This window comes from Helianthus annuus, chromosome 5, assembly GCF_002127325.2.
Source record: "Helianthus annuus cultivar XRQ/B chromosome 5, HanXRQr2.0-SUNRISE, whole genome shotgun sequence".
NCBI classification, from domain to species: Eukaryota; Viridiplantae; Streptophyta; class Magnoliopsida; order Asterales; family Asteraceae; genus Helianthus; species Helianthus annuus.
Genome location: NC_035437.2, coordinates 134,910,133 through 134,982,221, shown reverse-complemented (window position 1 = coordinate 134,982,221; position 72,089 = coordinate 134,910,133). Strand labels below are relative to the sequence as shown.

Below are 72,089 nucleotides of genomic sequence, written 5' to 3'. Positions count from 1 at the left end.
TTAAGGGTTTAAAGCCCACATGATTACCAACATATAACTACCTTTGATTCGACAAATCACTGGACCATTTGTGATTTATCGTAAAGTCAATCGTTAATTACGACGGATTGACTTTTGGGCTAAAACTAAGCAAAACTTAACCAAGAAAGGGTGGAGCATACTTACAAGAGTCCTATGCACGACCATGGATGAGCAAGGAAGGTACTTGAGCTCCAGAAATGATTAGAAGAGTTGATTGAGGGTGTGAAGAACTTGTGGTCACAAGGTGGCCTTTTATAGTGAAATTTGGAGCTTAGGATCATTACAACTAAGGCTACAAGGGTTCCTTGATCATCAACATGTGTCCTTGGGTGCTAGGGGTCGTTTAGGGGGCACCCATGCTGCCATAATTGCATTCCAAGTCGGTTAAAACAGCAAACAGTGAACCTGTCCACGTTTTCTGCAACTGGGGCCTTGACGCTGCCCGCGTAAGAGGTCAGGTAACCTTTACGCGGGTCGCCTGAATCTCAAAGTCAGAGCCCGGATCTATACAAGGCTCGCGGCCCGCGTAAGATCCATCAATACTCTAACGCGGCCCGCCTGAAAGCTAATTTTCAAGATTTTCAAATCTTTTGTAATTATTGCCCTGGCCTTTCGGTTTCGAAGGGGTAACTTTGCGCTTTGGGCCTCGTTTATTTACGAATAAGGGCCTCGGAACTTTTACCCAACTTATTAACCCTTGGTTAATTTATTATTACCCGAAAAGTCTTAACTTTCAAGGTTTGACGCCTTTAACCCTTTTTAACGAATTCGAATTCTCATTTTGAATCGGAACTTCGCGAAATTTATATCGCGCATTCTAGTGAGTATAATTTACAACTACAAAGCCTCGGGTATGCCAAAAGGTCACTCAGAGGTATAACTTAAACATGTTGACACATTTGGCCCCTGCAGTTTGTAATTCCTCACTTTCTTCCATAATTCGTCCCGTACGATCCGTGATTTATTCGTTTGAAGGTACGAGCATCATTTAGGGTTACTGTACAATATATTTATCCCCTGTTGGCATTTTTAACCCTCGAATTTGCACACTTTCAATGTTTATCAACTTTGTTCCTTTATTTAGTATTTAATGCCACGTGTAAACTTATGACACGTGTCAGTACATCATTGGACGCAAAAATTTCGAGGTGTTACATTTTATCATGAAAACAAGTGGGTATTCAGTTTTTTTGAACAAGAACGCCTGAAAAACACTTGAAAATCACCCAAATCTCACAATAAAGTTTGATTTTCAACAAGGAATCGAGCCAAAGCTCTGATACCACTTGTAGGTCCCTAGAGAAGGATCTAGAAAACCTTATCCTTGTTTTTTAACACAACAACCAAGTGCAGAATCCTCGAGTATGTGCAAATCAAGCCCAAGAACAAACAAACACAAGAAATATTTCACCGTTTAAAGCTCAATCTCTATTCCAGTAGAGTAACAGTACAAAATACAACAAGAATTCTCTCAATACTCTCTGGGTGTGCTCTCTCGTTCAAACAGGGGAGAATTCACTGGTATTTATAGGACACCAGTGAGTTTACAACGAAACATGGAATTTACACCGACACATAACGAAATAGGACTTCTCACATCAAAACACATTAAAGGAACAACGAAATACAATAAAGAATAGAAGCATTATCGAAACAGGGAGATACTAGACTCTACATATAGAAATAAAGATATAAAGGTCATAATATCCCTCATCGAAGCAGATATGAAGACACACTTAATCTCCTTGTCATCGAAACAAACTTGCTCCCTTTGTTTTGGATCACATCGAAACAGAATTGAACAACTTGATATCCTTGTCATCGAAACAAACTTGCTCCCTTTATTCTGGATAGTGAAACTTTATGTTTCGATATTCGCTTTTCAAACACAACTTTCTGAGTTTCGATTCCATTTGCTTTCTTTCTATTTCGATGGCCACAATCTGATATATTATACTATCATGTTTCGATGCATATTATCCAAATAAATCCTTCGTCATTAGATTCCTTTCCAAGATATACCAACTGATGTATTAAGTGTGACAAGAGGATGTCACTTTGGTTTATATGTTCGACGAATCGAACCGAGCCACATCCACACGAAAGTGCATCAACAAAAGGTTTACTGTAGTTTGTGAGGTTATTTAGTATATATATATTAATAGAGCAAATTACAGTTTTTTGTCCCATGATTTGGAGCAAATTACGGATTTTAGGCCATCACATAAACTTTCAGTTACTTGGATTTTGATAACCCGATTATAAAACCCTAGGGTAATATTCAACAGACGGCAACGCAGGCATCAAACAACCTAGATGGCCACTGCTTTATCGTCTAAGTTTAATGAAATCAGCCCTCCTGATATCACAATTGACAACGCAGGCATCAAAAAACCTAGATGGCCACTGCCTGAAAAAGGTGACTATTTACCTTCTTAGTTAAAGTGTAAAACTTAGCGCCCACAATTGACAATCCACATCGATCAAACTTATTCTTCGCTCAAAGATAGAAAATAATTGGGTTTTTTCAAATTAAGTTCTTCAACCGGTCATCCAGGTTTATCTTCTTTTGAATTTTGTTCATTCTTTCATGTTGTTAGTTGTTATAGTGTTTACTAATTGCTATGTAATGGGTATTTAATCATGAACTTTTAGATAATTTTTTAATTATGGATTAACTTTTGGATTTTTTTTTCTTATGGAATGATGTAGTTTGGATTATTTTTTGAGTTGAAATTATATTTTATGGATTTACAGAGTTAATTAGTCAACACGGTTGAACCGCCCGGTACAACCCGGTTAAACCATTTCTGAGGTTTAACCCGGTACTATTAAAATACTAGTTTTAAAACAATGATTTTATATATATTTATGACAGATTTCTCTAAATCTTTGTAGTATAATGTGGAAATCGTATTTATCTAATACTTTTAGGTTTTTTATGATAAAAATTTTTAATCCTCATATTAATAAGGAAAACTGGTAATTTTCTATTCTCTTTAATGATAAATTTTACCTTTTAGTTTATTTTTGTAAAGGCATTTCCAATTTTTGTTCATATTAAGAAGCAAAAAATTACTTTGAAAGCCTAGAATTACTTAGGAGGATGCACGTTGGATCGCATGTCGCAGTCGACTGGGATGCACTGGAGGCTATTGGTGAGATGCCTAGACTCCGTTATTTCATTCCTGCGGATTCGCTGTGGCATCGTCTTTTTGAGTTAGCGCACACGCCGAGCTATAGGGAGCTGCTGGTTGAGTTTTTTTATCGACATTCACATTTCATCCTCCTCGGGCCGACCAGCCGCCTGCACAGCCACATGCTCCTCCCCATCCGCCTAATAGAGATGAGCAAATGGTACCCCGTACCGGTACCGAATTTACCGAAACGGGTACACTTTCGGTACCGAATTCGAAGATTTTCGGTACCGACTTCTGAGATTTTCAATACCGGTTTTTACCCTCAAATACCGGTACCGTACCGGTACCGAACCGTACCATACCGGGTATATTTGGTACCGGTATCGGTACCCATTTTTGGGGATAGTACCGGTACCGGTCGGTACCAAGCTCATCCCTACCACCCAAGGTTTCTTTCAGGCTTGCTGGTGTTTGGCGTTCGATGACTCTAGCAGAGTTTGCGGTTCATAGCAATTTATACTTGCAGGAGGAGATCGCTATGGACGTTTATACGTAAGGGCTAGTAGTTGTTGATAGACCCACTCTTTTAGGTTTTGGCAGGTGGTTGCGGGGGTAGATACTTAGGAGCACAACAAGGCTAAGGGGAGGATTTCACATGTTGATGACCCATTGTACAGGTACGTATGTTTATTATAGTAATTATTGTGATTATTATTATTATTATTTATTAATTTCCGTATTTCGCTAAGACTATCTGCAGGTATCTACAAATGATGCTTTCTACTTCTATTACAACTTGCGGCCATAGCCTTGAGTGGTGTACGAGCACCGACGTCTTTTTCTTTTATTGTTTGTTGTACAGGAGGTCGTGCACACTTGCACACGGTCTAGCCCAGTACTTCGCCTCCTCCCATCACCGACGGGAACGCATATTTTTGTATGTCGGCGCATACGTGACCGTCATTGCCCATTCATTGGGCCATTTACCGGAGGCGGACCGATAGTTACTGCTGCCCATAGCGCCGACGCGAATGGGTTTTCAGACGTTGTGGAGGATGAAGCTGATTAAGAGGTTCGACTTCATCGGTGAGCGGTTTAAAACCCACGGAGGTCTCATATGGGTTACGCGGGACCTACCGGAGCAGTTCGATCTAGTCTGTCCTCCGCCAGATGCTGCAGCGGTCGTGCAGGTCCCTCCGGTGAATTTAGATGGACCGGCGATGCCACAGCCACCACCACCTCCCGTGGCATCCAAATTCCAGGGCACGTTATTCCAGGTCATGCCCCAGGAGCTGCAGCAGATCCACGTTTACGAGCCGACGTTGACAGGCTTATGGATTTAGTGGGTTGGTTTATTCCGATGGTATTATGCACTATCTCGATCGCGTTTGGGTTCCTAATCATGATGTTCTTCGTGAACTCTTGATGAAGGAGGCACACAAGTCTCGATATTCCATTCATCATGGCGCTGATAAGATGTACCACGGTATGCGTACGTCCTATTGGTGGCCTGGCATGAAGAAAGATATCGCCACCTTCGTTTCCAAGTGTCTGATGCGCGTGTGGTGTTACATGTTTTTATATATATTTTTAGCCCTTTTTACATATTAGTCAAGTTTTAAACTTATAAAACACGATATTTTACTAACACCAAACACACATATGGGCAAGTGCACCTATTGTGAGCGTAGTATAGTGTTGGTAAGATACCGAGGTCGTCCAAGGACACAAGAGCTTTTAATACCGGTTTATACTCAACGTCTAATCAAATCAAAAGTTAGAAAAAGGTTTTAAAACTATAAAATGAAAACTAAAAATGCTGAAGATAGACAAGATGAATCACTTGGATCCGACTCGTGTTTAGTGTAACCTTTGATTATTTCCGCCCTTTTGCACTTTTTAAGAGATTATCTTAGTTATTGTAGTAGGCCCCTCTTTTGAAGGTGATGTTACCCTCAACCCAGTAGTTTGAGTCAGCAAGGATACAATCCTAAAGGGTTGGATTATTGAAAGATAATTAATTAAGTTATTAATGCGTAATGTGGTAGGCCCCTCTTTTGAAGGTGACGTTACCCTCGGCTAAGTAGTCCGAGTCAGCAGGGATACAGTCCTAAGTAGTCGGGTTAAAGTTTTAATAGTAGCTTACATATGAGGGGATCAAAGAGTTTGGACCCCCGCCATCCAATACCAGTGGGTATTGAAGGAGGTCATACTAAATTTGACCCGGGTCCTTGCAGGATCTATACACTGAACAAGGCAAGACTCTTACCAAACCATTCCCTTAACCCCCGACCAGGTAGCCAACATATCTCCATATAGACCGTGGAGCTATGAATGGTGAAAATCTTTTATTTTATATAGACAGTAAAATAACGCCAAGACACCAAGGACAAATGATATGGAAGATTCACCTTCAACATAAGAAACTAGTTATTAAAGTCATTAATACATAACCAAATAAAAAGTGCTAAAAGATTAAAAATAAAAAGTATTACACTGGACACTTGTCTTCACCAAGTGATGTAAGAGACTTAGGCAAACATGGCCTTTGATTGTCAAGAACTCTTACGATCAATCTTGGATCCCCGAGACTACTCACACACTCTATGATGGATGATGGATGATGGTGGTGGATGTGGGTTGTGATGGTGGTGGTGGGTGGGTGAAGTGTGAGAGAGGTGGTTTGCCAAGGGATGGTTTGCAAATGAGCCAAGCACCCCTATTTATAACCTGCACAGAAGCCCGAACACGGCCACGTGTCCATTGGGCACGGCCCCGTGTCCACTCGTCTTCTCTTTCTTCATTAATTGCAGTTTGTCAGCACCGTGTCCGCTGGGCACGACCCCGTGTGCAGAAGCGTATCTGTACTATCAAGATTTCCCTAGATTCTGCGAATCTTAGAGTTGACCACGGCCCCGTGTCCGCTGGGCACGCCCCCGTGGTGGGTGATAGAAGCTTCTACAACTTTGTCTTTTCTGCAGACACTTGGGCACGCCCCCGTGCTCATTGAGCACGGGGCATGTTCAGCCTTCTGTTCTCTTGTTTTTCCTTGGGAAGATGCTGTCGGGGGATCGGGAATGCCACGTTTGTTCCTTTTCTTGTATTTATGTTAGATTTAGCTGCCTTTTTGCTTCTTTTGTTCATTTGAGCTCATTTAATCCTGAAAATACAAAAGGAAGACAAAAAACACACTTTTTCCAACATTAGTACTAAAAAAGGGTTAGTTTTATGCCACATTTGATGTAATTTATATGTTGCATTTTGCTCACATCAGTGTCTCACTTGTTCCAAGGTTAAAGCTGAACATCAACGTCCCTCTGGCTTACTCGAACAACCAGAAATTCCTGTCTGGAAATGGGAGAGTATTGCAATGGACTTCATTAATAAGCTTCCTCGTACTTCGTCTGGTCACGACAGTATTTGGGTGATCATTGATCTGACCAAATCTGCTCATTTTCTCCCCATTCGTGAAAGTCGAGAAATTGGCTCGTATCTACACGGATGAAGTCATTTGTCGTCATAGTATCCCCATTGACATCATTTCGGACCGTGATGGTCATTTCACCTCTCGTCTTTGGCAAACATTTCAATCCACTCTTGGTACTCATCTCAACCTTAGTACCGCTTTCCATCCTCAATCCGACGGTCAAACCGAGTGTACTATCTAAACTCTAGAAGATATGTTTCGTTCTTGCCTAATCGATTTTGGTGGCAACTGGGATATGCATTTGTCGTTGATCGAATTCTTGTACAATAACAGTTACCATGCGAGTATTCAAATGGCACCTTTCGAGGCATTGTATGGTCGTAAGTGTCGTTCGCCTATTTGTTGGCACGAGATCGGAGAAGCTCAAATCACCGGTCCCGAGCTTATACAAGAGACAACGGACAAGATTTTACAGATTCGAGACAACTTGCTTAAAGCCAGGAGCTGATAAAAGAGTTACGCTAACAAGCATTGCAAGCCTTTGGAATTCAATGTTGGTGACTTTATACTTCTTAAGGTATCCCCTTGGAAGGGTGTAGTTCGATTTGGTAAGAAAGGGAAACTCGCTCCTTGCTACGTAGGTCCTTTCAAGATTCTCGAAAGGATTGGCAAGGTAGTGTATCGACTGGATCTACCTCAAGAGCTCAACAATGTTCATCCTACGTTCCACGTCTCAAACTTGAAGAAATGCCTAACAGAAGAAGGACTTCAAGTCCCACTCAAAGATCTTCAAATCAACGAGACTTTGCACTTCGTGGAGAAACCCGTCCAAATCATGGATCGAGGAGTCAAGCAATTGAGGCCCAGTCGAATTCCCATAGTTAAGGTATGATGGGAAGGAAGCGTGATGCTGAGTTTACTTGGGAACTCAAAAATGAGATGAAGACTAGGTATCTGCATTTTTTTCATTGCATCTTCCTCTTGAATAAATTTTGGGCCGAAATTTTCTAAAGGAGGGGAGACTGTAACGCCTCGCTTTTTGTAGCTTTACTTATCTAGAAAGTTTGTCTTGTATTCTACTTTTGGAAACTTGTATTCTCTTGTAATCTCATTTCCTATAATTGTAATCCGAGACTTTGATTGTAATAAACTTTGATCATTTTTTATGAATTATACTTTGATTATACGTACATGTTTTACATTCAATTTATATACATACTTGATACATGTTCAATCCTTCATGCCAATTTCGTACTTGTTTTACAAGCAAACTGTCACACCCCAACCGATGGCGGAATCATCGGGGCGCGGCACTGAGCGAAACAGATTGTTCAGAAGTTTCCACAACAACTATCATACAATTCAGTTATATAACACGTCCCATACCGTGTCCCAAATAATAACAAGTTATCATAGAAATCAACTAAACAATATGGGAACTGTTCCGACAACTCAAGTTCTTAATTATTACAGACCGAATTTAAATATTGTTTTAAGACTTCTAGACGGCTAACTGTAGATCTTACTGACTACAGGTGCCAGTACAAGATCTACAGATAATTATGGCCCTGGAGCAGGTATGTGGACACTGTCCTAAGGTCACAGGCTCCTAGAAGCTTATTATTGCCTCGCTTCCCTAGCACGCTAGTAGCTTAAACACCTGTCACATAAGTTAAAATAAAAGTCAATACATATAATGTAAAGGTGAGTACACAAGTTTGATATAGCATATAAAGTTCGAAAGGTTTACGCATAACCAAGCACGTACACAAGGGCAAACGATGCATGTAAATTATCAACATGGGACCATCGATACCAATGACTTCGAGTTGACTGTCCGAGACAGTTCGCAATACATGATTACCACCGTAATCCATGCAAGTAATTGTCCTTAGCAACCCCCGTGTGAACGGGTGCTGAGTCCAAACTATAGTACTACGTTGCTAAAGCAGGTAGATAGCACTCCACGTGTAAACATAATAAACAGCAATCATTTAGTCAAGTAATACATGCAAGTAGGTTAGCGTTCAAATAGTTGTGTCGTTTGTGAATTTGATAGATTACGTATGTAACACCCAAAAGTGCTGAAAGCAAAAAGGGATCGAGTATACTCACAGTGGTTGATCGTGGATTGGAAGGAGCACTGAGAATAGGTTAGCCTGAATAGTTCGATAACAATACAATGAGTAATGCGGAAAAAGTGAACAGTGGAAACTGGATCGGATAGACCATTCGATCGGACGGCTGTTCGATCGAGTGGGCTGTTCGATTGGGTTAAAGTCCGTTCGAACGTCCCGTTCGATCGGCCGGCTGGCTCGATCGGCTGGTTCTTTCAAGTGGATTGTTTCTTCCTTTGATGTGAAGGATGTGTTTGTGTATGATGGTTTGTATTACCTTTCAAGTTGGCCGATCGAACAGTCCGTTCGATCGGTTGGTCCAACCGATCGGTTAGCATTGCACACTTGGCAAATTGTCACTCGATCGGGTAGCATGCTCGATCGGGTGACATCCAAATGTTTCGAAAAGGTTTAGCGTTGAAGTGTAGTATCTCATGATTCGATGAGTAATGTTTACAATCGAGTGGCTCGATCGATCGAACAGAACCCTGTCAATATTACACCTCAGGAGTTTGTGGCCGGATGCTAGTCGATCGATTAGCCTAGTCGATCGGCTGGCGTAGTCGTTCGGTTGGGCTGTTCGTTCGAATAGCCTAACCGTTCGGCCAGCCCCTGACCTGGTTAGTCCATCACCTAGCACTTGGTTATTTCCCGTTATTTTATCGATGTTTTAAAGATAGTTTGACCACAAGTTGAACCACCAAAAACCTCAGCCTTTACTTTACTCACTGACTCGGCTGGAATCACCCAAGCTCGGTCAGGGAGCGTTCAAGGACCTAAGTTTAACGTTTAACTCGTGATCGGTAATCTCATGGTGAAGTCCGAATCTTGAACCATGTGTTTGTTTAGAATGATTTATAGGTCGGTTCAAGCTTCGTTTTCGCCGGTTTGAGTGTAAAAGAGTTGAAAGATAGATGGAAACCCGTCTTTCAATCCTTTTCCACCGTGAAATGTTAAGATCTTTGGTAGATTTTAGGTTGTTCATGTGGAAATCGGTTAGATCTAAGTTATTCATGGTGGAATGATGCCAAACTTAGTGTTCTTGAAGAACACCATGATGACATCACCCAAGAACACCTAGATCTTGGTGATTTCACGGTTGGAATTCAGATTTTGAAAGATAGAAAGATGGAGAATCGATTAAGGATCAAAAACGTACAAAGATTGGAGTGAAATACTTACAGGTTTGAGAGAAATCTGAGAAATGGCGAGAATAGAAGGCTGGTCGGTCAGAGCTTTTCCAAAAGTGGAAAGCTTGACAAGGACAGCCCTATTTATAGGCTTCCAAAAGTGGAAAGGATTGGCTGATCGAACAGCATCCCTGATCGAGCGGCTGCCCGATCGAACAGCCTGTTCGATCGGCTAGCCTGTTCGATCAGGTTGCCCTGTTCGATCGGCTTGCCTGGTTTTGAGTGTTTCGCGATGATTTTTTGATATTTCGAGTTCGATAGTTGAGGAGTAGAGTAGGATAGAGTTTCTATTCAAATTACTTTCAGTCCCAACTACTATATCTAACATACTAGCATCCTTACAACCTATTTTCAAAGTCGGTTTCGATTGAGTTTGATTATCCTTCGATTCTTGATTGATTTTGATTGATTCACCACACACTTTAACATAAAGTAAGCATGCACAAGTAACACGTAAGGCACACACACACGTATAAAAGCATTAAAATTATCCACACTTGAGTTCGATGATTGATTTGATTAGCTTGATTATTGATTGACTAGCTTTATTGCATTGTTACTTCCTATCATTCACAGTCGGTCGTTGATTCACAGTTCGATTATCGGCCGATTAGTTTGATTATACAACACTTACTCCAAATAATATGAAAATCAAAATGAAACTAAAATGAAATTAATCTTTATTGATCTTTAATTCCAATAACAGTCAACTCTTGACTTTGACTTTGACTTTTGGGAGAACACGGGGTGTTACAGTCTCCCCTCCTTTAGGGAATTTCGTCCCGAAATTAGGCCGAGAACCGTACATCGCCGTGTGATTTTACCAATTTGACGCTTCAGATCTATCTGAACAACTGCGGGTACTTGGCCTTCATGTCACTTTCGAGTTCCCAAGTGAACTCCGCGCCTCGTTTGCCTTCCCATCGTACTTTTACAATAGGAATGCGAGAGCGTCTGAGTTGCTTGGTCTGTCGGTCCATGATTTCGACAGGCTTTTCCACGAAGTGTAGCGTCTCATTGACCTGAAGATCGTCGAGTGGTATTATTGCGTCATGGTCGGCTACGCATTTTCGAAGGTTTGAAATATGGAAAGTCGGGTGGACATTGCTGAGTTCCTCCGGTAATTCGAGTTTGTAGGCAACTTTACCGATCCTTTCCAGAATCTTAAAAGGTCCAACAAATCGAGGCGCAAGTTTCCCTCTTTTGCCGAATCGGACTACTCCCTTCCAAGGTGATACCTTTAGGAGTACGTAGTCGCCAACTGCAAATTCGCGGGGCTTGCGTCGTTTATCGGCGTACATCTTTTGTCTGTCCCGGGCCTTCACCAAATTTTCCCTTATCTGGTGGATCTTGTCAGTCGTTTCTTGCAGAATCTCGGGCCCAGTCAATTGTGAATGACCGACCTCGTGCCATACAATAGGCGAGCGACATCTCCTACCATACAAGGCTTCGAAAGGTGCCATTTCGATGCTGGAGTGATAGCTATTATTGTACGAAAATTCGACCAACGGTAGGTGTTTGCTCCAACTACCACCAAAATCGATAACACACGCACGGAGCATGTCTTCAATAGTACGAATCGTTCTTTCAGTCTGCCCGTCGGTTTGCGGGTGGAATGCGGTACTCAAATTTAGCGTCGTACCAAGAGCTGCTTGAAAAGTTTCCCACAATCTCGATGTAAACCGAGCATCGCGATCAGAAATGATGTCTCGAGGCGTACCATGATTCTTAATGATCTCGTCGGTGTAGATTTGGGCTAACTTGGCCACCTTATAGTCTTCTCGTATTGGCAGAAAGTGGGCTGATTTGGTTAGACGGTCGACTATAACCCAAATACTGTCGTAACCTGATGGCGTGGTCGGAAGCTTAGTTATGAAATCCATAGCTATGCTTTCCCACTTCCATACGGGTATCGGCGGTTGTTCGAGTAAGCCTGAAGGTCTTTGGTGTTCAGCCTTGACTCTTGCACAAGTTAAACAGCTACCAACATATAGAGCAATATCCCTTTTCATCCCAGGCCACCAGTACTTGTAGCGAAGGTCCTGGTACATTTTGTCCGCACCGGGATGAACGGAATATCGGGATTTGTGGGCTTCGTTCATGATGATCTTTCGCAAATCTGTCCTCCTCGGAACCCAGATTCGGTCCAGATAATAGAATATCCCGTTGGCTTTGCTCACGAGCTGAGTTCCATCGTGATAGATTCGTTCTTTCTTCAACGTACGCTCGTTAAAGCAAGCGTGTTGTGCTTCGCGGATGAGAGCTTCGAGGTTATACTGAGCCTGGATGTTTCGAACACCTATCACGTAATTCTTTCTGCTGAGGGCGTCTGCAACTACATTCGCCTTGCCTGGGTGATAACGGATCTCACAGTCATAATCGTTGAGAAGTTCTACCCATCGGCGTTGACGCATATTGAGTTCTCTCTGGTTAAAGATATGTTGTAGGCTCTTGTGATCGGTGAAGATCGTACACCTTGTACCATACAGGTAGTGTCGCCAAATCTTTAAGGCAAAGACAACTGCGCCTAGCTCAAGGTCATGGGTTGTATAGTTCTTCTCGTGGATTTTGAGCTGTCGAGATGCGTAAGCTATAACCTTGTCTCGTTGCATGAGAACACAGCCAAGTCCAAGGTTTGAAGCATCACAATAGACAACGAAGTCATCGCTTCCGTCCGGCAGTGTAAGAACTGGTGCATGGCACAGCATGTGTTTGAGGGTTTGGAAAGCAGTCTCCTGCGCGGTTCCCCACACAAAAGGCTTGTCTTTATGAGTAAGGGAGGTAAGCGGTACAGCAATCTTTGAGAACCCTTCGATGAATCGCCGGTAGTAACCGGCTAATCCGAGAAAAGAGCGAACTTCTGACGGATTCTTTGGCGTAACCCATCCCTTGACTGCCTCAATCTTTGCAGGATCAACGTGTATACCCCGACTATTCACAATGTGACCCAGAAATTGAACTTCCTCCAACCAGAACTCACACTTGGAGAACTTGGCGTAGAGTTGGTTTCCCTGAAGCAACTCGAGAACCAATCGCAAATGCTGCGCATGTTCGGCCCTCGATTTGGAATAGATCAGGACATCGTCGATAAATACAATGACGAAACGGTCTAAGAACGGTTTACACACGCGATTCATCAGATCCATAAAGACCGCGGGTGCGTTGGTCAAACCAAAAGGCATGACAACAAATTCGTAGTGGCCGTATCGGGTTCGAAAAGCAGTTTTGGGTATGTCTTCCTCTTGAATCCGCAACTGATGGTAGCCTGAACGTAGATCAATCTTGGAGAAACACTGAGCACCTTGTAATTGGTCAAACAGATCATCGATTCTTGGTAAGGGGTATCGGTTCTTGATGGTCAGCTTGTTCAATTCCCGGTAATCGATGCACATTCGGAACGACCCGTCCTTCTTTTTGACGAAAAGGACTGGTGCGCCCCATGGAGAAGTGCTCGGGCGAATGAAGCCTTTTCAAGTAACTCTTGGAGTTGGTTTGAGAGTTCTCGCATCTCAGATGGAGCGAGTCGATACGGAGCTTTGGCCACTGGGTTGGCTCCTGGAATAAGGTCGATTCGAAAGTCGATATCACGACTTGGAGGTAATCCAGGAAGATCATCAGGGAACACCTGAGGAAATTCTCGGACAACGGGAACATCCTTGACTTCAACTTTCCTTTTCTTGTCCGTCTCTGCTACAACAATGTTGGCCAAGAAGGCTCGATATTCCTTGCGGAGATATTTGCGAGCTTGAAGACATGACATGAGCTTGAGGTCCTTTGTAGTAGTTTCACCATAAACACATAGAATATCACCACTAGCTAGCACAAAACGAATCATCTTATCGGAACACACAACTTCAGCATGGTTTTCACGAAGAAAGTCCATGCCTACTATGACATCGAAACTTCCGAGCTGCATTGGAATGAGATTAATCGGGAATATATGATTGTTGAGCTCGAGAGTACAATCACGGAGCACAGAATTGACAGCAATGGTTCTTCCGGTAGCGACTTCTACTTCGAAGGGTGACGAAAGATAAGAGCGCTTACGTCTAAGAAGCTTCTCAAATTCAATTGACACAAAGCAGTTATCGGCTCCAGTATCAAACAAACATGATGCATATATACCATTCACAAGGAACGTACCATTGACCACGTTGTTATCAGCTTGAGCCTGGCGTGCGTTGATGTTGAAAGTTCTGGCGTGAGCGGCTTGTTGTTGAGGCTGTTGTTGTTGTTGCTGGGGTTGTTGGGCTTCTTGTTTCACCACTCTGTTTGGGCACCGGTTTGCGAAGTGGTTAGGGTCACCACATACAAAGCAGGTCCGAACATTGTTTGCCGGGGCCTGTGCAGCTTGAGGAGTTTGAGGAGCTTGAGGAGCAGGTAGCAGGGCTTGGTTAACAGCGGCTTGAGCTTGCGCTTGACGAGGACCATAGCGGCAATTCGCAGTGAAATGCCCGTAAACGTTGCAGTGGGCACAGTAACGGCAGGCCACACCCACCGGGTGATGATAAGAACATGTAGCACAGAGTGGGTGGGGGCCGGTGTACGCACGCTTAGCCGGCGGCGCATTGATCACTGGCGCAGTGCGCTGTGGTTGTTGCTGTTGTGGCGGTACTGACTGAAGAGGAGCAGCATTGGTTGCGGCGGCGCAACTCTTGTTCTTCTTTCTTCTTCTCGAGGACTTGGAGGCTTGAGTAGCAGGGTTGTCGGTTGATGCGGCAGTAACTTGATGCAACGACTTGGATGGCTTATCCCAGACACCAGCCTTAACTCGCTTGTCGTTAATCTCGGCAGCGAGTAGGTAGGTTTCCTCGATTGATGCGGGTTTGGCGGCGAACACAAAATCTGCAACACAATCCGGAAGAGCATGGATGTATTTCTTGATGGTCATCTCGGGAGTCTTGACCTGATCTGGACAGATAATGCTCAGTTGTTTGAAACGGGCGGTGAGACCAGCGTTGTCGCCCTCCTTCTGCTTGATGGTCCAGAACTCATCCTCCAACTTTTGGCGTTCGTGGGGAGGACAGAACTCGTCCAGCATGATAGCCTTCAGTTCCTCCCACGTCAGCTCGTAGGCAGCGTCGTTCCCGCGCTTATTCCTTTCGGCTGTCCACCAGTCCAATGCCCGCGACTGGAAGACACCGGTAGCATTGAGAGTTCGAAGATGATCCGGGCATCCGCTTTGACGAAGGGTAACTTCCACAGAGTCAAACCAGTGAAATAAGCCTGTAGGGCCCTCTTCACCGGTGAACTCCTTCGGTCCACACGCCTTAAATTGCTTGAAACTGAACGGAGCTTTGCTGGATTCAGTGAGGGTTCGGGATTCTTCCGACGACTTGCTGGTGTTTTCGTACACCTCACTGACAGCTTTCGCTACAGACCTTGAGATGAGCTTGGCGAGACGTCGGTCTCTCTTTTCCTGACGGGAAAGGTTTTGGCGAGTTCTTGATGATGACGACATGGTCTGCAATAGACATCGCCATAGGGCTCAACACAACGAATTCGAATCTCGCACGTCTTAGTTTACTAAAGCTTAGAATCACGTCGCATCTCACGTCACGTAACACACATAAGCACATAATCATAGAGGCACATAAGCACAGAAGCAATTAGAGCACATAAGCAATTAAGCAAATAGAGCACTTAATTTCCTAAACACGTACGCAATTTTATCACAGAGGCTGTCAGAAAACAGAAACCTATAACCACAAGTCGAGTGTCGTTCGTTTTGCATATCGGATAGCATCACATGGTATCGTCTAACTTAGTCGTATAGCGTAGCATAGCACACTGGTTTCGTTTAGATCACATCAACAGGGGTTTGAATCGAGATAGGATAGCAACAAAAGTCACGCAGATTGATAACAAATGGAGCAATCAACGAATCTTAAAACACGTAAACAGGTAAATCATATAAAATCAACAAAGCAACACTCAAAATCGGAAAATGGATTGTCTGCGGCTACTAGACTTTGACTAACCATGGCAACTTAACTATTCACAGTTGACTTGTCGTCACTTTCGACTCTAGGGGACATGTTTCTGCCTCGATTCTTGGGCATTATGCACGCGCATTCTAGGCCATACTCGTGAGTTCAGGTCGTTGGAGTCCGTCAATTGCCTTGGCGAGATAAAATAAAGTTGGAATAACTGCCAAGGTTAGGGTTTCACCCCTAGCTCAGCAATTTCTTCCTTGTTTTAAGAAAATTTAGAGGAAAGTTTTCATCAAATTACGGGTTTCAGCCCTAATTTGGTATAATTCTCCCCCGTTTGTTGATAGAAATTTGCACAAAGTAATTGGCAAAAATTTGTAATTTAGGCAGGAATTCGCGGGTTTCACTCCTAATCCCGTCCAAACTACAAAATTTGGCTCGGAGTTCGGATGTAATGATAGAATAGAAGGAAACAACATAAAATAAGCACATAAACTTGGTCTCTTGGTTCCTAACTATAGTCTAGGTCTCTAAGACAGCGATCCGGACTAGATCGTGTCTAACCTAATTCCCTATAGTTATGGCTCTGATACCAATCTGTCACACCCCAACCGATGGCGGAATCATCGGGGCGCGGCACTGAGCGAAACAGATTGTTCAGAAGTTTCCACAACAACTATCATACAATTCAGTTATATAACACGTCCCATACCGTGTCCCAAATAATAACAAGTTATCATAGAAATCAACTAAACAATATGGGAACTGTTCCGACAACTCAAGTTCTTAATTATTACAGACCGAATTTAAATATTGTTTTAAGACTTCTAGACGGCTAACTGTAGATCTTACTGACTACAGGTGCCAGTACAAGATCTACAGATAATTATGGCCCTGGAGCAGGTATGTGGACACTGTCCTAAGGTCACAGGCTCCTAGAAGCTTATTATTGCCTCGCTTCCCTAGCACGCTAGTAGCTTAAACACCTGTCACATACGTTAAAATAAAAGTCAATACATATAATGTAAAGGTGAGTACACAAGTTTGATATAGCATATAAAGTTCGAAAGGTTTACGCATAACCAAGCACGTACACAAGGGCAAACGATGCATGTAAATTATCAACATGGGACCATCGATACCAATGACTTCGAGTTGACTGTCCGAGACAGTTCGCAATACATGATTACCACCGTAATCCATGCAAGTAATTGTCCTTAGCAACCCCCGTGTGAACGGGTGCTGAGTCCAAACTATAGTACTACGTTGCTAAAGCAGGTAGATAGCACTCCACGTGTAAACATAATAAACAGCAATCATTTAGTCAAGTAATACATGCAAGTAGGTTAGCGTTCAAATAGTTGTGTCGTTTGTGAATTTGATAGATTACGTATGTAACACCCAAAAGTGCTGAAAGCAAAAAGGGATCGAGTATACTCACAGTGGTTGATCGTGGATTGGAAGGAGCACTGAGAATAGGTTAGCCTGAATAGTTCGATAACAATACAATGAGTAATGCGGAAAAAGTGAACAGTGGAAACTGGATCGGATAGACCATTCGATCGGACGGCTGTTCGATCGAGTGGGCTGTTCGATTGGGTTAAAGTCCGTTCGAACGTCCCGTTCGATCGGCCGGCTGGCTCGATCGGCTGGTTCTTTCAAGTGGATTGTTTCTTCCTTTGATGTGAAGGATGTGTTTGTGTATGATGGTTTGTATTACCTTTCAAGTTGGCCGATCGAACAGTCCGTTCGATCGGTTGGTCCAACCGATCGGTTAGCATTGCACACTTGGCAAATTGTCACTCGATCGGGTAGCATGCTCGATCGGGTGACATCCAAATGTTTCGAAAAGGTTTAGCGTTGAAGTGTAGTATCTCATGATTCGATGAGTAATGTTTACAATCGAGTGGCTCGATCGATCGAACAGAACCCTGTCAATATTACACCTCAGGAGTTTGTGGCCGGATGCTAGTCGATCGATTAGCCTAGTCGATCGGCTGGCGTAGTCGTTCGGTTGGGCTGTTCGTTCGAATAGCCTAACCGTTCGGCCAGCCCCTGACCTGGTTAGTCCATCACCTAGCACTTGGTTATTTCCCGTTATTTTATCGATGTTTTAAAGATAGTTTGACCACAAGTTGAACCACCAAAAACCTCAGCCTTTACTTTACTCACTGACTCGGCTGGAATCACCCAAGCTCGGTCAGGGAGCGTTCAAGGACCTAAGTTTAACGTTTAACTCGTGATCGGTAATCTCATGGTGAAGTCCGAATCTTGAACCATGTGTTTGTTTAGAATGATTTATAGGTCGGTTCAAGCTTCGTTTTCGCCGGTTTGAGTGTAAAAGAGTTGAAAGATAGATGGAAACCCGTCTTTCAATCCTTTTCCACCGTGAAATGTTAAGATCTTTGGTAGATTTTAGGTTGTTCATGTGGAAATCGGTTAGATCTAAGTTATTCATGGTGGAATGATGCCAAACTTAGTGTTCTTGAAGAACACCATGATGACATCACCCAAGAACACCTAGATCTTGGTGATTTCACGGTTGGAATTCAGATTTTGAAAGATAGAAAGATGGAGAATCGATTAAGGATCAAAAACGTACAAAGATTGGAGTGAAATACTTACAGGTTTGAGAGAAATCTGAGAAATGGCGAGAATAGAAGGCTGGTCGGTCAGAGCTTTTCCAAAAGTGGAAAGCTTGACAAGGACAGCCCTATTTATAGGCTTCCAAAAGTGGAAAGGATTGGCTGATCGAACAGCATCCCTGATCGAGCGGCTGCCCGATCGAACAGCCTGTTCGATCGGCTAGCCTGTTCGATCAGGTTGCCCTGTTCGATCGGCTTGCCTGGTTTTGAGTGTTTCGCGACGATTTTTTGATATTTCGAGTTCGATAGTTGAGGAGTAGAGTAGGATAGAGTTTCTATTCAAATTACTTTCAGTCCCAACTACTATATCTAACATACTAGCATCCTTACAACCTATTTTCAAAGTCGGTTTCGATTGAGTTTGATTATCCTTCGATTCTTGATTGATTTTGATTGATTCACCACACACTTTAACATAAAGTAAGCATGCACAAGTAACACGTAAGGCACACACACACGTATAAAAGCATTAAAATTATCCACACTTGAGTTCGATGATTGATTTGATTAGCTTGATTATTGATTGACTAGCTTTATTGCATTGTTACTTCCTATCATTCACAGTCGGTCGTTGATTCACAGTTCGATTATCGGCCGATTAGTTTGATTATACAACACTTACTCCAAATAATATGAAAATCAAAATGAAACTAAAATGAAATTAATCTTTATTGATCTTTAATTCCAATAACAGTCAACTCTTGACTTTGACTTTGACTTTTGGGAGAACACGGGGTGTTACACAAACTGTCGTAAATACGTGTTTTTAATACCCTTTATACATACATTATAGTCACTCATGCATTAACAATACTCAAATTATGCTTCCCACGTGTTTTATATTTAATAACATGCCAATATACTCAAGTTATACCTTAAAACACATTAAAACCAAGGTCTAGGGGCTGTTTTGGCAAAATTTAAAAGATGTGTTTGGCTGTCATGCGCCGTGACACGCGGCAAAGAACTCCTCGGCCTCCTCGCCCCGCGGATGGGCTCGATCCACAGCCAAATGTGATTCATGCGCAGATTGGTCCATTTCTTCTCAACTAACTCCCACCTAATTGTTTTTAAAACACAATTAACACCAAACCTAACCCTCCCACTATAAATACAAGCTCCCTAACCCTCATTTGCACTTTCCAAACACATCTAAATCATCTAAACACTTTCAAAATCCCTGGAAATTCAAGTTCAAGGCAGAAAACCTTCAAGTGCAAAAGTGAGTTCAAACTCACTTTTCTTCTAACTTTTCTGTTGGCCCATGTAATCCTTCCTTGAAGAACAGATGATACAAAAACCAAAATTGGTTCTCAACAGTTGATCCACAATAAGCAATGTTTGAACTTAATTCCTTCCAATGGCAGTGGCTTCTAACAACTGATGATCCTAAAGACTGTTATGCACAAAAGACTGTTATACCGAAGTCCTGATGATTGAAAAGACTGATGAAGACCTATCAACTGCTGGTGTCAAAGTACTGCTGGTTGTCAAAGAACTGTTGAATCAAAGGCCTGATCATCCTTAGAGGAAAACACTACGCAACATCATTATATTTAAGCATCAACAGCAGATAGAAGCATCAGTGTTTGTTTATCAGTATTTCAATGTAACGGTGTTTGTATTGCATCAATGTTTAGAGTTTGTTATGATAATTAGATGTCACTATCTAGGTGACGTCAGCAAAGATGCTCAGTGGTTAGGATTTGTACTATAAATAGACAGTGTTTGTACTGTTCTATTTAGCTCTTTTGCACACACACTCATCTTGTACGAATAACCATTGTGAGCTCAGGCTGAGGGGGAGTTAGTGTTCATGCATACATAAGTTGAATTATTCTAATCTTTCAATCTTTTGACTATGAAAGCATTGTATGATCAAAGCTAATCTTTCCTTGATTGTGTTACAAAGTTTTACATTCATTTCCGTTGCAATTATTCTTTGTTTTATGTTCTTCCATTATTCATCTTAATTAAAACTACACAATCAAGTCAAACTCAGATCCTAACATTTTCTTCACCATTTCTTCTTCTACAAAGCTTGGAACACATCTAGGAATGTTTCCACAGGTTTACCATGGTAAACCAAGGTGGAACAACACCATTTTGAGGTCCAAACTTTCTATTTTGAAAGAATCTTTGGTTAACTTTCTATAAACTCAACTTTTCTACTTGAATCTCATGCCTAGCAACTTCCTAAACCAATCTATGGATATGGTACTTGTTAGAGTTTGATTCCTACAAGTTTAGAGGTGCAAACACCCTCTAAACTTTATGTTTTAGTAGGGTTTAAGACAACCCACAAGTGTTGAAGTCACATAAGTCTATGGCAAGACTTGTGTTGATGCAAGTGTGAACTTTGGATGCTTTGGCTATCCTAACTTGTTCCACACCTCACTTGATGTTTTTATTTGTTAATCCAAGTAGCTTGCTAGTCTTAAAGTAATATAACCCCGTCTAGCCTCCAACACTTTGTTAACTCTTTCCATGTTGGGACGGTTCACCCGGGTTAGATCTTACTTGGCTACTTGAAGTTATATTAGTTAGTTATTTCCTTTCATTCATGACCATTCGAATCATCCTTATGATGATTTGTGTATTGGTGAATCATACAATGAGGTTAATCATCCATGCTTGACTTACATGACAATCTATGATACTCTTGATGGACTTAGCTTAGGATTATTATAACTATACAAAAATATATATACAAACATGTCTGAACTCTTGATGAAAATCGGTTTATGATTATTTGTCATGAACTTAGGCTACTTTATCTATGATTCTAAGTCTCTCGTTGTTGATTCTAATGGGCAAACTAGGACCCATGAAATCACAAACAACTTAGTGTCAAAATGAGTACTTAGACTAGATATACTTTTGTACTTACATACTTTTTGTACTTTAAATTCCAATCGGAATTCTCTGTTAACATTTCGAATACTCACACACCTTCGTTTACCCCATGTAGGGTGACCTCGGAATTCCATCCTCCAACTCTCCAACTCTTCACGGGATTCCAAAAGAAAGCTTTGCAAAACCGGGAGTACACTCGAACGCCCTTTTTACGCTTTACACTTTTTGGGTGCAATAGGTTTAACCTATTAAATTACACAAACACACTTATACTTTATGCAAACACAAACAATCCATCATACATGCTTAAATACGTGATACTTGATTTGTATTCTTGGGTTATTCTTATTTGATTCGCTTGTCATTAACTTCGTACGAGCCTCCCCTTAACATGTATAGTGTTATAGGTGTAACACACCGCCTGTAGTCTTCTGGTCATGTTAAGTATTTTATTCATGCGGTAATCAGAGGATTGACTTGTTAACTTGCATGCCATGATACTCTGATCTAGTTAACTATTTTTGCCATATGGATTTGTTTAAACCGCTTGTACATACTTATGTTATATTAAACTTGTGTACTCGCCAATACCTTGGTGTTGAACTATAATTTTAAACATATTGCAGGTTGATGACGTTGACATTGATGAAATCTAGTAGGGAAGACTTAGAAACGCACCTAAAAAATACAAGATTTTGTTGTTGTATTGTTGTTGTACTTTTGTCGTATTATTTCAAACTTATTGTACTTTGTTTCCTTATGTTCTATATGACAATCTTTGTTGGAAATGAAATCAACTTTGAATTAAATATTGTCACAATAGCGTTATGAAGTCTCAAGCAATCTCGTTCGTCTCACTCCGATGTTTTCGCCATCGGTTGGGTGTGACATATTTGACCCGACTCATTACCCAAAAAAATGCAACGAAATATAACCCAACTTGAATTTGTATCGATACATGAAAAAAACAGGCACGTAAGAAAATAGTTTTCTTAAGAATCAACTGGAAACGTATATAAAAATAAGCGTGAAAATGTATTATATTTGACAGGACTCGTTTTGGGAAAAAATACGTTGAAACTTAAACCGACTTTAATTTATAACGACACGTACTTAAAAATAAGTACGTAAGAAAATAGTGTATATTTGTAAGTTAGAGAATGAAGGTACAGTGGGTAAAGTTGATACTTTAGAACTCAAGAAGATCAAAATGATATTTTACAAAGTTTTTGAAACTTAAGGGGGTGTATGTTTCATTATTGAAAGTTTTTAGAAACTTGGGGCCAAAGTCGATGGGAGAATTCTCATTCGACTTTGGTTTTTAGTATTAATTTAGGTAGGGGTGTGAATTTTTGACACGATACGAACCTAACACGAAATTTGCGGGTTTGAGTTTAGTCTAAAAGGGTTTGGGTCAGTTTCAGGTTAACCTGGTCGGGTTAGCGAGTTGACCTATTTAGCCTATTAATAACATATTATATTTTTTTGCAATATGTTTTATATCATAAATTAAATTAGGTGTGTCTTTTATGCCATAATTATAACATAAAAGGAGAAATTGACATAAGATTTTATAATTTAAATTTAATTGTATTATATGCAATTGTGTTCTTTTGTGTTAATTTGATTTTAATATATTAACTTGCAAAAAATAATAAAAAAAAAATTAAAAATTTTGGGTTGAACGGGTAATGTTCGGGTCGACCTGCAAATATTCAGGTGGTGTTTGGGTTCTTCTAAAATTTTCGGGTTCGGGTCGGGTTGAACCCGTCAACCTCCGAACCCGACCCGTTTAGCACCCTTAATTTTAGTACACGTGCATTGTAGGGGACTGTCAAACCGAACAAAAAATAGATGTAAAACGTTGAACGATAAACACATGTTGTAGGGTGTTAACTCGTCAATTTTAGACCGCAACGTAAAACATTATCGTACAAGATATTAACTAAGTTGAGACGATAACGAAACCCATGTATAATAATTGATGTGAAAATGACAATAAGAAGAAGCAAATGTTAACACACAAATTTTAACACGCCCTATTAAGCAAATTGTACGGTTAAGTAAAGAAGGTTTAATATCCATTTGGGAATAGCCGCCCAGTGGTGTTGGTAAGTTTAAATAGAGCTTAGGATAGGAGAAGTCAGGAGTTCAATCCCTATGATGTGTTAAAGAAGGTTTAATGTCAAATAATGTTTAATTAATGTTTAGGATTTATATAATATTTATTAAAGTCAATAGGTATAACACGTAAATTGATTAAAAGAAGAAATAGAAAATAATAATTAACCTTAAAGGGCGTAAGTATTAAATTCACATTAAAAATTGAAAAAGAAGAACACCCAGACTGGAAGTTATGGTGATGGAGGATGGGCCGCCACGTCACCCGCTACGTCACCGGAAGTAAGGATGGATTTAAAGGGGATGGACTAAGGGGGTGGGGGATGAGCCCCTTTATGTATATATATGTATGCATGTATGTATGTATGTATGTATGTATGTATGTATGTATGTATGTATGTATAGGTATATGTGAGAGAAGGAGGCACGGCGAGATCGTCGTGTGGGAGACCGGCGCCGGACCAGGCCGGGCCTAAACCGAGCCCCCATACCCTTTAGTCTAATGGTTATATAATATAAGATAATGACAAAACCGTAAAACTCTAACAAATAATTAAATAGAATTTATTATCATTAATAATTCATCAAACAAAACACATGCTCTACCAACGACAACAACATGTACCATCTTTACAAAAGGGTTCAGCCGTTGGAGCACAATATGGTGCACAATCATCTTTAGCGTTACACGATGGAGGAGGACATATGTTCGTCCCAGGTTTATTACCATCACAAGAATTCCAAACGCAAATTTTCACATCTGTATCCGAAACAGCGCTAACTCCAACCACTAACAATAAAATGCATTTCGTTAATTAAACCAAGTAATTCTAAACAATAACTATAATAACATATACTACATATGTAAAAAACTTGATTTTTATATTGGGTTTTCACGCATTTATATATTAAACTCAACAGGATCTTCTGATATACATATATTATACACATATGTATGTAGGGGAAGAATAAAATGAAAACATACTTGAGTTGAAAAAGCTCAAAAACTTTTGTAAAAACCCTATATAATATTTTTATTTTTTTTCTAAAAAATAGGGAATGTAACATACATAATTTGAACATTTTTGTAAAAAAAAAAAAAAAACAAAAACAAAAAAACGACGAGTAGTTTTTTTTAAAACAATATTAAAAATTTCATGTTACATAATGTATATGTCCAATTATTACAAATTTAATAAATTTAATGGGTTTTCTTTCTAATGTATATGTATAGTTATTGTTTATCATACTTATTACAAATTTAATAAACTTAATGGAAGTAGTTAGAAAAGTAATGCAAGCTATTAGAATAAATTAAATTTTAAGTCAAGACTAATAGTTGTTAAACTATAGTTACTTTGATAAAAGTTTATATATACAAACTTTTCAAATATTAATAAAACTATACGTTAAAGAAAATCTAATTATATAAAAACTCATGCTCAACTGCTCAAGTCACCACCTCTCGATCATTCATGTGTGAAAGCGACGGTGGCAACATGAGGATTAATCCCGACTCCCCTCCGATAAACCTTTATACTATCAAATATATAATCCCTATTCTTAGAAATACTTTTATTTTTGACTCATGAAATAGATATTACATACCTATGGTGATTAACAATGTGGTAATGATAACAAACTTGAATGCAATGGCTTTCTCCATGTGTGAGGATCCTTCAAAGTTCACACTTGTGGGTGTATGAAAATCGTTGGTTTGTTGTGATATATTATCGATTACTCCTTCTTTAAAAGTTCACAAATAATAAATTATAAATATAAAGTATTCTCAAAATTTAAATGTCTAAACCGTTAAATTGAATATATATAGCACTCAATTTAATGCAATGGATATTAATTTTAATTACTAATTAGTTAATATATTCAATTTATAGCATTCAATTTAATACCTTTATCAAATTTACTTTATAATTTGTTTTCAATAGTTATTACTTATTGTGCAGTATTTTAAAATTTGATAAACTTAATTAATTAGGTAGAACACTCGCGATGAACATCACACAAACAAGCTCATCACACGTGATACACCCCTTTGCGGCAGTGTATCACGGTATCATGGCTGTGATAAGGGTGTATCATGCCTCCACCCTTATGCATTGTGTAATTTTGGTTGAGTTTGTTCACTCACAACAAAATCTTGTCATTCATCTAACCAAATGGTTAACAAGGGACCTAGTACACAAGTCTGTTGTGACTATGGTTAACAAAATCTAGTCATAAATAAGATACCCATTTATCTTCTAAGGCATTTGAGTATACTTTAACATAACTTAACTCCACCTAAGTGACACATCAACTTTTTTTTCCTTATTTCACTTTGTCTCACTCTAAGGAAATGGTTTAACATGTTAACACATAACTCATTTAATGCACTAGTGGGTAGGAACTGGGAAGGAAATGGTTCCAGAAAGGAGAAGGATCAAAGGCTGGTGCAGGTCTGGTGCAATGTTCTCAAGAAAAGGTAGTAGAAGTCCCGGACGATACGTCGGCGTTTAAAGAATTAAGCGGGAGAGCTCTGGTGGGTAGGTGTTTGGACCTAAACATGCTCAATAATCTGAAGTCGGTGCTTGCTAAGGCAGGAACTATTGAGGTCAGTCTTAGTTACTTGGGGGGGCTTGTCGGTGTTGGTCAAGTTCTCCAGCGAGGAGGAGTATAAAAGAATGGTAGGGGAATATGATCGTTGGAGACTCTGGTTTTCTTCCTTGGATTATTGGATGGGCCAATCATTGCCCTTTGAGAGGATTGCATGGCTTAAACTTATTGGTGTTCCGATTCACTTGGCTACCGACGAGGTTTACGACGCTATCGCTGGACGTTTCGGAAAGGTGATCCATGCGTCTCAACGGTTCGCGGACGACGGCGACCTATCAGTTAATTGTGTTGGGGTTTTGGTGGGTGACGGAACGAGAATCGCTGAGTCTTCAACCCTCAAATGGAAGGACAAAGTGTTTAAAGTTTGGGTGGAGGAGGAGCTGGCAGAATGGATACCAGAATGTATTGAATCGGAGGAGTCGATGTCGGCGGCAGATAATATGTCTTCCCAGTTCCGGCTAGATGATCGGGATGGTATTCCGTCGGTCCTTGGGAAGGAAACAGAGGATGGAGGTAATGTCGGTTGGAATTTCGAGGTGCATGCCTCTCCCTCTGGGAATGAAACGTCGGTGGAGAGAGAAAAATCAGGAGTTCGGGAAGACGGCGCAGATCAAGTCGTTGGGGAAAGGGGTAATCATGATGTTCCTTTTTTGTCTCCAAATTCCCAGGAGGTTCATAAGTTGGATGGAATAGAGGTTGGGCCCCACCCGGTAATTGGGCCAACTCCAAAACAATTGGACTCTACTTTTTATTTCAGATCGGCACATAAAGATAGGCCCAACAAACAGAAGGTTAGATTGAGGCCCGGGAATGCGATACCCAGCAAAAAAGGGAATCATAGCACTTGCTCAAGGGAGAGACCTCGTAAGAGATCTAGGGACACGGGTGAGTTTCTTTTCGACCTTAATCGACAGGTGGAAGACAATGCTCCTGAGTTTTCTCATCTAGATCACAATCTTTTCACTGGGGATAGCAACGAGGAGGAGAATTATGCTGAGGGTCTTGCAAATCGTCTGGTCCATTCTGTTGGAGTCGGCGACAATGAGGTTGTGGTTACCGACTGCTCTGAGAAGGTGGGTAATAAGATGAATGATTGTTTGGCTAAAGAAGTAGAGGCCACGATCGAAGTAGGGAAAGTGGTTGGAGTTGAACTGAGCAACCACGACTCGATCATCAGAAATGTTGTTAGTGGAGAAGGGATTAATGCGGTTCTCCAATGAATATCTTGTCGTTTAACATCAGGGGTATTAAGGGATGAGGTAAGGCTTCTTGGGTGAAAGATTTATGGAAAAAACACAACATTGGTATCATCGCCTTGCAGGAGACGTTGTCGGAGTCTATGACTTCAGGAGTTTTAGCTAATTTTTGGGGGAACAAAAATTTTGAGTTTGCTTGTGTGGAGTCGTCTGGGCATTCAGGGGGCATGGTTTGGATGTGGGATCCAAAAGTCTTGAAGATTGAGGTTGTTCTCAAGAACAGGCATTTTTTGCTCATTAGAGGTTCGACTGTCGGCAGTGGGGATCCCATTAATCTTCTTAATGTTTATGCTCCCCAGAACACGGTTGCGAAGAGGAACTTGTGGGATGAGATCTCTAGTGTCATTGACTCGTCTGTCGGCGCGTGGGTTCTGGCAGGGGATTTCAACTCGGTTAGCTCCGCGGAAGAAAGAAGACATTCTAAATTTAAACCGGTATGTGCTAATCAATTTAATGAGTTTATTTTCAACAACGGGTTGTTGGAATACCCTATGCAGGGTAGGAGATTTACTTGTGTTCGTGATAACGGAAAAAAACTCAGCAAATTGGACCGTTTTCTGGTATGCTCGGAATTTTTCAACAAGTGGCCTAATGCTTGTGTGAGAGTCATTCAGTGTTATAAATCAGACCATAGCCCCATCCTTTTAGAGCTTGTGGATTTGAACTTCGGGCCTCGCCCGTTTCGGATTTTCAATTCATGGATTGAAAAGGCAGGTTTCGAGTGTGACAACCGGTAATTAACGCCTCTTAATTTCGCGATTAACAAACGTTTAAGGCGATAATAAATGGTGCTTAAGGCACGAATTAACTTAATTAGGCTTTTGGAATGCTTAGGAACGCCTACCTAATTTTACGGTACGCGAATGATAACCTGCGGAGAAACTACGTGACGATAAACGATAACGAAACGATGCCGTACAAAATACTGACCATGCCAACAAATACGAATTTTATACGTATAATTTAAACCTATGGATTTCGTTTAGTGAAATTTTCATGCTTTCGAATGTCACAACACGCAAACGTGAATGAAAAACGCGACTGCAGTAACGCGCCGACAATCAACAACGAAACGGAAGTACCGGACTCGAGTTATGTATCGATATTAATATAATACGATATATTTAGTTCCGTTTTCAAATTTTAATATTCGCAGTCAAACCGGATCGAAAAACGGACCAGAAACAGTAAACGAGGCATTTACGCGATGTTAGCGTAAAAGACGAGCATACGCGCCTATTAACGACTTACGGCAAAACTTTAAGTGTGTTCGACCCTAAAATTTTATTTTTCGACCTTATATGATGTTCGGGGTGCAGAAACGGGCTTCGGAGATGTGATCGGGTCTCTCATGTACCACTAAAGTTGGTGTGAAAGGCCAACCAGTTGGTCTACTAGCCATTCATAATCAAAAAAAATTAATACTTATGTATTAAATATTTAAATATTATAAAATATATAAAATTTTGTCACCATTTACTAGACATCACATGACGTAATGTAGTCTAAAAAAAAAAACAATTCTTTTTGAACAGGAAGATTTTATGACATCTAGAATGCTAATGCCTCTAATTACTATATTTGCTCAAATTATCAAAATATCTAAAAAGTTATATTTTTGCCACATCTATTTAGACAAACAAATCAAAACAACCCAAACCACCCACCATTCCCATAACCTACGGCAAATAGGGGGACCTCACCCCTCTCCATGCTTTCTTTAGAGTGTAATTGATTGAATAGGTATGGGTGGTAAGACTTTGGGAGCATGGTGTGTGAGTTAGAAAATTATGAGAACACCTGCACCCCCTGAACTCTTTCACATTCAAAAGAAGAAGAAAAGAAAATATGTATACATACACAATAATAATAACCCCATGTCCCCATTTCTTTTCACCATACACCACACACACTTGTGTGTGCTTGTCTGAGCAATCGAGAGGTGCAAGAGGGACTAGATAAAGAAGTGGGTGACCGGCCACCTGGTCACGGCGGAGCCGGCGAGATACATGGCGGCCGGTGACGGCAAGCGGCGGCGCAAAAGGTTTTCTGGCGACCCCTTTTCCGACGAAATACCTCTACCCCACTAAAAAAAAAGAGCCTCCTAAACTCGAATCCGACCTCTAATTTCCGATTTAAACAACTGTGGTGGCAGATTCATGTCCGGCGGCCGGGTTTCACGAGTTCGACGCGAGTAAGTTCAACACCTTCATTTTCTAAACTCCGATCTGTTTGAATCTCCTTCATTTAAAGTTTCTCCTACTTTTTTTATATACAAATTTTTAACTCGGGTTCGTTGGGTTTTTTTTTTTTTTTTGTTCGGATGATGTTGATGATGAATCTGCTGATGCCGATGATGGTGATGTCGGTGGTGGCCGACGGCAGTCGGAGCCACGCCATCGGAGAAGGGCAGCGGCTGTGGTGGTGGTTATACAGTTCAGGTCAGGTTGTTCGACACCGGGTCTTATTCGAGTTAGCTTTGGTTCGGGGCCGGGTAAAAAGAAAAAAATGTTACTGATTCTTTTTTTGAGCTCAGGTGTCGATTCGGGTCAGACTTGGTCGAACAGGTTCGGTCAACATTCAGTCAACAGCAGTCAACGAAGTCAACTGGTCAAACCCCAGTCAACGGCAGTCAACTGTCGGGTCAACAGATGGTCAACAACAATCAACAAAAGACCCGGTAAAGTTGTTAGCGTAGCGAAGTGGTTTACGTTAGACTTTTAGTTAGTTTACGCGACCGAGCTCGACCCGATTCGACTAAATATTAGTTTAGTTTTGATACTTTGACGACGAAAACTATATATGGTGATTACATTGCGTTGAATGTTGTTGAATTTTGAAAAATATATCGACACGTTAGTTGTCGGGTTATCCTAAAAAAAACAGAGGGAACTCTGTCCGATTTTCATAAAAAAAAAAAACCGAAACACGACACGTATTTATAGTTTCAAAAACGACACTTAATGGAATTCAAGTTTATTTTTTTTAAATAAATATAATATATATTATTTGACGACGATCTACGATTTACCAAAACGAGGTATAAGTTAACGAAACCCGACGCTTGTTTAACATAAACATAAGGTTTAAAATTATTTCAAACATCGATATTCCGCGCCCTCTTGTACGATAAATATAACGCGTATACCTATTTTAAACATCGTGGATTCGAATATTATTTCACACATCGACTTCGTACATTTTTTTTTATGAAATAAATATAACGGTTTATACTTATTTCAAACGTCGACCTTAAACTCTCTTATGCACTAAATGTAGTTTGCACATATATTTCAAACACTTAGTATTCGGAAACCATATAATATAAATAAAATTAATTATATTTCCTTCAATCGTCTAGAATCCAAATTCTTCTAAAATAATGTATTTGTTATATACGTTTCAACGTCAAGTTTTCGAATGTATAAATGGGGTAAGGATAGTGTAAAAAGGGCCTAAAGTGTGAGAAGTGTGAGAAGTGTATTATAACACTATATATAATACTATATAACACCATATAAACACCGTATAACAATATGTAACACCATATAATACCATATAACACTATGTAACACTATATAACATTATATAACAAACATAACACTATACATCTATCATAGACATGCTATCAGACAAACTATAGTGTTATATTTGTTATATAATGATATATAGTGTTACATAGTGTTATATGGTATTATATGGTGTTACATATTGTTATACGGTGTTTATATGGTGTTATATAGTATTATATATAGTGTTATAATACACTTCTCACACTTCTCACACTTTGAGCACTTTTTACAGGATCCTCTACCTATATATATAATTATTTATTTATTCCCATCCTACGAAAACTACAACGGTACGTTACCGTATCATATACGACATTTCGAATACGTACCATTATTCATCTACGTAATTTTATTCGCGACAACTAACACGACGTCCTAGGTATATTTATATTTAAATATAAATATATTTATATTTTAAACCATTCGAAAACTAAGTCGTTTTTAAGAATTAGATCTATCCCGATTATAAACGGGATCAAATAACCATGGTATGGTTATTCTAAGTCATGATAACACTATACTAGAATCGTTTAGTTAACGATTCGGTAGAGCTCGGACACGTAGTTTAACTACGTCTTTAAACTAGAAACTTATAAGTATTTTCCTTGTTAGGAATGCTTTAGTTGCACGCTAACGAGTTCACATTTTTGGAATAATACCACAGAATCACGTTAAGCTAGCTTTGCACAGGAATGTCAAGGTGAGTTCATAACCCCCACTTTTTACTGTTTTACATTTTTTTTATAAATGTTTTCGGGGGTGGAAAGACATGCAAGTTTTTGCAAAAGAAAACACTATTTTGATGAACGAAAACACATATTTATAAACCATGTCGCAAATGATCTTCAACGAACTTGAATGGTTTACGAACGATTTATACTAAACATACCGGTTTTACAAAACATGCATGATTTTCATGACTAGTGACGAGAATGTCCTAGTTACAACAACGGGACTGGGTTGGCCTGCGTACGAAAAACGAGACAACTCAGTGAGACCATGTCCCCCTTTTCTTTCAACGTTTCGGTTTACAACTTTCGGGGGGAAATACATGTCAAACTTAGGTATGATTAAGTTATGGAATGAACTCTTAGATCATGTGAGCATAGGCTGTAACTGAGGTGCCATTAATCCTTTTGAGGACCAAGGAACAAAGGTTAGATCTAATGGGTACGGGCGAGCCCCACTCACGGTCCATGGGTGACCACTTAGAGTGCTGTTGTGTCCCAGTCGAGGTGATTCGACACTAAAAAAATTGCCTACGCGGGTTGAGTACCTCCTATGTCGTCGCATATATTAATGTCCTCGCGAAACATTAATGATCAACATGTTCATAGACGCTTTACATACCAACTTACAACACTATAACTTTCAAATGTTTTTTTATATTCATTTGATGCAAACTCATACTACATGTATTTACAAATTTTGATAATGTTTTCAACTTATGTACTAAGTAAGAGGACGTGTTGGTCCTGCTTACAAAAACTCTAGTGGGCTAGACTCACAGTTTTCATACAACATGTCGAGAAAACGATTTTACTAATTTTCTCCACAACTTTTAAACCGGTAAACAAAAAGATTTGTTTAAAATCTTTTTAAAACAAACTATGAACTCGCTCAACTTTATGTTGACTTTTTCGCATGTTCTTTCTCAGGTTACATTTTCAAAGCTATGGAACGGTTGGAATAGGAGAACCCATGGGAATTCGAGTAATTAGCGGGCGTTAAATTTCTAGAAGTCTTAGCTTATTTGCTTCCGCTGTGCAATGAAGATACTAGTCCAGTCACGCCAGCTCTGATATTTCGGGGTGTGACATCGAGGAGGCGGTTCGGGCACCTCTGGAAGGATTTGTGCCTTTCGATCCTCCTGACTCTTGTTTATCTTACAAATTTGCCATTATCAGGTCTGCAGTCAAAGTGTGGAGAGACGAATTTCTAGCTAAGGAACGAGAAAGAGAAAACATGGCGTTAGCTGAATTGGAAAGTTTGGAAGTGGAGTTAGAAAACAGGGACCCGTCTGAGGATGAGGAATGGATTCTGGCTGAGAATAAGAGGATTTTAAAGGAAGTGGAGAACAGGAGAAATTCGGACCTCTGTCAAAGATCGTGTTTAAAGTGGGCGGTGGAGGGTGACGAGAATTCTAAGTTTTTTTCACGCTCTCGTTAATAATAGGAAGGCGATGAACTCTATCCACGGCTTAAACGTTAATGGAGATTGGTGCTCTAAATCGTCAATTATTAAAAAGGAGATTTTCTCTTTTTTTCGGGATCGGTTCAAGGACAGGCTCCCAAACAGGCCTGAATTGCTCGACATTGACTTTAATAAAGTTTCGGAGTCGGAAAGTAGTATGTTGGTTGATGCTTTTTCCGCCACGGAAATAAAAGAGGCGATTGCTCAATGCGGGGATGATCGGGCTCTGCGTCCGGATGGCATGAACTTCAGGTTCATTAAACATTTCTGGGATTTGTTTGAAGACGATTTCGCAAGGATTTTCGCTGGGTTTCATGATAGTGGTGAAATTAGCAACGGGAGTGGATCGTCTTTTATCGCTCTCATCCCTAAGGTTAAAGACCTGGTTTCTCTTGGAAATTTTAGGCCCATTAATCTGGTTGGAGTTATTAGCAAGGTTATATCGAAAGTCGTTGCAAATCGTATGAGAAAAGTTTTGGATGGTGTGATTTCCGATTCTCAATCGGCTTTCTTGTCAGGTAGATACATTCTCGATGGCCCGCTTATAATTAACGAGCTGATTTCATGGATAAAAAAAAGGAAAAAGAAAGCTTTTTTTCCCAAAATTGATTCGAAAAGGCTTACGATAATGTAAGTTGGTCATTCATGGTTAATATTCTCCATCATATGGGTTTTCCGAATTTGTAGTGCAAATGGATTATGGGCATCCTTAAATCGGCTAGATCCTCAGTCTTAGTGAACGGGGCTCCGACGTTCCAGTTTCAATGCGAGAAAGGTATGAGACAAGGAGATCCGCTCTCTCCGTTATTGTTTCTTGTTGTGATGGAAGCGCTCTCTCGTATGTTTACTCGGGCGAGGGAGGCGGGGGTCATAAAGGGCATTCTCACTCCGAATAATGGTCCGATCATGTCACATCTTCTTTATGCGGACGACACCATCGTGCTGGGGGATTGGTCCAAAGAAGAAATGAGTAATGTCATGAGAATCCTTCGATGTTTTTTTCTTTGTTCGGGTCTTAAAATTAATGTGTACAAGTCCAACCTTTACGGTATCGGTGTTAGTATGGAGGATACTGGGAGTATGGCCAACGATTTTGGGAGTAAACCGGATTCTCTTCCCTTTAAGTATCTTGGCTTCACTGTTGGAGCCAACATGAACCGGATAAATAATTGGCAACCGCTGTATGAGACGTTCCGGAATCGCCTCGCCAAATGGAAGTCGCACCTTTTGTCCATTGGGGGAAGAGTGGTCTTAATCAAGTCGGTTTTGGAAAGCCTTCCAACATACTTCTTCTCGCTTTACAAAGCCCCTAAAAAGGTGCTTTCGGACCTAGAATCCATGATCAAAAGTTTCTTATGGGGTGGTTCTGTTGAAGAAAGAAAAATGCATTGGGTTTGTTGGGATCGGGTGGCCCGTCACAAAAAAAAAGGAGGCTTGGGGCTTTGTAAGTTAAAAGAGGTTAATATCGCCCTTTTAACTAAATGAATGGGGTTGGCGGTACAAGACGGAAAAAAATAACCTTTGGAAGAAAGTTATCGATTCCCTTCACTCGAGTAGGGTGGGGTGGGAATGTATCAATTTTAAGAAAACTTTAAATGGTACTTGGAGCAATATAGCTAAGGTGTTCATTAACTCTAAGGCGGGTGGGTTACCTTTACGTAATTATCTCAAAGGAATGGTCGGGAACGGTGAAGACATCTCTTTTTGGTTAGATCCTTGGATCATTAACGAGCCCTTAAAGATTAAATTCCCTGAGCTTTTCTCGTTGGAGGCTGCCAAGAAGTGGAAGGTTGCGGATAGGGTTTCGAGTCATGGCACGGACATCGTTTTTAATTGGGAATGGAGGTCGACAGTGCTCTCTTCTGTGCAAATAGACAGTCTGTAGCTCCTGTGCTCTCTTCTCAGCGATGTTCGGTTATCAGCGGGGCTCGATAAATGGGCCTGACAGTCCGATTCGTCTGCTGTTTTCTCTGTTAGATCTGCCAAGCGGCTTTTGTACAGCGATAATTCAGTCAGTTCTGGTTTCATCTTGGATTGGTGCCGGTGGATTCCTAGCAAGTGTAACATTCACGCGTGGCGGATGGAGCTGAACAAGATCCCCACTGGAGTAGCTCTGAGGAATAGAAACATTGCCATCAAAGACATTACTTGTCCTTTATGCAATTCGGAAGAGGAGACGACGGACCATGTTTTTATTCAATGTGGAGTGGCTGCGACTGTATGTAATGGTGTAAGTTCGTGGTGTAAGATTCCCAATATTTACGCTTTCTCGATCAAGGACCTCCTGTGTATCTATGCTAATTTAAAGGTCTCGGAAAGGAAGAAGGTGGCAGTGCAAGGTATTATTATGTTAGTGTGCTGGAGTCTGTGGCGGGCTAGGAACAATTAGAAATTTTCTAATACTCCTGTAAAGATAGATAGTATTTTGAGCGAAGTTAAGGCGTTGGGTTTTCTTTGGTTCTCTAGTAGATCGAGATTCAAAGAGGTAGAATGGGGGGGACTGGGTTTCTTTTGTGAATATGTAGTTTCTTTTTGTCTGTTGTTTGGTCGGCCCGGTTTGGATCGGCTGTTTTGTTAATGAAGTATACGTTTTAAAAAAAAAAATGTTAACACATAACTCATTTAATGCACTTTAACACAAGCAGGGAGTGGTTTGCAATGTTAGTTAACATGCCATGTCATTGTTAACATTCTAGATGTTAGAGTACACTCCATGGCCTAATACAATGTTAGATATTGAATTCAATGTGAAAAGCTTAATTACATATGGAGATTGGAACACATGTGATATATCTTAATGTATGTGTTCGGACCCGCATAATGGTGAGGCTAAAGTTCAACTTGTTAATAGTTCTTTTGAAAAACTACATATGTGAATATATTTTTTTTTAAACTGCATATGTGCAAAACTAAAAAAAATGTGTGAGTATAAGGTTTGGCTGCTTTAAGAAGCTTGGATTTGGCTTCTATACTCATTAAAGGATAGATAGAGAGTCAAGGCTTGTATATAATAGTATCAAGTAATAATATGAATACATTATCTTCATACATTTAAATGAATAGAAATGATTCAATGGGACACCCTAATATTCGAATATTCACTAATTAGAAAATTCAACTTCGAAGACATTCTCATTTATGTGTGAGTTTGTATTTTTGTTGTGACTAGTTTAAGTGAATCACTGATAACACTATAATAAGGGGTGTATTGTTTGTGATTTTAGTGTAACCAGTGGCATTTATAGTTCAGTTAAATTTGCTTAAGATAAAAAAAAAATTGAGAATGAACATTATTACAAGTTAATTCAGAGGTATGAAGCTCACACCTTAAAAGCCATTGTAATTTATGGCACCTTGGAACCTAGTGATACAAGGGGGCGAAACTCCTTGAGCAACTAATCACATAAGAGTTAGGACTTAGTTTAAATTTTAATTTGGAACATGTGTCTTGTTTGAATTGTTTGTTTTTTTGGGATTGTTATTTGAATTTGGTTTTTAACAAAAATATTCAAACTTCAGTTGATCATGAGCTTATGAACAATTTCGTTTCGCCCCGATGTTTCCGTCATGGTCGGGGTATTACATCGGTGCCCGTACCAGTGTTCATTTTTATCATTTTCGATCGATGTAAAACGCATGTTAATTTCTATATCGAGTGCATGTATCGTATTGGTACTATAACGAAACAGACCGATACCCATTGCGTTGAATCTTCGCGGTAACGTACCACTGCAAATGACGAACAAATACGCTAGTTAACTTTATAAATCATAATAACTTTGCCATATTTATTCCGCCTTTAATTTCTTATTTTATTTCCTAATTGTGCACGACTAAAAAAATGTAAAAAGTTATAATTCACTTATTGTTACATTAGCTAAAGATTAGAAACTCATGCATTACACAGTGTTGAACTAATAAAATATTAAATAGTTATTTCTAGCCGAACAAATAAAAGAAACAATTAAGAAAAAATATTAAATGAATGAAATATTCATAAAGTAAACATTAATATAGAAAATAATAGAGTTAATAGCAAAAATGGTCCCTGAGGTTTGCTCACTTTTGCCACTTTAGTCCAAAATCCAAATTTTTTAAATCTGGGTCCTTGAGGTTTGCATTTTGTTGCCATTTTAGTCCAAATTTCAAAAAAGTCTAATTTTGTCAGTTCTTACTGAATTTTGTCTTCTTCCTCATTTCTCATAAGGGCAAAATTGTCATTATATATTATTATAAAATGATTTATATTAATAAAAATGCAAAAAAAAGGCTCAAACAACTTTAAAAACCCTAATCAATTCTGTCTTTCACTCTCACCTTCCCCCATCATTTTCTTCCTCACTCTCACCTTCACCCACTCTTCACCGGAGTTATAATCATCATTGTCACTATCTCTCCTCCGATTCTCCGTATAATCCTCTTTCAATATCTTTGACAAGTCCGGCACACTCACCGGCACCGATGCCGGAGTTCCTCCGACCGGTTTCCGGTTTACAGCAACAGATGAAAATCTCTTTGAGATCCGTGGAGAAGGCACCGGTTTACGTAACTCCGGTGAGATGGAGACGTTGTTCCAGACGTCTGATTCGTTGAGTCCGAATTCGAACATTGGATCAGAAATCAGTATGGCTAAAATGTCTCCGGTAATTTCTATGTCAATTACAAGATATTATTTGTACGCAAGGTGATATTAAATGTGGTGCTGATAAGTTCGTCTTATCTTCTATGTAATGTCCTGGTAAATGAGTTTTGGTTTATTTTTTTAGTAAAAGGATAAGGTGAAATGGTTTAGAAAATATAACGAATGGTTCAATGTGTTATTTTCTTGTCATGTTGATGCAGGTTCTGAGGGAGAAGATGATGGGAGAAGGTGAGAGTGAAAGACATAATTGATTAGGGTTTTATAGTTGTTTGAGGCTTTTTTTTCATTTTTATTAATATAAATCAGTTTATAATAATGTATAATGACAATTTTGCCCTTATAAGAAATGAGGAAGAAGACAAAATTCAGTAAGAAATCTGACAAAATTAGACTTTTTTGAAATTTGGACTAAAATGGCAACAAAATGCAAACCTCAGGGACCCAGATTTAAAAAATTTGGATTTGGACTAAAGTGGCAAAAGTGGGCAAACCTCCGGGACCATTTTGGCTATTAACTCAAAATAATAAATAGTTGAGAAACAATAAGCGGAAATAATTTCATACAATTAGTTATTTATTAGGTATAACTTGTGTTCACAAAAAAATAAGCGAGAAAGTTTTCTAACGATTTCAAGAATTTTGAGCACATAGGATTATCACATCACATGTAGCGTAACGAGTTACTTGTTCTATGGTATAGCTTAGTGTCAAACTAGTTGTTGTCCTCCGGCGCGTTGCGCCGTGTCCTATGATAGAGATTTGATTAGCATGGCGAAATTTGAGATTTCCGACCGGGGTGTCTAAGACATATATACAAAAAATTTCTATAAAATCGGGGGGTCAAAAACGTATATACCAAAAAATTTCTATACGAAAACTACATACCCTCCACTACTAAGTGAAAAGTTCGGGGGTCGGCCGCCCCCATAAAGCTACGCCCTTGTTTGTTAGTATCGCATTTTGGTGCGCTCGCTATAACATATAAAAAGAAAACACAAAAATAAATATAATCGAAATATGGGTAAAAGGGATATAGAGATTCAACCATCGAGCTACGATGTGACTCGACGGTAATTACACATTTGTATGCAACCAATACAACTTTCTTAGAAATAATAACTATTATTATGAATGATCATATGTATTCCAACCATTCTCGTAAAAATCCAGTGTAGTATCGATAATATCTATATGAGTGTCATTACCCGTCAGTTAGTTACTATGAATTAAAAAGATTATGTAGCATCGTCTTTTTAACAACAAAGTTACATAATCCCAAATTCTAAAACCCTAGTCTCTCTCAAGAGACAAAAAGCCTCTACTACCCCATCAAAGTGGTGATGGCGATTATCTGCCATCTAATTTGTCTTTACAAAATATAAACGTAGACAATAAAATAATTACTTCCACTGAATACAAATACCATAATTAAAAAAGAAAAAAAAATTGATTATTACTTCCTGTGTCTACACCAACCCCCTACCTTCTTCTTCTATCTAGAAACCCTCAAACTCTCTCTTCTGCTTCCTGACTTTCGCCTCCAATCAACCCATCGCGATTTTTGTCACTTTCAGGCCACAACACACTACAACTTAAAAAATGAAACCTCAAATCCATCGATGTTATCATCTTTTTTAACACCACCTTCGTCTCCGCCGTCTAGCGGCGGAACCCTAGCCACCGCCGGCGTTTCTGTTGGAATCGAGGGATGTCTAGGTAATTGAAGATGAAAAACATAAAAAAACATGACATGACCTAATACGATGAGACGCCAATGCTACAACTTGGTGCCGCCGCCGTAGATGGGGTTTTCAAGTGGTGGTTGACTGGCCTAATGTTTTGCCGTCGGATGCAGATTGTTCACTAAGCTTTATAGTGGTAATCTTCTTAAGGGACCAAAGTTGTAACCACATGGAAAGTGACGTGGTCACTGTTAATAAATTTAGAAGTTTTCTGGCGCAATGTAGCGATGTGTTTTGATATATATAATAATATGAGTTAAACTTATATTATTATGATTATAATATACCAATCTAACTTTATTTATTTAGATTAAATTTAAACATAGGACGTCTTTCAACCGATCTGCCTTCTTATTTTAGACTACTTTTATTTACTTTTTAATTGTTTGACTGACTAGAGATAAAACATAACCTAAAATAACTCATTCATAAGAAAATGGGTTGAAATTGTCATATCTACAAAGCATATATATACATGAGTAGGAGTTGGCTACAAAGTCAATTTTTTCTACAAAGTGTAGGAAGCCACCACATAATGACATGTGACAAGTAGTTATTTTAATGAAAAAGGCAAGAAGGTAATTTGACATTTATTCTATTTACGGTATATATTTATTATAACCAACACATGACAAATTTAAGGAAACCAAATATCACATTGAAATCAAATTGACAGTTATATTAGGATTGATTCATTTTTATCCTTCAATTCGCAATTCTTCTTCTTCTAAAGTGGTTCGTTGTAAACAAAAATAACCATGGCGTCACAGTGTGTTTTATCACTAAAACACACTGCTATGAACACATCTACCTAGCATCCAACATTAAGTGCAGTAAAATACAGTACTATGATTAAACTTTAAAAAAAAAACACGATGTCTTCAACAAAACATATTGAATACATGTATATGCAGCGTCTAATCACAATGTAGCTTTAACACATAAATTCTCAATATCAATGTAAAAAATAACACCTTTACCAAGTTAGTCACTTGTTCGTCACATTGTGTTTATTACTAAAACACACTACTATGAACACATCTAGTATCCAACATCAAGTGCAGTAAAACACAATACTATGATCGAACTTTAAAAAAAAAAAAAGACACATTGTCTTTAACAAAATACACTGAATACATGTATATGCATGATCTAATCACAATGTAGCTTTAACACATCAATCCTTAAAACAATATCAATGTAAAAGACAACACCTTTACCAAGTTAGTCACTTGTTCGTCACATTGTGTTTTACCACTAAAACACACTATTATGAACACATCTAGTATCCAACATCGAGTGCAATAAAACACAGTACTATGATCATCTCTTACGCTTGTATTTCATGACGAATTTGTAATCTTGATCCATGATTCTAGCTAATTTTGGTATGCAAATTGGTTATCGATAGTTGGTTTTAGATAGAGAGAAGGAAATGCGCGAGATTATAGGAGGTGTGTTATTTTTGGCAGTTATTCGGTTGATTTAAAAACGGTAAATGACCAGACTACCCCTAACCTGTTATAACAATTAATTAATGGCACAAAAATATTACAAAAATGCCACCAACTTGATCTCAGCCATTAAACACACTCATCCAATGGCCAGGATGACTCCCTACACTTTGTATGAAAAACACACTTTGCGCAGGAACCGCACTCATACATGTGCAAAGAGCAAAAATAAGTCATCATATAAATCGAAATTATAATAAAAGAAAATAATTATTTGAATACTTTGGCAATAATGATATGACAAAAAATACAACGGGATTTAACAAATCATAATAAATATTAGATCACTGAATATGTCAATATGTAATTGAAGGTTTTCTAGTTGGATCTAAATGGCTATAAAATGGCTTTCAATTTGTATAATTCGAAAAAAAAATTTGATTGAAAATTTTAATTGAGTAAAAACAAAATCTTGAATTCAAAAAATTGTAGATAAAAACTAAGACAATTAATTAATCCATTTGTCTAAAATAATGGAGTTGATGGAAATGTAAAGACATTTTGATAATATAATAATTATCCATACTAAAAGTTAATTTTTCAAAAATGATAAGTAACATCATAAATTATAATTATCCATAATTAATTTTATATTAAATTCATTTTTTTTTTAAGGGTGACTTTCAATATGTACATGGACTATTGGTCACCGGGTCCTCGTCAAGGACGGTTACCCGTCAGCCCAGCATTCTCAAACGCGATGTTCTATCGGGCCCCGGCTGCCGCTCTGACTGACCTTCGCCCGGAAACCATAATTAATTTAGTTAAAGACATAATTTCTATCCATAATTAATTTAATATTATATATTCTTTTAATTTTAATACCATTATGTAATAGGAGATAAATGCTGGAAAATAAGGGTGATGATACACCGAGGAGTGACATTGTCTTCAAAGATTTTTATTTATTATATAGATATAGATATAGATATAGATATAAATCTAAATATAAATAGATTATATCATTTACCATCATAACATTTCATAGTTTGTAAAGATTTTCTTTTAATGTTTTTTTTTTGAACGGTAAATTGACGGACCACTGAAATATTATCGTGTCATCAGCGGAACAACCCGATTATATCCATCTCTACTAGGCATAATGTCTATACATCAATTCAGGATAAACTCAATAAATATGGGAAAACCCCCTTGTGGAAATCGAACCTAAAACCTATTAGTCTCAAAGTTTTATCCCACCCTAAAAAAGCCACTAGACTATAAATTCAGATAGCTTTGATACTTTATAGTTGGATGATATTTGTACATTTACTGAACTCTTTTTTTAGTATATAGACGTTTTTCGACTGGTTTGTAATTAGAAGAATGAATTAAATTTATAGTGGAATCAAATTGAAAATTATAGAGAAATTAGAATATTCAGAACCTAATTGGTCCAGAAATACATCAGCAAACCACCGCTAAATTCGTTGATAAAACAACCACTCCCATTTTGGTTAGAAACGTCTCTAAATTCATTGCTATTTTGGTCAAATAAACTGGTCGCAATTTTATCCAAAACATTGTCGCAAATTGCGTCACTATTTGGTAAAAAAACCCATCGCATATTGCATTACTAAATATACATCGCCGATTAGTGAGTGTTCAATTTCGTCACAAAATTCCATCACAAAATGTGATACTTGACACGGTTTGTCACAGCTCACAAAAGGTGTTTTGTGATGATTTTGGTTGTCAATACTGAAATAGAGCAAATTTAGTTCATAAAAAAACCATGTTGTTTTGAAAGAAAAAAAAAACAACTCCTATTTACAAACTATAAATTTACAACAAAGTTGTGCTATATGTTGTTGTAACATAGGCCTTGGGAGTTTTTCAAAAAATTTTTGTATTTTTCACTTTTAACCCTAAGATTTTAATCTCTTGCATTTTACTCCTTTGAATTTTTTACTTTTACCAAAAAGCTTTTCATCTTTTACAATTCAACCCCCAACACTTTTTTGTTTTCAACTTTGGTCCCCCATACTTTCCATCTTTCATAAGTTTTTCGTTTTAAGTTTCGTTATAAATTTTTCGAGTCAACACGCCACATGTGTCTAGGATTCAACGGTTTTTTTTTTTTTCTGTTTTTCCCATTTGACAGGCAGTCGCAACACGTCTATTTTTCTCCATTTGACAAGTTCGTCGCAACACGCATGTCCTGGATTGACTTAGTTATTTTTTTCTACGTTTTACATTTATGTCTAATTTTTTTGGATTAACACGCTACAACGGGCGTACGTGATTCAACGATTTTACGGCTGTTTTTCGTTCGGTATTATTTTTTACTTTTTAATTTATTTTTGTTTTCAACTTTGGTCCCCCATACTTTCCATCTTTCATAAGTTTTTCGTTTTAAGTTTCGTTATAAATTTTTCGAGTCAACACGCCACATGTGTCTAGGATTCAACGATTTTTTTTTTTTTCTGTTTTTCCCATTTGACAGGCAGTCGCAACACGTCTATTTTTCTCCATTTGACAAGTTCGTCGCAACACGCATGTCCTGGATTGACTTAGTTATTTTTTTCTACGTTTTACATTTATGTCTAATTTTTTTGGATTAACACGCTACAACGGGCGTACGTGATTCAACGATTTTACGGCTGTTTTTCGTTCGGTATTATTTTTTACTTTTTAATTTATTTTATTTTTACAAGCTCCTTTGATGTTGGTGGTTGTTGGCAGTGCTGTGGCATTAGTGCTACTTGGCACGATTTTACGAACATATTTAACCTATGAAGTTTTTTACTAATAATTTGTTTCGAGTTTACAACTATATCTCTTTTACTTAAGAAAAACTAATTTTTATGTGCATAATTTATGTGCGTGTTGATATAAATTCAATTTGCTCTACGTTTCGACGCAAACTTTTTATGGCAACAATTAAGCAGTATGAGGTCTGAACTATTAAGAGACAGTATAATGCTTAACCGTTCAGAAACAAATGTCTGAACAATTCAGATTAGAGGTCTTAACATTGAGACTCGGTATAATAATTAATCATTCAGATGCAAATGTCTGAACCATTCAGACATTTACTCACGAAACAAACAGTATCAATCATTAAGTGTTGAACCAGTAAGAGGTCTGAACCATTCAAACCCTCATTAAGAGGTAAACAAACAGCCCCTTAATTATTAACTAGCCCATGCCGGCTGAATTTGTAAGCCCCGGCCGCAACGCGGCGGGGTCTTACATCTAGTTGTATGTTAAATTGAAAAAATAATAATAATGTGAATAAATTTGTTTATTTTAAATGTAAAGGAGAGAGATGATATGACTGATTTAATATGATGAACGGGCACATTCAATATAAATAATGAGGGGATACTTTTAGCATAACCCCCGTTGATATTTTAAACATAGCGCTTTGTCCTTTCTTGTACATTTAGTACCTCGACAAATAAGTGGCCTATTTGCTTGACTACGAAAAAAGGGTAGTATGACTGATAGTTATAAAATGTTACAATTAGATAAAAACATCACTACTAGAAAACAAAGCTTCACCTATAGAAAATCCATCAGTGATTATTGACAGATAATCCTCATATCCCACAAAATCCCACAAAGAAGTCATCTGATTTGTATTGTATGTCCCAGAATGAAACGGGTCAAAACAACGTAATAGAACGTTGAACATGCTTTCATATGGTAGCCTGTAAACCGCTTTACTAAAAACAGTAGACCCGTCAAGTTTTGATTTGATTTTGTAAAGACCTTAAAACTCAAAGAAAGTGTTGGCAAATAAATCCGACCCATCAATTTTGATCTGATTTTTATGCATCACCAAGCCCGCCATACATGACCATCTTGCCACCGCGGACCCAAATACTTATAATAACCGCCTTTGAGGTGGCTTTCGAGCTTCGACTCATGCATCAATGAGGTATTTAAGAACCACGCAACGATTAACATAACATATATATATAGCTAAGAGTTCAACATCCGATAGAGAAATATAAAAAGCGCAAACACGACAACTAGGAGTTTTATAGGAGCATTAACACAAACTTAAACTATGATTTTGATTTATGGTGAAAACGGCGGCAGGAAAGTCTGACTGTATGGCCGTTCTCCATGTTGTGCCATCGCCATCTGGCCATTTCCTGCCAAATACAACACCAAACACTGTCACTACAACGCAAAATATACTTTTTTTTATTCAAAAATGGGGTTTTTTCAAAAAGCATTACAAAAATGGCTGGTGTTCTTGATGGAATTTAATTTTAAGGTTAGTCACCATCTAAGATAGCGACTTTAGAGTTGTAGTCGCTATCTCATATGGCGACTTCACTTTGCAGAATCTGGTTCGATTGAATTTCCAGAATGTCTTTTTGTTGTCTTCGCTTTTGCAAAGTAAAGTGACAGTCCAAAAAAAGACATTCTGGACGCTCTTCTAATTAGATTTGCATACTCCAAAAATGTGCCGTTTTACTTCATGTAAAATCTTGTTAAAAATCTTAGTACCACTATATATATATACGACAGTAATACCGGATTCATTTTGACTATTTAAACAGAAAGTGTGCACCGTAATAAACATACCGCTACCATAGAATTGTGTCCAAGGGGATAAGTTCATATCGAACATTTGTCCAAACTCAGCTCGTTGAACATTAACACTGTTATTATCAGGCTCCATCACATTAGCTCGGTTCACTTGCTCATTTTGCCTGCTGCACACAAGTGTTAAAAGCAATAATAAGGTCATACCCTTGCACTAAGAGCTTCCCATTAAATAAAACAAGTGTGCCAATAAGTGGAAGTGGCATGATTGGTTTTAGAGTAAAGTACATGCATGGTCCCTGTGGTTGACCAACATCTCGGATTTCGTCCCTAGCATTCTAAAAGTACACGGATGGTCCCTATGGTTTGCACTTTATAACATGTTTAGTCCCCAACTTTTGCCAAAAGTACATGGATGGTCCCTAGGGTTTGCACTTTGTAACGTATTTAGTCCCTATCTTGGACCTACTGAAACCTTTAGATTTGTTAGCTGGGGACTAAATGTGTTACAAAGTGCAAACCACAGGGACCATCCGTGTACTTTTGAAAAGCTAGGAACCAAATCCAATTTTTTTATTAACCACAGGGACCATCCGTGTACTTATGAAAGCGTGAAACGCTGTGAGACATTTAGGTCCTTAAATAATAAAAAAAAATTTAAACGTCGGAAACCACACCCCATTCCACCTATTGGCAGACTTGATTAAAATCCATGAAGTTATAGTTACCTCGCGGGAAGAAGCCCACCAAAGTTCATGAAATTCATTATTTGTACTTGTGGATCTCTTGGTGGAAGCCAGTCGAATATGTTGCCTGAGTTTGGTGCAACCATGTTAACGTTTATCGTCTCAGAAGGCAAAGCAACCTATAAAGAATGGAGCAAGCAACTGAATAAACTAAAAAACCGTAATGTCGCTATGATTTTACTTCTTTTTGAGACTGTATGGACAAACCTGTGAAGTTGACTGTGCATTGGCAGAGTTGTACTTCTCTAGAACGTGCTAAACAAACGAAAGACAGTTCAGATTACTTGTATGTTCGTTAACTATGAAATACAAATTTGAAGTAACATTGAATATGTTTTTGTAATGTTAGGAATGGCAATTACCCAAAACATGACGTACACGAATATACAAAAATAATCAGGGTTTGGGTTGTCATTTCTAACCAGTTTTATAAAACAGATTGTGCACATGTTGACCTGTTTTAAATTTTAACCTGTCGACCCATCAACTCACTAAAACTTAGAATTAATAAATAAAAATGTATATATATTTTATAAGGTCAACCCACCCCCATTTATTACAATGCACCAATCCATTTATTTTTCAGTAAGAATAACTTACTAGTTTGGCCCCTGAGGTTTAGTCAATTTAACCCTTTCGGCCCAAAAAGGAATTATTTTTTCACATCAAACCCTGAGGTTGCATTTTGTAACGGTTTTGGGCCCTGACACTTTGTTACTTTTTTATGTTATGTGTAAGAGTATATTGGTCCTTTTACACCTCAGGCAAGGGTTGTTTATGTAAATTACAAAGCTTTTTTTTTTTTAATTTAAGGGGCTACTTGTATAATTACAACAGTTTGGTACCGGTTTGGGTTTTATTAAGGGCCAAAACCGTTACAAAATGCAACCTCAGGGTCTGATATGTAAGCTTCCTTTTTGGGCGAAAGAGTTAAACCGACTAAACCTCAAAGGCCAAAATAGTAATTTACTCTCAGTAATGTACCTTGCGCAGACGAACATGCCTTAAAGTCTCCTCAAGCATTTGTTCCCGATACTCGGCCTCAGACAATGTTGAAATTTCAGAAGGATCCCCTTCAAATATCCTATGAACATACCAATAAGATTCCAAATCACACAATTTTCATCGAATACCTCAAGATCATAAGATAAAAAGGATTTATTTGTGTTTTAAACATGTTTGTCTCCAGTCATAATAAACAATCATTATAGGATTAGTTTAGCTAAGCATGAATTAAATACAAATGTAATCTTTGTAACCAAGTTATATAAACAAATTTTGGCCTCTTCCACCCTTGCCCTTCGCCTATTTTAATATGTAACGGAAACGTTTTGAAAAGTTCAATTATTATTAAATAGTAAGGGAGAGGATCTTGTACAAAGTATTGTAATCGTAGGAAGTGTAGGAGACAATATAGGTCATTGTTCTAGGAATTTAATGGTTGAGATTTAGGTGCTCCCCAAATAACTGAATCACATTCGAAAACAAGTGGGGAAAGGGCAAAATAGAAAAAACCACTATTGTTGACTTTTAAACTCACTTCCACCACGATTTTTAAGCACCCATTACTTTTCATGGTAAAGGATCAAATCAAAATAATATTAACGTACGAAACGACGCATTGAGGGAAAAAGCAAAAGGTATCAGCAACTTCAAAATTACTGGGGAAAAAGCAAAAAGTGGCTTGTAGAGTAATTTTGAGCATCTGTAGAGTAATTTTGGGAAATGTAGGGTAATTATCAAATTACTCTAGTAGAGTAATTTTGACTTCTGTAGAGTAATTTTGGAAAATGTCTTGTAGAGTAATTTTGTTAGCATTTAGTTATGGGGTTTAGCTTTATGGTTTAGTTTTTAGCTTTTAGTGTGTGTGTGTGTAGGGGGGGGGGGAGTGTAATTTTGATAATTACCCTACACGACCAAAATTACTCTACATGAACTTTTACAAAATTACTCTACAGAAGCTCAAAATTACTCTACTAGAGTATACTAGAGTAATTTTGAAGTTGCTGATAATTACCAAAATGCCACCGCCACTTTTTTTGACTTTCTTTCAATTCGTACATTTCGTACGTTTATTTTATTTTCACGGGAACTTAACTCTACTTTTCATATGTAAATATTTTTTTTAAAAGATCAAACCATAAAAATGAGCATTTTATTCTCTTTAATTTGAGTAGTCTATTGCTATAGTTTTTTTAACTTTTAACAAAATTTTATTTTACAAGGTACGTGATTTTTTTGTAACGTTACGGAATTATGTACCAGTATGTAATTACGTAATATGCATTTTACTCTGAAACAACTATAACGTTACGTGATTATGTACCAATACGTAATTATGTAACACTACTTGACTATGTAACATTACGTAATTACGTATTACATATTTAAATGGACGATTATACCCCTGGCTTGAAGGGCATGTGGCAGATTTTTGTGGTCTCCTACACTTCGCACGCTTTCAACCTCTTGTACACTCCACACTTGCCCTTTGCCGATTTTAATATGTAACAGAAACGTTTTGGAAAGTTTAATTATTATTAAATAATAAATTGCTCTCCAAAACAAAAATCATACTAAATTTGGACCTTTTATTTTGACCTCTCCCACTGATACTTATGGCTATACTCTATTGTCATCAAGTAACATAAAAGATCTATACCTGAGCCGCTTCTCCATTTCTATCATATGGGATTTGCAGCGGACGATCTCTTGTTGAATTTCCTGTCACAAAGCAATATATTATTAGCAACCATAAATCTCTATAAAGAAGATTGAATACGATATTATATACCTCAAGTTGTGAATCCCCGCTCGATGGACTGTTTCCAAAACCAAATAAAACAAATTAGTATAATTAGACGCTTTTGTACAATAAAATCAAATTAAAACTTTAAATCGAAATACCCAAAAGAATTTAAAAAAAAACAAAAAAAGACTAGGAATATGAGATAGATGTATTAAATCGTGATTTATATAGAAAAGAAATAAACCTTGCTTGGTTCTGAATTTGGTGATCTTGCGCTTCGCTTTTTAACCTTCCCAACGCCCTTTCGAGGTACTAAATACGTATAAAGATTTGGTTAGCTTATTTGATTAAAATCAAACATAATTTTTCTATATACTCCCAAGGTAGTATAATAAATCTAAGACGGTGAGTAAATATATACCTCTTGGTTCTGCAATCTTCATATCAAGACGGATCCATGAACATCACAATAAACAATAAAACATTAAAATGTAAAGAAGAATCATTAATAACACAAGGAAAACATAATCAAAGAACTATTAACACTAATTAATGAATACCTTCCCCTTTCATGCTCCGGAAGATTTATGTATCGTGAGATAATTTCTTCGATACTGTCATACCCCCAAATGAAAATCAAGCAAAGTAATTAATACGTATTCCGAGTAAAAAAGTACAAAAATGAATCTATTGTGCGTAGGGGAGTTTTTATCTACCTTCTACTTCCGGAGAAAATGCTAGCTCTTCCGGAGGGGGAAAACATGATGAGTGCAACATCCACATCACATAGAACAGACAGTTCATAAGCTTTCTTGATGAGCCCATTTCTTCGTTTTGAGAACGTAACTTGCCTATTCGTTGTGTTTTCTATCTTCTTGATCTGCAATTTCACTCTCCCCATTACTCAATCACGAATGATAAATTTCTTTTAATATTTTATGTAGTTCGGGTACTACGGAAAGAACGGAAGAGATGAGTATATGAGAATGATGATGAATGTGAAGAAATATATGCAATAAGTTTTGTCACTACTAGGCAAGGTGACATGAGAGAGAGTTGTGGCGGTGCCCGTTAGTGTCACTTTGCAAAAATTAATACTATAGTATTTAAACGATATTGCGTGTAAGAGTGAAAAAACAAGATATTTATGAAGGTGTGCACAAAATTCTTAGTAAGTTACGAATCGAGTTTCAAAAGTCAAGGTTTGCGGGTTTCCACTCCGTAAATTCATGGACGTTGTATCCTATCAACGTGTTGAAGATGGACAAAGGAGATTGTTGGGACTTGGGAAATACATCAAAAGGAACCTATGTTATGTTGAGTTCCTACGGATGAAGTCTTACTACCAACCAGATATTCCTAGCGGAAAAGTTGCAGAGTTGCCACCGACATAGTTGTTAATAGCAAATAGTGGACGATAGCAACAAGCACCCTATATGCTACGTAGCAGTGGCGATGCTTTGAAGGGGCCGGGAGGGGCGCCCGACCCCCCGAACTTTTCGGCCATTAGTGTTATATATGTAGTTTTTGTATAGAAATTTTTAGGTATATATGTTTTCGACCCCCTGGTTCTATAGAAATTTTTGGGTATATACGTTTTCGACCCCCCCCCCCCCCCCCGTAAAAAAATTCAAGCTTCGCCACTGCTACGTAGTGATAGCAATGAATTAGCGGGCGCTATTTTATGTTTAGCGATACACTAGAAGAAAGTTTTGGAAATATTATATATGTATATTATATCCAAATGCGGTGTTTCTATACGTATATTGAACAAAAAAACCTAATATCCAGCTATTGTATACGCATATACTATCACTATTTATATTAAAACAAGAAAACAAAAATTCCGCCATTTACTCGATATGGAGGCACCAAAATCAGATAGCGATGAATGAGCAATTCGTTATGCTATTCGCTATAAGCGTTGCTAACAACTATGGCCAGTGGCCACCGAGAAGATAAAGAAATTCTAATAAAGATGTGATGAAGATTCTATTATCTTAATTTAATTTTTTTTTAACGGCAAATTTGGATCACTGACGGACCACTGGAGTATCATTGTGCCACCAGCGGAACCACCCGATCATATCCATCAGGAGGAAACCCAATAAATATGGGAAAAACCCCCCTTGTGGGAATCGAACTCAGAACCTATTGGTCCCAAAACCTTATCTCACCCTTAAGATGCCACTAGGCTAATCACGTAATCTTGCTCTTATTTTGGAATTATCTTCTACAATTATATAAGGATTTGTTAGCTAGTATATACCTTAGAGATTGTAATCAAAACTGAGGTTTATGGGTGATTTTAGCGTCATCAAGCTATTTTGGGTAATTGAGTTTAGTTGAAGACCAAATGGGGATTTACAATATACATTGGTGCAAGTAAGGAGGTGTGGAGTACACAATTGTCTATAAGACCATTGTACTTTTAGGAACCAAGAAACTTGGGATTCAAGGGGCAGTGACCCCTTGGTGGAGGCTCGGGGCAACACCCATGGGGGAGGGGGGTCTAAATCTGGGTTTTAAAAAACGCACCTGCGCCTCAAGAGCGCTGAGGCCCGAGGCGCATCAAGGCGAAGGGTCCGGGGCTTTTTTGCTCAGCGCCTTAGGTAAATACATGAAACGCACAAGAGGCATATTTGAACCTGAGACCTCCACCTTAAGAGGCATGTTCCTCTATCAAGTGGGCTACCCCACATTGGCAAAAAAAAAATTCAAAAAAAAAATCTATTACACTATATTTTCTATTACATTAAAGTTACTTCGTTGGAAACGCATCAAATTTGCATGAACCAAAGAAAGGTTGCATTAAGGCAAAGTTAACAAAAATAAGTAGCAAGTTGCTACTGCTAAGTAGCAACTTGGTAATTGCTACAGCTCGGTAGCAACTTTGAACCTCGGTATCAACTCTAAAGCTCGGTAGCGACAAAGATGCGACACATGTATTTTAGGCGAGGGTATATGCGCTTGTATAATTGCACACCATATGTATGTAATTACGCAACATATGTTTGTAATTATGCGACAGTGTTTATAATAAAGCACCATATGTAAGAAAGTTATAATATTACACACAATTATATGTATAATCACGCATTAAATGTATATAATTACTCACCGTTATAATCAACATTGAATAACGTTTTTTTCTAAAACAAAAGGTCAGTTAAAAGAATATAGCACTGACATACTCAAAATAAACATAATAAATTACGATTCTATGGCATATTTATTTTTTAAGAATAACATAGATTTAACAAAAAGTCAACAATGAAGGTTGCCCTTTCAACCATTTATAACTTATTATTTACAATATGTCGCTGCCTCAATCTGTTGAAAAAGTTTCATCACTAATCCAAACCCACTTCGCACACATCTCATAAGTAAAAAGATCTTTTATTTGATCTCATCTTTATATATACAGAGAGAGGAGTGTGTGTGTGTGTGTGTGTGTGTGTGTGTGTGAAAGAAAGAAGATATGTCAAACACAAATCCTTATTTTATAGCTTTAGATATACCCATTCCAATCAGATAAAAACCAACGATGACTCATTCCCTTGGTTTAAAAGGTGTGAGATACTTATAAAATTACATTATAAAACAGCCAAACATACCACGTAAAATCCCACTCAAAAGTAGGGTAGGGGAGGGTGAGATGGGGCAAACCTTACCTCCATTCCAATAAGACCTCCGGCATAAAAAAAAATCATTTTTTTTTCATTTTGTTACGGTATAAAAATATTAGTAACATACAGCAGATATCAAAGTACAACAACCGTACCCAGTAAATCCCACAAAAAGCAAAGTATTAGTAGGGTAAGGAGAGGGTGGGATATAGGCAAACCTAATCTTTTTCCCTAGGGATAGATTGGTTGCTTCCATCGAGAGGGATCCCCCGACTCCAAAAACAAACAGTAAACAAATAAACATAACTAATACGATAGAAACACAAAGCCACTGAATAACAAAAGAAGTGGTGAAAGAGTAATATAGTAAATTACAAACCACATATAAAAGCATATATCATAGTAGAAGAGACAAAATGGGGAAAAGAACAAAAAAGAAATAAAATTATGATCAAGAACCACCTAGAAGGTAACAAACATTGACGCCTAGGAAGAAAGGCAAAGCATAAAAGGTAGAGTAAACCAAGACACCAAGACTAAGCTAAGGGTGTGGACTAATATATACGTCCCTCTAAAAGTCCCTAACCTGTATCTGACATCTACAATAACACCTATCACCAATCATGTCCATTAAGAGGTGCAAGTCTTAAATAGGTCACCCATGTTAGTTTGGGCATGCCTTTTTTTTTGGTAAAGGAGGACAAAACCCCCGGTAAATTTTATTAATATCAAAAAATATTTACATCAAGCCTACTAACAAGGGACCTTACAAAAAATCAATTAAACCTCGGCCCCTTGTCCTAATCAATACAAAAATCAACACAAAAATATAAGTCCACCAAACACATGTACCGAAAAAAAACATACACCAAACCAAAACAGTTAAAATCACAACCAATAATCAAAGACAATAATCATCTTCAAACCAGCTTCAAGCCACTCGTTGCCTCTTTCATACATACCCTTAACATTTCAGCAACCTCATAATCCAACTTCAGCTTCCAATCAGTAAGTCCCCAACAAAGCTCTTTCCAACACAAACTATTTCTTATACAAAAAACCTTGTATGACCAAAACAGACTACATTCCCTCCTTCCCATTCCTTTAAAATAACATCTATACCTCTTTCCCTTGTCTATCTTCACCCACTTGCAAGATTCCCTCTTCCCTATCTTACTTCCAACCATTCATACCATATAGTTACTAACCATTTCCCAATGTAATCCCCAACCCCACATAAACAATTTCTGGTTACTACAATTAAGCAGCCTACCAAGCCTCCAAACAGTTCAACAACACCAACATTACAGACCCTATACCATATCCAGGAATTCCTTAAAATGTTTAAAACACCTTCCCACCATCCTTTACTAACAGCTAACAATTCCCCAATATTCATGACACACTTTACCCCAAATCTAACCAACCCAACTATCCTCCTTATACCTTTTAACCCATATGTACACCAAAAAACAGTAGCCTCTATTTCCTTACTAACCACCATATCATAGTATCTATATCTGTCCCACCTTACCACATCACTCCCACTACTATGCTTCTTTAAAGCACTACCATTTCCAATCTTAAAATCATAATTCCCCTTCAGCCCAAAACCCCAAAGTACCTGACTCAAACTAAAAGCAAGAAAAGGCCCAGCAAAAAAACAACACTTCCATAATGACCAGGTTTGATTGCCTTTGCTAAGAACTACAAAAAGACAAAAAACAGGAAAGAAAGAGAACAATGTCCTATCAGCCAAGGCAATCTCCAACCTTATACCTCCCGGTTGTGTGCATCCCTTCAGCACAAAAAAAACCTAAAACCCCTTCAAAAAACACTGAAGCAGCTAGAATGGTTGATGCACCGGGTAGTTTGGGCATGCCTTTGCTCCTTACATGTGTCATTGTCTGTCTCCAATTCACATGCCCAAACCATATAAATCTTCCATCCCTTAACTTATCTGAAATGTACGCCACCACCTAACTGTTCCCAAAAAATTGCATTCCTTATATGATCCAACTTTCTCGCTTGTGTATTCTTGATGGTCCAAAAATCAATTTCGTTTAACATAGTTGGACGACATTTAATCCTTCTTGTTGCCTGTTGAAAACCTCTTCTCACACAAAACTCGTGTGGCTGCTTTCCACTTGGACCGATTTAAACGTAAGCTTTGGCACTCTAAGGTTGCTCCTAGGGGTGTAAACAAGCCCAAAGGCTCGAGAGCTACTTGTTATCGGCTTGGTTAAAAGCTCGAACGAGCCGAGCTTTAACGAGCCCGAGCTCGAGCCTAAAATACAAAGCTCGTTTAGGCTCGCGAGCCTAAACGAGCCCAAACAAAATTTTATTTTTTTAAATATAATATAATATAATAATAATGATGATAACATTGGCGAACCGAGCCGAGCTTTGGCTCGTTTAAGCGATATTGAAACGAGCTCAAGCCGATCTTTTAGCTCGTTTGAAGTTGTTCTCAAAATAGCTCGAGCCGAGTCGAGCCGAGCTCGAGCTTTGAGTTTTACTCGCGAGCCGAGCTCGAGCTCAAATAAGGAAGCTCGAACCAAGCCGAGCTCGAGCTCGAGCTTCAAAAAAACATGACGAGCCGAGCTCGAGCCCAGTCGAGCTCGGGCTCGGCCCGGCTTGTTTACACACATGCTCCCCAAGGAATCCCTCTAACATTAGGATTATCCCATAAAACTAGACGAGGCACACTACGTAAGCTTTTCAAGATCGATGAACACCATAAGTATATCTCATTCCCTCTCACTATGCCTTTTCATCAGTTTCCTTAGTATGTATTGCGTTTTCATTAGTCTTTTTACTTAATAGACCACCATAAGTATAACCATTTCCTATCTTCGTAAGAGTTATTCTCACCTTTTATGTAATGATATTACGACAATAGCAGTTATTTCGTTAACCACAAAGCTTCTTTGGTTTTACATAGAGCTTTTTTTTGTACGTTTATTTTAATATCTTGTTTTAGTGTTTGAACGTAGCACGTTAAAAAATTATTTGTAAATAGTTTATAGTACTTTTTTTTAAATACCAAACATCTCGCATACGTTAAGCTTTTGCCTTGGGACTAATGCCTTGACTTTCGTGACCTAAAGAACTCAGAGAGCCTCATGTTTTTTAAAACCAATGTTTGAACCCAAAAATCCATTCCTAAAATTGGACTACACAATTGTGCCTCCAAAACACCAATAGTCCGCCTAATATAACTTAGATTGCTACTCCTCCCACTTACACATTTACCCACGAAGAGTATAATAAGCTTCAACAATTGCTTACCTCCAACTCGATCTTAGTTTACAAGCGACAACTCAATATACGCTCTCTATAGCCTTGGGTAATTGATCTAAATTTGCTAACTTCCTTAAAAAAAAAAACCTCGACCATTGTATATGTTTAGCGTGAGAACTCTCAACTACTGGGAGTGCACATTCGCACTATCAACTAATCAAGTTCAAACATGAACCAAAACAAGAAACCATGGGCCGACTCATGAAAAGGTATACTTTAACTTTACGAAGTCAAACAAATTAACTTCATTTTCAACTTTATATCAACTCTTTAAATGCTTTAACAGAAATTCTATAACCCTCTGATACTCAATGCATGTCGATTTTGGATCACAAAAAAAATAATAGCTCTAACCTTAACAATAGAATTGTTCCTTGTTTGGCTATGAAGATGGAGAACCCAAGAAGATTGTAGATGACAAATTCCACATCCTAAAACACAATAAAACAATAGTTAACGAACAACACAATCTTGCGAGGTAAAGAAACGTACAAAAAGAATTCACTTTCCTAACTTATAATCTATAAGTGTATATCATGTACTACAATTCGCACAACTTAAAATGCTATAGGTGTATATCATGTACTACAATTCGCACACCTTAAAATGCTATAGGTAAACTTATGAACATTTTAATTATAAGATTAAACAAGAATTTGAAGTTGCAAACATGAAATTTTGATTAAAACACATTGCAGGTACAAAACCCTAACATTCTATCAACAAAATCTGAATACAATATATTAAGATTAAGCTTACGAAATCATCTTCTCTTCTGTTCGCTACCAGTGGAGGCACTGCATCATTGGAACCACTGAAATCAGCTTGCGGTGAATATCGAAACTGATTGCTGAAAAAAATGCACAATCGGAAGAGTTGTATGATTCGCAATCAAGTGAGATGAACAACATGTAGAAGTTGTTTAAACGGATGGAAACCCTAACGGCTAGATTTTCAGGAACAAGTTCGAAATTTGAAGTTATGAGGACGGTTAATGAAGGTTTGCGAGTATGAAATGAAAAAGTACCTTTATGAAGCACGAAACGAACTGTTTCAACAATTCGTTCCGATGCTTCACCAGTCAACGGAGTTTGTGGTGTATTAATGTTTCTCCAATGTTTTAAAAACCAGTATTTTAATCGTATTGGGTTAGAGATTCAGAAATTGTTTAACTGGTTTCAACGGTGTAAATTAATTAACTCTATAAATCCATAAAATATAATTTCAAATCAAAAAATAATTTAAAACTACACCATTCCGTAATATTCTAAAAGTTAATCCATAACCAAAAGAAATACTCATTATATAGCAATTAACAAACACTATAACAAATAAAAACATGAATGATTGAACAGAAGTCAAAAGAAGGTAAACTTATATGATCGGTTGAAGAATTTAATTTGAAAAACCTAATGATTTTCTAGCTTTGAGTGAGGAAGAAGTTTGATCGATGTGGCTAGTCAATTGTGGGCGCTAAGTTTTACACTTTAACTAAGAAGGTAAATAGTCACCTTTTTTAGGCACCTAAAAATTAAAAGTTCAAAATTTTGACCTTTGGCCCGGTATGAATAGGTACCGGTTTAAACGGTATAACCCAATTTACCGGCGGTACAACTTCTTTGCCGTTTTCTTAGTTTACCGGTATGATTCATGCCGGCCAAGCATCCGGCATCCGGTTTAACTGGTTCAACCGGCCGGTTTAAACCGGTTTTTAAAACATTGTGTTTATCAGTTTAGGCTCGTCGGAAAAAGTTGCAGCGGTGGTGGAAAAGGAAGAGCATTCAATCGAGATCGGGGTCTTTGTGGATTCTTCAGAAATATCTGCCATATCCCTTTTCCACTCGGTTGTTTTCCAAACAGGGTTTTGTTATGTGTCTTCAAAAGAAGAGAGAGAATATCAGTTAATCGACACACAACTAATACATATGGTACAACTACCTGAAGCCTTATGGTGTGTTCCCGAGTTAAAAATCCCTCCCCATCCCTCCCCTCCCCTCCATGTCTTTCCAAATTGGAAAGACTATTATCAAGCAAAAAAAACCCCATTTTCCCTCCCCTCCCCTCCCCCTGTTAAGTGGATCTCTGGAACACAGCATTAGAGTGTTACAATGAATGATATGTCAATAGATTGTGGTAAAAAGACATAAATGTCGTATGTGAAAGGCACATGCCATGCCATACTTAATTGAAAATTTTAATCTGATTAGGGCCAAAGGACGTAGAGTATAATGTGTTTTACAAATAAAGGATTGTGACTGTAATTATTGAAGTTAAAGGGCATCCGTTGATACAAACAAGTATAGGCTCGCAAGCCCACTAAGCTAGATTAATGAAGCTCGGGCTTAACCTCGTTTTAAGGAGGGGCAATGTGTGGCGCCCGGACGGGCACGTTTTTTCCCGGGGCACAAAAATTATAAAAATTCTCGGTTATATATAGATGTGAATGATTTTCTATTGCCATAACTTTAATGGTTGTTTAAAAAATAATAATTTACATTATTTAACTTTTTAAGGCCAAAGGGTAAGGGGCATTTTTTTCTGTCTCGATTGGGACACATGAATCCTCAAGACCGCCTCTGGTGTTCGTGACCAGTGTTCACGAACAACTGAAATTCCTTAGCAAACGAACACGAACATAAACTTATGTTCAACATATGTTCGCGAACAGTTCACGAACATCTACATTTCCTTAACGAACGAACACAAGCATGGCCTCGTTATTGTTCATGCAGTTTGTTTACAACCCTAAACATGGACGGTTTGTGGTTTGAAAACATGGGGTTTTACTCTAATCTTGACGGGTCGTAACCTAACTATCCAATCAATTTTACCCACAAAAATAAACGCTAAAGCATACCTACTCTATGCACTAGGGGCAACCGCCCCCGTAAAAAAAGTTTAGTATCATTTTTAGGCAAAATCTTGTCCCCTTAAAAGTTCGGTTAAGCCCCTCAATTGTCCATCATAAAATAAATTTTGGATCTATTACAAAGGATATCATCCATAATCATCTATTTTTGTCACTAGAGTGATGAATGTGGAGAAGTTGTTAATTATATTTTTAAGTAACTTTATACTAATAATAGGGCTACAAACGAATCAAACGTTAAGCTAATAGTGATAAACCGTTTGGCAAGAAGTTCGTTTGTGTTCGTTCAATTAACAAAAGAACAAACACGAACAAGAAATCTCGTTCGCTTAACTAAATGAAAGAACATGAACAGGGGTTGCATTCGTTTATTTATGTTTGTGAACGTTCGGTAACATATTCGTTTATCTTCATTTGTGTTCAATAGTTTATTAGGGTTTTTAACGTTTATTTTTTATTTAAGTAATTCAAAATTCACACTAATAAATTATTTATTAAATAACGTATTACGTATTAGTAGTATATTACTCCTTACTTGCTAGAAACCCTAATTAACAATTGTCGTCTCCGCTCTCATTCCAAGCAGACGCGACACAATGGACAAGATTGTGTTTGTGTTTGTTTGGTTCATTTGCAGCTCTAATAATATAATATTCCATGTTAAATATTCTTTTTATTGACATGTCCATTTCCTTTTTTATGTGACATTAAACGGCATTTTATAATACATAATGATAACTTATAAAACTGCATATTTTCCAAATTAGACCGAATAGTAAATTGGTCTCCTTACTAGTTTGACTACTATTAAACTGGATTTAATAAACTGGCTTGGCTAACGTTATGAATAGTATAAAACTAAAAGAGTAAGATTTTTTCATTTAACTAGTTCAGCCCAAAAATCTAATTTATAACAAATTCAGCCCTGAGGTTTGTATTTCTTAACACTTTTCATCCAAATTGATAACTTAGTTTGTTTTTTTCTGTTATGTTTTAGTTAATTGCCCCGAATACCCTCAGGGACTGAAATGGAAGTTAATTATTATATGTAAAAGTATTATATATATATATATATATATATATATATATATTTAAAATTGTTTAATGTTTATAATATATAGAAACGGGATCAAGAGAAAATGGTTGGAAGTGTGAAAACGGTGAGAACGGATCCTGGTCGAACACGTGCCAGGGGGCGCTAAATGATATGCAGGGGTACGATTGTCATTGCCCACGTTCCCCTTAATAATGGCGTTATGATTCCGTTCCAAACAAAATTTCGGTAGAAATGACGTTTTGTTCTTTATGCTTGTTTCAATAGCGTTTTTTTAAGGTATTTTTAATGGCTTTTATGTTTCAATGGCGTTCTACCTATTCAACAGATATGGCATTTTGTCCTGTTTTTACTTGTTTCAATGGCGTTGTTTTAACCGTTTTTTTCTAAATATCGTTTATTGTTTCAGTGGTTATTATTTGCTAATTATTCAAATCATGGCATTTTCATTAACATGTTTTATGAAGACAATGATCAAGGGCCCTGTGTAATGCTTTTTTGGAGACCATGCGGTTTTGGTGTGTTGCAAGCATTGGATGAGATAACCATACCATTGTTGGTTTATTTGAACGTTTTGTTTAACGTTGTGCAAGATATGTTGGTTGACGACCACATTATCACCTGCATGCCCAATTATAGTGAAGAATGCTACAAGGAAATTTAGACAGAAGTTTCTCCCGAAGCTATCCATCTCAGGAAAGATGTCATCAAAGTAGAGCTTCACACTTGGTCTGCCAATCCAGGCAGTCCCTTGGAACTGTGATCTCCACTCAGCCATTACTTGGTCATTAGTTGTTGACCTTCTTTTCCCCTGCACGGGCATCTCTCCATTCGATATACTCGTTAAAAATTTTATCAGTTCTTCATTGATATGTATTGTATGGTTGCCAACTGTGACAACTGCCACTTTTCGGTAACTTTCTTACACTTAAAGTACTCATTTTTAGCTACATTTTTATGCATTTTGAACACCTAAACTGCGTATTTCGCGACATACACTTAGAATACTCATGGAATACTTACTTAGGATGCACATGATACATTTTTATTGAATACATTTGAAACAGTTTAAACAATGCATCGAAACTACTAGAAAAGCACCTAGTAAACTAGTATTCTGACGAAAACGCAGGATCCGCAGAAACCATCTAAACGACATCTTTAGGACTCAGACGAAAGTCCAACATCTAATATATATTAAACCCTAACTAGGAATGCAAGGGCTTGGTTTAAAACCTTCCAGAAATCCGATAACACTAAAAACTGCCCGAAAAGCACTAAAAGCGACAATTTCAACACTTTTCCGCAGAAATTCTGCAGAAATCAGCTTTTTAATATTTTTGCAACATGTAAAAATGTTGTTTAACATAGAATTCATATGAGGATACCTTCGGGTATCATCCGAACCAATAACTACATCAATTCACACAGGTTACACAAGCTTAGCGTTCAAATGACGACTAACGGAAACAATGCGAAACGAATATCCGAACAATATCGGATCTTCTTTTTTGTGACCATCTAGTGTTATTTGGATCATTATGGTCTAGTAATAGTCACGTAACACCCTCTAAATGTGACAAACCTCACATTTACAGGTATCCGTACAATTAATTAATATTTAATTTGTGCTTAATGACTGTGCTTGATTTCAACTGGGATTAAACTGCTTTGTGTTTTCTGTTACATACATACATGTGCATCACACTTTATACTGTCACTCTAATTATTTCATACAAACTTTAGTGACAAACTTGATGCACAAAACACAGTTAGCACACTAAAGGATATCCCAGATACATGCTGACAATGCCTGTGCACATAGACATACAATATTTTGAGGCCCAGTATGAGTCGGAGATAAAGTATCACACTAGGGTAGTGTGTAGGAAGTGAGGACCATAAAACTGCATCACTAGGTGATAGTTAAAGTGCCGGGAAGTGCCTAAAACACACTTTAACTGCAAAATTCTGCACTTAATAACAAAATTCAGCATTTAATCATACTAGTTACTTGCAAAAATATGGCAGAATAGTCCTGTAAACTTTCCTAAGTGTCGGGAATTGTGTGTGACACAAAAAGTATTATTAAAGACACTTTACGGAACAATTAAACACTTTAACGGAACAGTATCAAACCGAACAACCGGACTTTACCCGGGACACCAAAATAATGCTAGAAGCATTGCTTTTATTTTATTTTTCTAAGCTAGTTAGGGTCCCCGACCATCCTAACACACTATATATTACATAACACACATAAGACACTAACTAAAACACTTGGTTCCTAACTAAACTTGTAACCATCCATTAAAACCCAACCCTATACCCCCCCCCCCCGGAAATGGTCACCATGGGTGTCCCCACCCATGGGTTTAGTTGAATATTATAATGGGTCTTGTTGGTGGATAATAGAACACATTGCACATGAGGTAATGGAAAGTTGGAGTCTATAAGTATAACTACTAGTCCATCATTCTCTCACTTCATTCACCATCAACAAACAACAACATTCTCCTCTTCCTTCTCCTTATTCGGCCGCCACCATACTACCACCCTACCACTACCTTCAAGTCAATTCCAAGCAATCTCCATACTCCCAAAGGTGTAAGTGATCCTACAAGTAAGCTTGGTGTATTCGGAAGCTCAAGGACCGCTCTCGTTTTCTTTTATCCACCACTTTTATGCTCTTGAACTCCCCTAGCCTTGTGCTAGTAGTAAGTGCCTTAGATCTTCATCTTCTTCATATTTTTGGTGGTTAATAGTGAAAAGAATGGTGAAAATGTAAGAACTCTAAAGAACATAAACAAGTCTTGAAGTATAAACTAACTAGAGATGAAGTATGGTTAAAATAGTGATGAAATCATGTTATTCTTGTGTTGATGTGATTATTGTATGTTGTTTGTTAGTAAAAATGATATGGTTCATCACATAGACTTGCTAGATCATGTTTAAAGATATGAACTAGCAAGATGTGAAAGTTAGAAATGTTGTGGATGATGGAATCATCCACACATAAACTATGAACTTGATTAAATACATGTTTTCTTGAAAAATAAAATCAAAATGGGTTGTAATCTTGTAGATCTAAAGATCCATGAATGGTTTTTCAAAAGAACCAAGTGAAAAGTATGAGTTTTGTTAAACTTGGATCTTACATAAACTAATCATATTTTTAGTGGATAAACAAGTGTAGAAACACTTGTGTAACAAGAAAATTTCACAAAGAAATATTTTTAGAAATTATGACTAGAAGTTGTAAATGTTCAAACTCTTTAAAAATAAAGATTTTAAGGAACAAATCACATTTTTAAAGGTAACAAGACTTACTAAGTATGCTAGTAAGTTACTACATGTTTTTATAAATTTTTCAAGTTCATAAGCTTATGGTTCATGCTTATTTTTGTCAAGATTGGTAATTAGAGGTTGTATATTGTTGATTGAAAATTGTTGAATGATTTTACAAAAGAAAATGATATGCTAGTGAGCATGGACGCCTCCATTTACAAAGGAAACTCTGGCGAAATTTTTCTAAAAATTCAACACTTAGGAAATATTTTTCTAGTAAGTATTTACAAATATATTTTTAACTTGGTTTTCAAAATAAACTTCGCCATGATTTTATTTACAAAAATACCAAGTGCCGGAGGTTGATTTTCGTAAATAAAATTTGATAAATATATATTTAGGAATATATTTTATACTAAAACGCCTGTGTGATTGTTTGTTTATATTGTGAACTAGTTATGTTATTTTTAAGATAAAATAATATAACTTACAAAATACCATGGAAATTACAATTCCAAAATAATACCAAAAATCACAAGGAATAAATGTTTAAGTTACACACATAATATTGCGAAACCGAACAAAAAAACGTAACTTATGAAATATTTCGGGATATGCCATTACACTATATTTTTGGTAAATCTTATTTTGGAAGTGAAAGAAGTGAAAATATGATTTCGCAAATATTACCAAGTAAACCCTATTTTTGACAACGAGAATATATATTATTTTTCGGAGTTAAAAATACATTTTCCTAGTATATTTAGAAGATATATAATTTTTGAGAAAAATATATATTTTCTGGGACAATACATGATTGAACAAAATAAGTTTATATATATTTAAGTGAGACTTGAAATATATGGTTTTGGAAATATATATTGGGAATATATTAACATATTTTTGTTTGGAACAATACACCGAAATACGACGCCATTACTTGGCAAGATATACAAATATAAACACGAAAATACATGTATAAGATACCCCCACCCTTGGGAAGGAAATATGAAGTTAAGATACTTGAGAAGTAGGAATACGAAATATTGATTAACGATTATTCCAAACATTAACTATAATTTAAAGTTAAAATAATTATTTTAACTAATAATTATAACTTGGAATAATGTTGAGAACACAAGAAACGTAGCTCAAAAACCTTCATTCTAAGCAAAGGCACGGCCCGTTCGTCTAATAAACGTTAGTACGCTGTAGGTAGTCGTGTTGGATGAGGAGATTTGGGTTACACATACTGAAGACGCAATAATGTGAGTTCATGTCCCCCTTTTCTTTTAATTGTTTTCAGTTTTATAACTTTGGGGGTGAAATACATGTTGCAATTATACAGACATTTTTATACATGGTATGGTTAGCTTAAGAAGGGCATACTACTTAGATCATGTGAGTGGGTAGGCGGAAACTTAAGGCCATCAATCCTCGTTGTAGGACCGAGGGACATGAGTGATATTCAGGTGTAGCGAGCCCCATCCATGAGTCCGCATAATGGACCATGTGGTGACTATGTCTTCCAGCCGAAGCCCGGTGCCAAATCTGCTAGGTTTGAGCCTTCCTGCATCACTTCACACATATCAATGGCCTTGCAAACCATTGGTGATCTCTTTTTCCTTATTGCTACATACCAGGGACTTACATACATACTAACAACATTTTCAAAGGTTTATACACACTCACAAACAAACACATGAACTCGCTCAACTTTTGTTGATGTTTTTCAAACTGCATGTATTTCAGGAAATTTTAATGGATCTGGCGATGTATACAATCGTGTCAAGTTGCGTAGGGAATAATGATGTCATCCAGGTTAGGAGGTGTGACCCTTGCCTGGACGGGTTATAAGTCTTAAACCGTGCTTTTATTAAAATCTTTTGTTGTGTCAAGTGAACACGTTTTAATTTATGTCATGGTTGTATGTTGTTTCATGTGTCAACTTTTAAAACAATGTTGTTGTAGTAACTTTTAAAACCTTATGAATGGATGACTATCATGTGTTTTATTTTCATATAGCATTGTTGTGATTATGCTATGGTATTAAGAAGTCACACCAAATAAACCCACGCTTCCGCAAAAGCCAGGGTGTGACAGCTTGGTATCAGAGCTTCGATCGTAGCGAACTAAGATTCTTTCTTGAGTCTAGACTACGATCATTAGGGCTCTCACGAAAATGTTTTTCACAACATGTTTGAGTCAGCAAGGATACAATCCTAAAGGGTCGGATTATTGAAAGATAATTAATTAAGTTATTAATGCATAATGTGGTAGGCCCTCTTTTGAAGGTGACGTTACCCTCAGCTAAGTAGTCTGAGTCAGCAGGGATACAGTCCTAAGTAGCTGGGTTAAAGTTTTAATAGTAGTTTAACTTATGAGGGGGTCAAAGAGTTTGGACCCCCGCCATCCAATACCTTTGGGTATTGAAGGAGGTCCTACTAAATTTGACCCAGGTCCTTTGCAGGATCTATACACTGAACAATGGCAAGACTCTTACCAAACCGTTCCCTTAACCCCCGACCAGGTAGCCAACATACCTCCATATAGACCGTGGAGATATGAATGGTGAAAATCTTTTATTTTATATAGACAGTAAAATAATGCCAAGACACCACGGACAAACGATAAGGAAGAATCACCTTCAACATAAGAAACTAGTAATTAAAGTCATTAATACAAAACCAATTAAAAAGTGCAAAAGATTAAAAATAAAAAGTATTACACTAAACACTTGTCTTCACCAAGTGATGTAAGAGACTTAGGCAAACATGGCCTTTGATTGTCAAGAACTCTTACGATCAATCTTGGATCCCGAGACGACTCACACACTCTATGATGGACAATGGATGATGGTGGTGGATGATGGTGTTGTGATGGTGGTGGGTGGTGTGTGAAGTGTGAGAGAGGTGGTGTGCTAAGGGATGAGTTGCAAGAGCTCCAAGCACTCCTATTTATAGGCTGAACAGAAGCCTGGGCACGGCCCCGTGTCCGCTGGGCACGGCCCCGTGTCCATCCGAATCTCTCTCTTCATTAATTGCAATTCGCAATTACAATAAATGCGTCTGCAGGAAGCTGACCACGCCCCCGTGTCCGCTGAGCACGGCCCCGTGGTGGGCAGTAGAAGCTTCTACAAGTTTGTATTTTGTGCCAAGGCTGACCATGACCCCGTGTTCGCTGGGCATGCCCCGTGTTGAGCTGGACACGCCCCGTGTTGAGCTGGGCACAACCCCATGCTCAGCTTTCTTCTTGTTTTTGCTTTAGGAGATGCTGTCGAGGAGTCGGGCATGCCACGTTTCTTCCTTTTCTTTGTATTTATGTTGGTTTTGGATGTATATTTGTCCCTTTTGTCCGTTTAAGCTCATTTGACCCTGAAAATACAAAAGGAAGACAAAAGCACACTTTTTCCAACATTAGTACTTAAAAAGGGTTAGTTTTATGCATCATTTGATGTAATTTATATGTTGCATTTTACACACATCAAGGACAATTTCCAACCGTCCGCGCTGCCAGACTTTGGTGATGAATTACCCTTGCTGATGGTTTCCTTGACGAGAGTCTTCCTGTCATTCTTGATTCGGTCCACGACCGCCTTACCATTTGGACACTTCGGTGGAGAGCACCTCTTGACTCCAAACCTCGACAATGCGCCTCCTGTGGACATTCCTTCCGAAGGTTGGCTACTCAACGAATAATTGATGATGACATTGGCATATTATTGATGGTCCTTCTGATAACACCTGTGATGATGGAAAGTTTGACGAGCACGTTGTTACTAATTTCACTTTTGAGACCCCTGTTAACAAGCTATCCTCTGATTCTAGCATACATTCGATTTCAGACTCCTTTGAGTCTGTGACATCTGCAGCCTTACAGACAGCCAGATTACAGCTTTCTACTACTGACGCAGACGACGACGCCGTTATGACTGCTGCAACTATCGCCTACACGAGGCACCACACCGTTACACAACCCAGAACCTGCTTCTGAGCTAGCTCCGGTTCCTTTTGGGTCAGCCTGATCTTGTACCGCTGATCCTGCACCCTTACTTGATCATGACCCTGTTTCTTTTGACTTACCAGACAATGCATCCTTTATACTCGACCCAGTACCTGCACCTAATGATCTTTCCATCAGTAGAGACGTTTGTACGTGCACCTTCACCCGTTGATGTGGCTCTTGTGAAGACCGACATCCATTGCGCCAACGTGCCTATCGCTTCCTTTCAAAACATACCTGCACCCCGGGAAGGTACTCCAGGTCAGCACCCGCGTAACAATTCCTTTTGCCACAGCAGCATTTTCTACGACCTCGCAGGCCGCACCGTTCGCTACATTCACCTCTACATCGTTGGACGAATCGTTTCGATGGTTCCTATAACACACTATACTAATTTTAGACCCATACCATCCCTCACTTTAGGGAGGCCACACACGGGATGAGTACACCTGTCACATCAGCTGCAGTTTGAGGATATAAGTCGCAGAATGTTGGAGCTTGAGCTAACACCACGTCCTCCACCCTGCCTATTGCCAGTATACTTTCATCAAGGTTCCTTTTGCGCTCTCTCCTGCTGCTATTGCACCTTTCCCAGGTTTTGATGCTCGCATCTTTACTGCCAAGCAGCAGAGCAGTCACCACTTCGACGTATATACAAGCTCGAGGAGGAATTCACGCATGTCGACAGTTTACTTTTTCTTTCTTCCTCCACCTCAATCACCAGTATAGTTGGTTTCTGGATTATGCGGATTGCATTACATTTGGGTAGGACATTAATGATAAGCCGAAATTGTGGAGACTTTTGAAGACCACATCTGATTGCGTAATTTCGATACATTAATATATTTAATGAACAAGGGTAGGGTGACCCGGTGTCCCTGTTGATGTGATACATTTTGGAAGACGATACAATTGTGGCCAGGGAATAATGAGAAGTCAATCATCATTAAGCATACAACAATACTTTGTGACCAATTACCAACGAAAGCTCAGTCGCTATGCCTTCATTAAGCGTGTTATTGACCTATATGTGTGTGCTATAATTATAATGCCACGTGCTTACTCGCCATGTTCTCATTAAACATAACTACCAAGTTACTTGGTTATACTATGATTATACTATTGCTTGATTTGTTGATAACCTATCATGTGTATGTGCATATGATCTCTAGACAACTATAAGCACTCCCTGTACAATAAGACCTGACCTAACCGATCTTTTTCTCAGAAGATGTCGACACAAGGGAACGTCGATACCAACAACCCGTTACCGACAACAGCAGAGTCAGAACTGCAAGGGCGCATCTCACAGGCCATCGCACAACTCGAGGCCCTTCGCTCCGAACACGGCGGAGGTACCTCAGGAAATAATCCACCCAGCGGCTGCACCTACGAGCAGTTCTTGAACCACAAACCTCGAGAATTTGACGGCACTGGGGGTGCCTTAGCTTTTGTGTGTTGGGTGGAGAAGACGAATTTTGTCTTACGGTTGAGTAAATGTGCCCCAGAACATCAGGTCACGTACGTAGCTGGATTATTTGTAGATGAGGCTCTGTCATGGTGGAACCTTCAGGTTCAAACAATGGGCGAGACTACTGCATATGCTTTGACGTGGGACGAACTGAAGGAACTAATGCGCAAAAGATATTGCTCTAGGGCGGAAGTCCAGAAGTTGGAAACTGAATTGTGGAACTTGAAAATGGAAGGTCCAAAGATAGTTGAATATGTGCAGAGATTTGGCGAATTATCACAAGTTGCATCGCGTTTGGTGGAACCAGAATCTAGGAAGATCGAACGTTTCATCGGGGGACTGGCACCTCAGATTCTAAGCCTGGTAACAACATCTAAGCCTCCAACAATCATCGAAGCAATCGACATGAGTGTGGCGCTTACTGAAGAAGCGATTAGACAAGGAAAATTTTCCACTCCGGAAGAGAAAAAGGAGACTTCCGTAGAGTTATCCGGGGATAACAAGAGAAAGCTCGTAAATTTCAAGAAGGTTACTCGGGTGAGTAACGAGAAGAAGGCCAAAAAGGGAAAAGACTACATGGGTATCCTACCTAAGTACGACAATTGTCTACGATATCATGTTGAATGATGTAAATATGGAAAATGATAACTGTGGTAAGAGGGGGCATCCCAAGGAGACTTGTAGGCAAAGTATTGAACATGGAAATAAAGACCAAGATGATAGCGAGAATCACGTAGAAAACAACGACAACGACAACGACAAAGGCAGGGCGAGTGACAAACGAAAACGTGCTCGAGGTTTTCTTAACTGTGGGAGCAAAAAGCATTTCAGAAAATACTGCCCTAGGAAGAATCAGGCACAAGGATGAAAGCTCAGTAGAATAGCTAGGGAGGCACACTAGGAATCCAAGCGTGAATATCGGTACGTCCCATACTACTCAACGATATACATCCGTGCTGTTAGATACTGTCGCCAATTTTAGTTTCGCATTTCTAGAGGTTGAAAGTATGCTTGGTTTAGTAGTAAGTAAGTTGGATAACCCACGCTCGATAGAACTGGCTAATGGGAAGCTAGTGGAAGCCAACGAAGTATTTGGAAATGGCAAGATAGGACCCGGAGAGCGTGAGTTTACGCTAGATCTACTAACAGTGAATTGGGAAGCTTCAACAAGGTAGTTGGATGGATTGATTGTGATCAAGAGGAGATTGATATCCGCGTCCCGATGCCGAGCAAAGAGACAATCTCGACTCATGAAGCAGAGTACGCCCTTACAAATTACAAATTGCTTGAAGGCACGAAAGTTATTTGCGAATAGGATGTGTTGTTTTCTTGACTCATGTCGTGGACAAGGGAGTCGAAGAACCAAAACACGAAGATATTCCTGTGATAAAGAAGTATCCTAAAGTCTTCCTCGAAGATTTGCCAGAAATACCTCCTCAACGACAAGTCGAATTTCACATCGATTCGATTCCAGGCGCCGCGTCTGTAGTAAATGCACTCTAGAGACTTACACCTTCGGAAATGCAAGAATTGACAGTGTAGTTTCAGTAGTGGATAGAGAAGGAAGATAACAGACCAAAATTTCCGTTTTGGGTAACCCCAGTTCTGCTTGTCAAGAGAAAGGACGATGACTCTCAAATGAACATCAAACTACCAGGAGCCGGACGAGCTAGCCAACAAGAGTCAGGGACTCTTGCTAAGGATTGGCGAACTACTTATTTGACTAACTGCGAGGATCCAACCAGTATTTCCCGACTGATCGATGATCGAGTAGCTGTAAATTCAGGAAGAAAGTATACCGGGGGAAAATTGTGGGACAATAACTTGTTTTAAACGTACACAAGAATGGCATTTCCTACACGATGCACAGAACGATTCTACACCGAATACGAAACTCTGAGAATCTAGGAAACCTGTACTCAGGACCATTGGGAACCAGGTCCAAACTCACAAAGGTTGTTACTTAGGAACCACATCCGTTGACTCAAGCAGACACCATTAACCTGACATATATGCCAATTCCGTTGACCAAACCGAAAGTACTTGAATTTCTTTTACTTCTAGCGAGTAGACGTTTGCATCTTTACTCCCCTTAATGGTAGTTGCATCGCGTTAATTTTCTTCGCAAAGAGCGATCACACATTTGTTTCGATACTTGGTCGTTTCTTCATTTTAGTAAGTACTCATTGTTTCAGTACTCGGAAACTTTCATGACATACATGCATCATTTTCTACGCATGTGGTTTCGTTTCGAACAAACACTTTATTGAAATTTTAATATTATTTTGCTAAACCTAATTACTGATTCATGTTTCGAATAACCTACATTATTGTTATTGTTGGCTCTTTTGATACCAAGTCAACACACTTTCTTGAAACTGCTTTCTTTCAAGTTACGTTCATAGTTCATCATCGTTTATTATCGGATTACGCCAGAACCAAGTTCAATTGCTTGAACTTATTCATTTCGCATATTTAGTTTAAGACGGCATGTGATGTATTGAGAGCATTATATTCAAATCATTGGCAAAGATTCTTTTGTTTCGAGTCGTAGTAGACTTGTTTGGTCTACGACTTCACTAAATCGTTTGTTGGTTACAACACCTTGTGGGGATACTTTCACAAAATTGAAGCTTGCGCTTATTTGGTCACTCACTTCATACACGGATTTAATTGATTATTTGATAATCTGCCCTAAATCCGTCTTGTTTATCACGATGAAATCGGTCTCAACACAGTTGTGTGTTGAGGCAAAGGTACATACCTCCTAACAGTTCTTTTACGAACGATCGAATGCCTTGCGGTACTTATTGCTTTCTCACATTCGACCGAAAATAGTGGCCCTTTGATGTTCCATATTCAACTGAAAACTCTATGACATTGTGTAAATCAAATCTTCTGGCTTGTTTCGGTACGTGTTCATTTGATTTCCAACACGGTGAACTTGTTCAGTCATCACTATACTTGAGTTATGTCACTGCGACACCTTGTGGTGTCATTTCAAACTTGTAACTTGTGCTAATCAGGGTCAACCGTTTCACACAAAACTGCACGTACTTTCGTTTGACTGGCCATTTAAACATTTCTGATGCAACTACGGATCAGGACAATGACACACCAGATTTTCAAAACTCTGTAGAAAGATGAACACGGGGCCGTGCTCAATGAGTACGGGGCCGTGTCCAGATTACTATTTCAGTAAAATAAACTATTTTCAGTTTATTTTCGTAGAATGTCGAGTGAAAACAGCGAGACATCTTCCGTACATTCATCAAACAGTCAAAGAGGGAGAAGGCCCTCCATTGAGGCTACACTTGTACACTATGTCATAGCATTAAGGGAGGCTCTCGACGAAATGACGTCAGTAGAGGAGGTCCTAATCGACCGTATCAACTATCTTACGGTGGGGCTTGAGAATAGCTTCCAAGAAAATTAACCTCTTGCACCAGAGGTTAAATATTCTTGTAACACCCCCGATGGAACCGGTTCT

General features: G+C 38.4%; 2 protein-coding genes across 2 annotated transcripts; one reads left to right on the top strand and one right to left on the bottom strand.

Moving 5' to 3' along the window:
- Positions 1 to 27,402: 27,402 nt before the first annotated feature.
- LOC118492169 lies at positions 27,403 to 28,056 on the top strand. Its single transcript, XM_035989985.1, has one exon. It carries the CDS (start codon positions 27,403 to 27,405, stop codon positions 28,054 to 28,056), a length of 654 nt encoding a protein of 217 aa, XP_035845878.1.
- A 16,834-nt stretch (positions 28,057 to 44,890) lies between these two features.
- LOC110941372 (agamous-like MADS-box protein AGL104) lies at positions 44,891 to 60,616 on the bottom strand. The gene is made up of 13 exons (XM_022182990.2): positions 60,460 to 60,616; positions 56,270 to 56,346; positions 49,700 to 49,863; positions 49,544 to 49,597; positions 49,405 to 49,420; positions 49,228 to 49,295; positions 49,029 to 49,056; positions 48,897 to 48,958; positions 47,219 to 47,318; positions 46,442 to 46,489; positions 46,217 to 46,353; positions 45,528 to 45,658; positions 44,891 to 45,088 (listed from the first exon to the last, which is right to left on the bottom strand). The coding sequence occupies exons 1-13, from the start codon at positions 60,614 to 60,616 to the stop codon at positions 45,012 to 45,014; spliced, it is 1,119 nt and encodes a 372-aa protein (XP_022038682.2). The 3' UTR covers positions 44,891 to 45,011.
- Between the last annotated feature and the right edge of the window lie 11,473 nt (positions 60,617 to 72,089).

Excerpts from the sequence above, each read along its gene's own strand:
- LOC118492169 (XM_035989985.1), top strand. The coding sequence starts at position 27,403 with ATGACTTCAGGAGTTTTAGCTAATTTTTGGGGGAACAAAAATTTTGAG.
- LOC110941372 (XM_022182990.2), bottom strand. The coding sequence starts at position 60,616 with ATGGCTGAGTGGAGATCACAGTTCCAAGGGACTGCCTGGATTGGCAGA. Across the intron at positions 49,864-56,269 it reads GGAACAATTCTATTGTTAAG|ATCAAGAAGATAGAAAACAC; the intron begins GTTAGAGCTATT and ends GTGAAATTGCAG. Across the intron at positions 47,319-48,896 it reads GAAATGGAGAAGCGGCTCAG|GATATTTGAAGGGGATCCTT; the intron begins GTATAGATCTTT and ends GTATGTTCATAG.